Genomic DNA, 72,089 nt, shown 5'->3' on the forward strand with positions numbered 1-72,089 from the left:
ATATTTGATTTCTATGACTGTGTATTTTTTTACTGCAGTATGATTTTTAGTTTTTGTCATCCAAGGCTAGTAAGAGACACTATGTTTCATTTACTTTCTAATTCAATAGGGTGGTTCCAAGATAACTTTCAGCAAGGGGGCATAATTTAATTATTAAATATGTTGCTGAAGCCAGGCATGGCGTGGAACAAATGTAAGACTTGTAAATAGCTTACAATAGGCCTACCTTTCACCCTGGATTCAATAAGATATTCCCTACATGAATGTTATTGTAAATATAGGCCTAATTGTACATTAACCAGTTTCATTAGCAATATTTGATTTCTATGACTGTATTTTTTTACTGCAGTATGATTTTTATTTTTTGTTATCCAGGGCTAGTAAGAGATACTATGTTTCATTTAATTTCTAACTGAATAGGGTGGTTCCAAGATAACTTTCAGGAAGGGAGCATAATTTAAGTATTAGATATGCTGAAGCCAGGTATGGAGTGGAACAATTATAAGACTTGTAAATAGCTTACAATAGGCCTACCTTTCACACTGGATTCAATAAGATATTCCTTACATGAATGTTATTTTTAGTTTTTGTTCAACCAAGTATAGTAAGAGACACTATGTTTCATTTGATCTGTAGTTCAGTAGTGTTCTTTTAGTAGGTTAAAATGCGCTGAAATGTATTTTATTTACCGCGCTATGATAGTCTCTCGCGTGAGCTTGGGGATGCATTCTCTACAGTAAGACCGGCCGAGTCACGTGACATTCAGTGTATGACGTGCGCGCCGCGGCCTGTCTTTCTCGTCGGCCTCGATGACATATGTATAACGTCATATTGCAAGGCATCCAAACAGTTCGATTTGTACTGATGATTTGGCTTGAATGTCTTTCACCTTTTAACATTCTACTCATTTTGTTAATCTTTTCTGTTCTTTAATTTTATAATTTGTTCCCTTTTCATCAAAGTGCTGTCTATCGGAGGCAGAAGACCACCAAAAACTAGAACACTTTACAAACAAGACTTCCTATTATCACGAGGCGCATGGCCTTGGAATTCAAATCAGGATAAACCGCCCCACATCCTATAACATTTTTACTCGGAATGTCCAATTGTCCCTCATTCAGAAACTGCTTTCTTCCAACTGCTTCAAAGTTTCAAATTGGTATCGGCATCGTGGATTAAGGGAGTGATAAATGTTGCGATTCTGCACCTGGTGATTTTCGCCTTGGACGCTTGGAGTACTCGTGGTGAAAATCGAACGGTCGTCCTACAACAGAAATGAGTTCGAATGTAAGTTATGTGGGCAAACGCGGCCAGGTACAGAGATACCCACCCTATCCCACTTAATTCCGTAGCTATGGAAAGTGGAAGTCTTTACTCTACACTGATCCAGGGCCTTCATAGCCTGTACAAAGAAGGTTTCTCTCTCTACATCCCCATATCCATTCTGTTCTCCTACGCCTTTGTTGATAGAAAAATATGATTAGCATAGTCGCTCCGCTGCTGGCTATCCACCCAGATGTCCTACTTTCGATTCCCATTCTATTTTGTATTGGAATTTTCACCTGTAAAATCATGTGGGGTCCGCCTCTGTGGTGTAGTGGTTAGTGTGATTAGCTGCCACCCCCGGACGCCCGGGTTCGATTCCCGGCTCTGCCACGAAATTTGAAATGTGGTACGAGGGCTGGAACGGGATCCATTTAGCCTCGGGAGGTCAACTGAGTAGAGGTGGGCTCGATTCCCACCTCAGCCAGCCTGGAAGTGGTTTTCCATGGTTTCCCACTTCTCCTCCAGGCAAATACCGGGATGGTACCTAACTTAAGGCCACGGGCACTTCCTTCCCTCTTCCTTGTCTATCCCTTCCAATCTTCCCATCCCTCAGCAAAGGCCCCTGTTCAGCAGGTGAGGCCGCCTGGGCGAGGTACTGGTCATTCTCCCCGGTTGTATCCCCCGACCCAATGTCTCACGCTCCAGGACACTGCCCTTGAGGCGGCAGAGGTGAGATCCCTCGCTGAGTCCGAGGGAAAATCCGACCCTGTAGGATAAGCAGATTAAGAAAGAAAGAAAGAAAATCATGTGGTGTTGGTTAAGGCAACCGGCCGAAATCCAAATGAGCCAGGTAGCTCCAGTGATCCACAATTATCTAGGATAATCTGCAGAAAATGTCTATCCCTTCGTTAATCTCACTTATTATTATTGACTTTTCTACTTCTCATATAATGGTCTCCCTTCTTTTAACTAGTCTGATTACCTTGTTATTTTCTATTTCCTAACTTAATGACAAGAAAATATCAGACTTGTGTGTAAATACGACGACATGAGCAACTTCTACGAATACGAAAATGATTAGTGAGACATCTGAAGTCCGCCTCTGTAGTGTAGTGGTTAGTGTGATTAGCTGCCACCCGCGGAGGCACGGTTTCGATTCCCGGCTCTACCACGAAATTTGAAAAGTGGTACAAGGGCTAGAACGGGGTCCACTCAGGTTTGGGAGATCAACTGAGTAGAGGTGAGTTCGATTCCCACCTCAGCCATCCTCGAAGTGGTTTTCCGTGGTTTCCCATTTCTCCTCCAGGCGAATCCCGGGTTGGTACCTTACTTAAGGCCACGGCCGCTTCCTTCCCTCTTCCTAGTCTATCCCATCCAATATTCTCATCCCCCACAACGCCCCTGTTTAGCATAGCAGGTGAGGCCGCCTGGGCGAGGTACTGGTCATCCTTACCAGTTATATCCCTTGACCGAAAGTCTCACGCTCCAGGACACTGCCCTTGAGGCGGTAGAGGTGTGATCCCTCTCTGAGTCCGAGGGAAAAGCCAACCCTGGAGGGTAAACAGATTAAGAAAGAAACAAAGAAATAATAATAATAATACTCTAATAATAATAATAATAATAATAATAATAATAATGGTTTTATGTCCCATTAACTACTTTTACAATTTTCAGAGAGGTAGAGGTGCTGGAATTTTGTCCCGCAAAAGTTCTTTCCCATACCAAAAATTCTGCCAATACGATGCTGGCGTATTTAAGCACCTTCAGATACCACCGGACTGAGTGTGGATCGAACCCGCCAACTTCGGGTCAGATGCCCAGAATTTTGCCATATGAGCCACTCAGCCTGACTGAATAACCCGAGTTAAGGCTAATGCTTTTATTTTATTCTTTTCTTCCTACATGTTATAATAATGAAGATGATTTCCCACTTGTATTTCCTCTCAAACAAGAATCATCACCACCACAAATGTTATTAGCCTGGAGGAAAAACAATCTTCAATAGTGTATGGAGAACACACTCACTTCTCGTCTCCAGTTTACATTCTTGGTACGGTTGTCTACTAGCGTTTGACGGTTTCAAAACAATCTTCTGACAACTCTAACACTCCCCACTTGCTAGAAAATGGACACTGAGCCTCTTAGAACAGCTTACTACCGGTCAGAACCCAGTTTATGCTAGAACAAACCTGCCATCTTAAACAAACATGGGCCCCTCAATAAATGTACCAATTATGTGGAAACTACCTGAAACAATTAATTAATATAATGGCTCAGCATCCCTTCTGCAATTTTTATTTACTGTATTTTCATTTTACAATTTTACAATTTGCTTTACGTTGCATCGACGCAGGTAGAACTTATGGCGGCGATGGGAGAGAAAATGGAGAGGATTAGGAAGGAACCGACCGTGGCCTTAAGGTTTTTGCCTGGTATTAAAATGGGAAACTGCGAAAAACCATCTTCAGTACTGACGACAGTGGGAGTTCGAACACACTATATCCCTAATCACACGGCCAGCTCGCTCGGTACTACTTCCCTATGATTCGTATTCCGTCTAAAAGAAGAGGCGCCGGGCTGAGCGGCTCAGACGGTTAAGGCGTTGGCCTTCTGACCCCCAACTTGGCAGGTTCGATCCTGGCTCCGTCCGGTGGTATTTGAAGGAGCTCAAATACATCAGCCTCGTGTCAGTAGATTTACTAGCACGTAAAAGAACTCCTGCGGGACTAAATTCCGGCACCTGGGCGTCTCCGAAAATCATAAAAATAGTGAGACGTAAAGCAAATAACATTTTTAAGAAGAGGTCCTGTTGCTATAATCATGATATAAACAGTAGTGTAAAACTACCAGCTTGCTTGTTATTGTTAAAAGATATTCGTTCTCTTTTACGCCCTGTGGCTAGGAGCATAGAATAGCCTACATATAACTATCCCCTGACTGTCGTCAGAGGCAACTAAAAGGGGTGACAATCCAGGAGCTCTGAACTTGGGAGCATGGTTTGGAGACCACTGGGTTCCTAGTTGAGTCTAAAAATGGTTTGCACTTACTTGTGTGATGCTTTTTACCTTCATCTCTCCTTCATTATTTCGTGTTCTCTTTCTGCTCCAACGGCAGTAGCGGTGATTAGGGGGGGAGGGCTATGCCCCTCCCACCCACATTGTGGAGAAAACATTACATTTGTATTCCATTTTAGCCGGCTGAAACTAGAAATTATAGGAATTATTAAAAAATCAATTAGTACAAACCCTGTCGTCTTATCAGCTCATTCTTTCGTCGTGGCAAACTGATTTGTTAGCGGCACAGCAAGGAATGGAGATGTTTTTTGCCAAGGTCATGGACACCGAAGAAAGATTCCCAGCTTGTCGCGCGAATTTGTCAGTCTGGCAGTCTCTTTAGTGTCTTGTTAGTTTCTTAGTGTGTAGTCAAATACTAAATGATTTTTAATTTTATAATCACACCGTACTTCTACTTAATTATAATATACATGTGTAATATTGCCCTTTTGGTGAAAGTCTTATTTATAGTGTTGAATCAAAGTCTCAAAAAGTAATTATTACCGCACTTAAGTTGGTAAACTGTCAACCTCTTCCGCTCTGTCGAAATTCGCTCAGAGAGCATCAAAATACTTACCATTTTGTAGGTTTTCCGTTTGATGTATATTGTGACCGTTCACAACGTATATCATGATACTCAGGAGATGAAATATGCCGTTTTCCGCGTCATTATGTGGTAAAAACTGTCCAAGTTAGGATTTATCCACCCGCTCCGGGATGCGATTGGATATATGCCGGCTCGCGCGACCCAACTCTAGTTGTCGGTAATTAGCAGCAAGGCATCGCAGGAGCGCTGGTACTCGAAGTTTTCTCACTCCAACCACGAGCGAGACGGAAAGAGACGCGTTATCACGTGACAGAGAATCTAGGTCACTAGCAGAGCTCAGGGAGTACATCCAACGTGAGAACTAACATTATACCCTATTTCCCTCGTTCATTCACCACTGCCAACTCATCGAGTTCAATTGTTTTTCCCCTGATAATTATTATAAATCGCGAAATACTCAACGGAGAGTCACGTGCAAGCATTCATTTGAATCAGAGAATTTTACACATAATTATGAGACCGAGAAGTGCTCTACATAATTGAAAAAACGGTAGCTACGCCGTAACAAGGGCCTGTCTTAATGGTTACCAGATATTGGGTCCCGACCGCGGCAGCCAACTCGAGGATTTCCCTGGAGCTAGTCATCATTCACCGACAGAGACAAAAGGACGCTTTTAAGATTGCTTGAGAATCCACGAAGCTATTTTAATCATATTCACTCAGTGAAAATAGGAATACAGGAGCTACAATTTGATATCCTGTTCGTCACTCTACGGTGCGTATTACCGGAGCACATTTTGAGAAGGGGTTGTGTTTTACCCCCACTGCTAGCACCAGGGCATCTCGCCTATATAGTAAGGAGCTGAGGAATGGACACCACCAGTTCATTTTCAGTCAGTTCGTTACCAGTTCGTCGTGATTTGTGTGTGAATCGTTTATGAAGAAATCATTCTGTAATGTGAGCAGTGTAATGCAGTGATTTATTAAAGTCTGTGAATGTATGTGGAAATAACCACAATCTGAGTAAGTTGTTTGTGCGTACAGTGTGCCGCTAACAAATATACTTGGAACGGTACGAAACCGTGATGATCGCTGTCCGTGTGTCGAAGAGATCGTGCATCGAGCCTCATATATGCCTAAACTAATACGGCTCAATTAACATAAATAGGCACGTATTTAACTAAGTGCGTGGAGCGAGTGTATTCGATATTAATGTGAAATATAAGGAAAGGGAATGAACGGCTCATTGTCGGCATGATTAAGGGATCCGTGGTAGAGTGTCGGCCTCCGGATCCCAACATAGCGGGTTCAAACCCGGCAGAGGTAGTCGGATTTTTGAAGGGCGGAAAAAAGTCCATTCGACACTCCATGTCGTACGATGTCGGCATGTAAAAGATCTCTGGTGATACATTTGGTATTTACCCGACAAAATTAATTAAATCTCAGCCATAGACGCCCAAGAGAGATCCGGTTTACTCTAGGTCCGCTAGATGGCAGACAGAGTAAGCCGGAACGTCGAAATTGACGAGCAGACAGCCAGATGGCGTCAAATCGAAATGTCTGCAAACGGTAGCTGAGGCCATACGATTATTATTATTATTATTATTATTATTATTATTATTATTATTATTATTATTATTATTATTATTATTATTATTATTTAGGGCAGGGCCACGTTAGATCGATCCCAAACGCAGTAGAGAGCTCGACTTACGTATGACTAAGTGCACTAGAGTACGCCTGAATTATTGTTGTGTAATACGAGAGTGCTAACACATTAGTGGCCTAACCAGTGTTTCTAAGTGAACCAGTGGAGCTTCAGGACTTAAAGTAGCTGTCAATAGAAAGGATAGGTGGATCAGAAGGGAATAATGTCGGGCTTCAGGGTCACAACCGACGTTAGGTTGGAGTGCTTGTGTCATTAAGCAGACCCAACCATGCATTTAATCTGTGATGTGTAATATAAACTAATGCATTCACATGAGATAACTTCCCCTCATTTACATAAGGAGTCTACAAGAACGTCGGAGTGAACGAGATATCTAGCTGCCTGCCGGAATTTCGCCTGGTGTAGCAGAGATCGTCTGGAATTTCGCACGAGATCAAGCCGTCATGTTCGTGACTTGCCAGTTGGTCATCAAAGGACTTCACATCGCTGATGGTATCATGAGGGCAGAGTAAATACATGGATGTGCGCTCCTGTAATGCTGTGTTCGTGGTTTTCCGGAAGGATGAGTACATTTCCAACTATTTGTAGCTTTGAAAGTCGTTTCCTATTGTAAATATAGAGTAAATTTGCATGTAGATGTAACGTAGATCGCCAATATACTATTTCAAAGGGATAATAATAATTTCATTTTATTTTGGTTTTTTTTATGGAATACCTTCATCATGATTTGGAACAACCATATTTTACTTCCGTTTTTAAAAGGGCTTTTGGTAATACATGACGTAATTCTAAGGACCTTAGATTAATTAAGTGTGAAGCTCGGTCGAGTAAAGAGGGCTTAAATATTCTGTAAAAATGACTCCAGTTATCATCTTTTCTATAGCAAATATGAGTCATCCAAGATCTCTCAGTAATTGATTTTTATTTTATTTTTTGCTTTTTGCACTTCACACTGGTAGGGAGTCCTCCTAACTAGTAATTAAGGCTGCTGAAACAACGGATGGATACATGACATTGGGGTATATATCGCTGAATTATTTAGCTCGTGAGTGCGTGGTGTAATTTGGACCCGTGTGGCAGGGGTTCATTATTAAATAGCATTGTATTCGAGGTACCGAGAGGAGAACGGGGTGGCTAAGCAGGCTGTAGCCCTAATGTATATTGTGAAGTAGAAACGTAAAGTTCCTCTAGAGTCTGTTATTAATATGCGCGAAGTAGATACCGTGCTACGACGATTACAGCCGGATTTGGAGCCAATATTTAATGTGCTGCCATTGTGGCCAGGAAAGAAAGAAGTGAGATTATTCGCCGTGAAGTAAGTTAAGAGGACCCAGTGGCCCGCTATTTGGAAGTGGGTCGTGGGCGACTCACAACTGGGTGATTTACGAGCCCGTCAAAGGGGACGAAGTAAAGTGTTTGCTCCATTGAAAGGGAACAGAATACAAGTAGCTGGTTCATTCCTCTCGGCACAGCGATTATGTGCGTCAATTTAAATATTACCAACGTCGCATAGATTCCAATGTGCATTAAAGGAAGGATCCCTCCAATTTATTTCCTTAATTATTTACAGCGTGTAGGGAATTCCGGGTTAAATATACCCTGTCCCAGAAGATCCTGAGTTCATTCCAGGAGACAGTGAAAGCTTCTACTCACTGTCACCAGTAGCAGATGACTTGTACCATATGTGACTCATCGTGTGTGTTTGAAATGTATTTGTTCTCGCCCATTTCTTGCAGGAAGTGCTATGATACTCTGTTTATGATGTTTGGATATTTGAGTTGCTTTATGATTGTCCACAGGTAGCAACGTTGTGTAAATAATGTCGTGTTATGTGTGTTGATAAAATTCCTAATAAAACGAGCGTGTGAATTATATTGCATATTCAGCAATGATTAATTTAGGGAAGTGTTGTGATACGACTTTCAAATGTTCAAAAATGTATTCATAGAAACATTCACTTCAGTTCATAGGATATCGTAACTTGATATAACTTGAATATATTAATTCTCAACAGGTAAACAGAATTACAGCAGGGTATGCCCATACAAATTAAATGTGTGAGCAAAGTGATAAATGTAAATAATTCGAGAGGAAACGCCTCTTTAAGTTTGAAATAGTGTAAATAATTCAAGAGGAAAGGCTTCTTTGAATTAAGTAACGGTTCAAATCCCGTTACAAGATGATATCTGTATTTTTATTATTTTATCTGTATTATTATTATTATTATTATTATTATTATTATTATTATTATTATTATTATTATTATTATTATTATTATTATTATTATTATGTCCGAATTATTATTTTATCTGTGAGATTACTATTATTTTGTTATAAATATTATTCAATTCGATTATGCATTGCTTGTTGCTTGCGTATTTGTAATTGAGTGTATGCATGTATAAGTATATGTAGATTAACATTAAATACCTGTACAGTGAGAGTTTCGATATATCAGATATGGATGTGACGTTGTTATATTTTGCACTATTGGCGATTCTGCCAAGTCATTGCTACGTCATGGCTACGTCATCGTGAGCTTTTAGCAATTCGCTCAGAGACTCAGCCGCCCCAGGGCATTTCACCATTACATGCAACAGTTTGAGGCGTTGTGGGAGTATGTCATTGTTACATCTGGAGATTGCGTAGGTGTGTCAACGAACGTCTATAAAAGGTAGATGCATATTGTAGCGTCAGTCATTAGTTAAACGGAAGCTGAACAGTGAAGAAGTCTACGAGATGAAGAGGCCTCAGTCGGTCAGTCAACGAGTGTGAACGAGAGATGGAGAAGACTCAGTGAGCCATTAATCATTGGTCATTGAGAGAGTGAGGCCAAAGTTAGTTGGTCACTTAGTTGAAGACACGGACGCAAGGGCTTACCATGGGGTCAGAGAGGGCAACCCTGGACCTGTCATGAGGTAATACCATATTGACTTACAAAGAAGTCAGATGATATGGAGAAGAAGCAGTCACAAGGATGTATCACCAAGTTAGGCGTGACACATCTACAGTAAACACCAGATCAAAGGATTACGTCGTAATTACACTCAAAGTGTTGAAGGTACAGTCAAGTGAATCAGTGAGGGAAATATTTCGTATATATTGTTAAATGTCCGGTCAAGAAGAATTCAAATTCATGCCTAGTTTCTTTCAGTTGCAATGTCATAATTTCATATTCTCATCTGTTTTATCGCAACAAGACTCACTATTTTTATATATTATTTAAAGAATATATTTTGTTCTATCAAACGAATTCATAGTTTTATTTCAATGACAGTAAAATATCTTAACCTCAAAATTAATGGGGAAACCCAACGCCAATCTCCTTTTCCCAGAACTTACATGGTATGTTGTCAAAAGTAAGCTTATTACCCCACACCCTGTTAGTTGTTAGTAATAAATAGTTTCATATTGGCTCCGCAACGTGGTGCACGAATAAATTCAGAATTTGTTCTGAATGACAGCATATCATAGGTTCATTTTGGGGGGAGTATGCACACCTGAAGCCAGCGGAAGTATTACCGGTAAATGTCAGGAGTGTAATTTTTGATATACATTCGTATTTTGGGGATATGTCAAGGGATTTGAAGAGGGAAATTAATTTGAGATCGAGTACTATTACTAGTGAACCAAAGATGGACAAGGAAGACAACAACAAGTCATGTGACGACGAGGTCATTGCTTCTGCGGACATCCAAGGTGAAGTTCAGAATAGGGAACAGGTGAAGACGATGGAAGCTTCTGAGGTAAGTCAGGAAAGTGCAGAAATTGAGAAGCACACTGAAACCTAAAAGGAAATCGCGGGGGGAATGAACCAAGATTTTATGAATTTTCTAATGGCCAAATTTACCGAGATCAGTAATGATAATAAAAAAGAGATGAAAGAATTTTTGGTAGTAGTAGTGAAAATAATCAGAAACGTATGGAGGAAAAGATTGATATTAGTAGCGAAAATTGTAATAAACAGATTAACTCTCTAAGTAGTAAAATCGAAGAATTGATTAATAGTAACAGTGCGATTAATGATAAAATAGATGGGCTAAGTGAATCACTAAATTCTAAAATAGATACTAAGATAGTAGAGGTAACTGGTCAAATATGCAAGTTAGAAAATAAGTTAAACAAAGAGTGTGTTGACCTTAGAGGAGAAATGGAGTTAAGTCGTAGCGATCTTCATGCTCAAATTGAGCATGTCAAAGGAACATGTACAAACAAGATCGTACTGTTAAGTAATAAAATTTCGAGTAATCGGGAAGAAATTCATGAGGTAGTCGAGAAAAGATTGGACAAAATTTACAATGCAGTTAGGTGTGCCATTTCACCGTTCTATAGTTACAGTATTAGGAACAAAAATGACGTTCCAGCCATTAAAAGATCAATATGAAAGCAATTAACATCGGTACGAGCCGAAATGATCATTCTTTCAACCGGTAGTTACCGAAAGAACCATTATTAGAAGGCTGTGAGAAAAGAATGACAGAAGCGGATTATTTAAACTGATTATAAAAAAAAGAGACTTCCATTAGAACACTAGACTCAATCCAGCACTGCAGCAAAAAGGACGGAATCGAGTAAAGAATCAAGCCAGTTATCTGATTTTATGATTAATTATTGGAGGAGAATTAAATCCGCGGCAGCCCGCTCAACGTCAACTGTATAGATTGACATATATACGCGAAATTTAAGACCAGCGATAAGGAATCGTCAAGTCTTGTTCAGCTACTACGTCACGGTTGGACTTGGAAGCATTATATTTTATCCGATACTGCACACCGTAGAGAGCAGAATTCAATCAGCTGTAAAGTGCAATTCTAAACTTCACGGAAAAATTACATCCGTTCAGCAAGCAAGGGAATTGACAAATAATAGCACATTTAGAACTGTTATAGCCAAACTAGACGGCCCAGAGCACATATATTCCTATATCATTGGCAGTACGAAACGAATTACAGCATGTCAATATCAACTAATGCATTGTATTATTCTGTTCCTGACGTACTAGAGACCACTATGATGTACTAAAAGACTAAGGCAGAGACTACTCCGACTATGGTGGCGCTTCACGAGATTGATGACCCAGGAGGGTTGGTAATCAGCTGAGAGGACGAGATGGACCCGATTACCTAAGCAGAACCATGGATCGAGGCCTACCATTCCCGATGAACAACAGCGAGATGGGAAATTCGACCCAATAAGCAAAGTTAAGTCCCCTATGAGTCGTTTTTCGTAAGTAGAAACCTTTATTTTTTTGGCTATGTGTGATATGATTTGTGACATTGTGCGTGCGTAGATAATATTCAAGTGTAGTTACAAGGAAGTAGGTATTCATCTGAAGTTACCGTTAATCCCATATATAGGCGTAAAATACCAGTGAAAGCCGTTCGCAAATTTATCAATGTGGTGTTAGAGAAAGTGATTGATATTTTTAAATCGTTGTCAGTGAAGTGTTAGAGTATTATATGAAGGTTAATATACATGTGTGATGGCTTTAACAGAATAAAGAGCTTGGAGATCGTATTTAGGGAATGTTTACGATGAAATATAGTAGCACAGTTTAGTATTGTGATGCACTTTTCTTTGATACTATGACGGTAAGGATAATGTTTTTATATGTGTTGGTTATGGCACATATGCAGCGTATTAGATGAGATGAGTGTCTGAGACGCACTAATATGAATGGTACGTGATATTTGAAGTGATAAATGGTGAATGAAGTAATAATATGAGTTGATGTTAAGTTGTGATGGTGATAGTTATTGTTATTTGAAAAGTTGGTCATAGTATTCTTCTGAGAGATTATAGTATGTGTAAATTGCGCATGCTAAGGTATATATTGAAACGTACTGTTTTCAATTGCTGTTTTTATTCCCTGATACACCAAATAGGATAGGATACGGTCTCAATGCCATCAACACAGAGTTATTACAGTATGTAGAATCATCATTTGAGCCGAGAGGCGAATAACGTTAATATTTAGGCCTTCACTGACTTATCTACGATCATTTTTAAGTACTCTTACACACGGTAACTTAATTTATGATTTTATGGGAGCAGTTTGACACATCACTGGTGACTTAGTCATTCATATATGGACTTTTAGATGAAGGTAGAGTCTTCTAGTATACCAATTTTTCCACTTGTGGTATATTTTCTTGGAAAATTAGTTAAGTACACTTGGCAATGCTACATTCAGCCAGATACGCACTTAAATTGAATTTAAATCATGGATTAAAATAATAATTGAGTGATTTAGCCACATAAGCTTTATGATAGAATTAATTTGAGATTACTTACGACTTACAGTGGACTTGAATTTGCTTATATGGAGATCAGACATTGTGAAATATGAAACGAACATGGAAATTTTCAAACTTATTAATTATTTGAAGTCCTAAGGAAACAAACATTGCTTTCTCACACGATTTTCTACTGTGCATGGACACGGATGTTAAGTTTTCAGCAAAGTCATACTCATTTCACTAGCCACATGTGAATTAAAGATTAAATGATAGAATTTTTGGTAACTTTGAGGAGCAATCCAGCTCACTAAGAAAAGATTCCAGATCTTAATTAATTAATTAATTAATTAATTAGTGGTTATTTTCACTGCGTTTTTACATTCTGAACTTGAAACTATAATTTGAAATGTTGTATATAGTAGGGAGTATAATTTTCTTTTCACTTTAACCAATTGGATGCATCTAATTATTTCAACTATATTTAATATGTTTCATTGGATTATATATATTTTAATTTTTCTTTTTCATTTGATTTTTACGGACATTACCTAACTACAACCTAATATTTCGACAGGCCAGAATTAGTATGTCGATGATTAAGGCCTGGTTTTCAATTACTTTTCAAAGGTTTTTCAAAACCTGTTTTCCTTTATTGCAACATAATCACAACGCATAGAGATGCTGATAGCATTATGAGACTGTCTACGTTATATGAGGCGATTTCTAACGAAATTTTACATAATATTTAAATGATACTTAGACTGAATTGCCAATAAAACCTGAGTAGTGAAACTATAAAATTCTTTTAATGCCTACTTAGAATAAGAGTTAGATATAAGGCTATAATAACTCAGTTTCTGATTGCGATTTCGGTAGCAACATGCACGAATTTCTTGAAATGCCTTAATAACCTTGATTTTGCGATAAATTTCTGCGACATGCGAGTATGGTATCCGACTGATAGCGTGTTGGAGACGTCCTTCTGCGTAGGTTGAGATTTACCATGGGCCATCGGCATACTTTCTCACGCGGAACCCACAACCCAGCAATATTAAACAGATGGAATCGTTCATCAAGAGCTAGTCTGGAACGCATGTATCCTCACCTGGACGCGGGTACGGTGCATAGGGAAGATACGAGAGAACAGATTAGTAGAATTGAACAAATTGAAAGCAAACTTGTGGAGGTCACTGAACTACGGAACGAACAGGAAACGCTATCACAGCAGGTGAGAGAGAAAGAGGAAGAATTGCAGGAAGAAGTGAGAATAGAGGAAGAGAAGGCTGAGAGAGGAGCGGAAGAAGAAATTTTGAGTTGCCAGGAAGTGATACGGCAGGAATGTGCAGGTGAGTCGGCGGGTGAGGTGATAGTAGCGAATGGTTTATTCAGTAGGGATCGTGATTTAACTGGGTTTTCTGGAGAACAGTTCAATTCTATAGAATTTGTAAAAGTAGTTGAGAAAAGATTTGCAAGTAAGTTGAGGAATAATATTATTGAATGGGAATACGTGCTGGAAATCTTGTCGAATGTTTTTGTCGGTGAAAGTATAATATGATTTCCATTGTACTGGGATAATATGTCTAATTTAGGAGAGATTAAAGAGTTCATTGACAGGCTCTGGGAGGAATGTTTACAGCGGCGCGAGAGAGAGCGCATGATGTCTGGGGGAAAATGTTAGGCGTGTATCAGAGAAGAGGTAGTGATCATGATCCGCAAAGGATTAATGGTTGTATTGATGGTGATAGGGGTCAGAGGAGTAACCAGAGAGAATCGGAAGATGGGAGGCGTATGGATTTGAGTTATGAGAGAGAAGGTCAGAAGAGTAATCAGAGAGAATCGGAAGATGTGAGGCGTACAGATTTGAATTATCAGAGAGACTATAATAGTCTGAATATGAATGGTATCCAGGTGTCTTTATCGAGCCAGAGTATCTCAGATTCACAGGGAATCGGGTAAATTAAGTAGACAGGCTGAAGGTAGTAAATGAACAGGTATGTAGTGTAAGTAGTTATGTAGTGAAAGTAGATTTAAGAGTACTGTGTGATTGTGACCTAAGTAGTGTTAAATGAGATATTTAAGTAATGACGTAGTCGTAGATAATGAAGTAATTAATGGTAATAGTAAATTAGACGTAAGAAGTGTTCTGTTAAGTGATGGAAGTACTTATAATACTGAGAATATACTGTAAGTAAGTAAGTAAGTAGTGAGGTAGTAACTCCGATGATGGAAATTGTGATATGGAGAAGGTAAGTGAAGGTACTATTAGATATAATAACAGCTGTTGGGTAAGTCACAGTGAGTAAATAAAATGATAGTGGTACCGATCATAAGTAAAGATAATTGTAAGTTTCAGCTATGCGTTGTACCAAAACTTGTGTATTCAGTTGTTTAGGAGCTGACTTGGTTGCAAATCATGGAAGTAGAGTAGACTTTAATTTCGGTAGTGTGTGTTTGTTCTATGAGGAAACTAGCAAAGAAGTACGCGTTAATTATGATGGTCTGAGGTAAGTGTCTTGGTGACGTGTGTTCTTTAAAGATATATGAGAGGTAAGTGAAGGTGTTCCTAGCGAGAGGAAATGTGTTAAGATGTGTTACTTGTCTAGAACGACCAGTATCCAAGGGATAGTCGGTATGAGGCAGTGACGTGAGGTAATTTGAGTGAATTACAGGAGGAGTAATTGTGTTCGATGTTAGGTAAGCATTGAGATGTATTTAGTGGTAAGTGAGGAAGAACACGTATATGAACATAAATTTGTAGTACATGACCATTCATCATTTGTGGGAGGTAAGTACCCCATTCAACTTAAATCTGCTAGTGACGTCTAAGAACAAATAAACATTATGCTGGATTACGGAATAATTGAACCATTTTGTAGCCATAGTATTGAGCCTTTAATTGTTGTTGCCAAGAAGGATGTGATTTATTGAGATACGTAAGTTAATAAGGGCAAAATTGGGCGAATTCAGTTTGAGTGACAGAGTGCTACTCAGAGTTCCATTTCATCATCTGCAGAGGCGGGAAATATGTCTAAGTTATTTTTTGTATCAGGGATATTTCACTATTGTGAACCGTATCGGGAAGTGTATATATTCTTTAAGATCAGGAAGGGAAGGTTATCGGTATTTATAGTATTATATGTGTAAAGAAGTACTTCACGTGAGATTTGTTGAGATAAAAATAAGATGATTAATTTTTGTGAGAAACTGGCAAAATAAAACTAACATATGTGAATTTGCGTGTGAAGCAAGTGTCGTATTGGTGTATTGGAAGAATAAGTGCTACATTGTCATGTGTTGTGTGGCAAAAGCGGAGAACAAGACATTGAACAGTTATCTGCGATAACAATATGCGAGAAAAGTTCTCATATAAGTGATATTTCACAAAAAGTTTTGATATGTTAAAAAAAGAAGAATGTAGTGTAATCATTTAAAATAATTTGTATGTGTTAAATTAAGTGCTATACTCTTGTGATTTGTATGAGAGAAAAAGAGAATGGGACACTGGACAGTTATCTACGATGGCAATGTGCGAGAAAAATTCTCATATATGTGATGTTTTATAAAATGTATGGATGTTGAAAAAGAAAATTATTGTTGTATACTCATTTAAAGTATTTATCTGTGTCAGTGTTATATATATAATTTTGTTCATAAATCAATCGATTCTTTGTTCTTCGATTTATTTATGAGGGAGGCGAATTGTAACGGTTCAAGATGATATCTGTATTTTTATTATTTTATCTGTATTATTATTATTATTATGTCCGTATTATTATTATTTTATCCGTGAGATTACTATTATTTTGTTATAATTATTATTCAATTCGATTATGCATTGCTTGTTGCTTGCGTATTTGTAATTGAGTGTATGCATATATAAGTATATGTAGATTAACATTAAATGCCTGTACAGTGAGAGTTTCGATATATCAGATTTGGATGTGACGTTGTTATATTTTGCACTACTGGCGATTCTGCCAAGTCATTGCTACGTCATGGCTACGTCATCGTGAGCTTTTAGCAATTCTCTCAGAGACTCAGCCTCCCCAGGGCATTTCACCATTACATGCAACGTCATGGCTACGTCATCGTGAGCTTTTAGCAATTCGCTCAGAGACTCAGCCGCCCCAGGGCATTTCACCATTACATGCAACAGTTTGAGGCGTTGTGGGAGTATGTCATTGTTACATCTGGAGATTGCGTAGGTGTGTCAACGAACGTCTATAAAAGGTGGATGCATATTGTAGCGTCAGTCATTAGTTAAACGGAAGCTCAACAGTGAAGAAGTCTACGAGATGAAGAGGCCTCAGTCGGTCAGTCAACGAGTGTGAACGAGAGATGAGAAGACTCAGTGAGTCATTAATCATTGGTCATTGAGAGAGTGAGGCCAAAGTTAGTTGGTCACTTAGCTGAAGACACGGACGCAAAGGCTTACCATGGAGTCAGAGAGGGCAACCCTGGACCTGTCATGAGGTAATACCATATTGACTTACAAAGAAGTCAGATGATATGGAGAAGAAGCAGTCACAAGGATGTATCACCAAGTTAGGCGTGACACATCTACAGTAAACACCAGATCAAAGGATTACGTCGTAATTACACTCAAAGTGTTGAAGGTACAGTCAAGTGAATCAGTGAGGGAAATATTTCGTATATATTGTTAAATGTCCGGTCAAGAAGAATTCAAATTCATGCCTAGTTTCTTTCAGGGGCAATGTCATAATTTCATATTCTCATCTGTTTTATCGCAACAAGACTCACTATTTTTTATATATTATTTAAAGAATATATTTTGTTCTATTAAACGAATTCATAGTTTTATTTCAATGACAATAAAATATCTTAACCACAAAATTAATGGGGAAACCGAACGTCAATCTCCTTTTCCCGGAGCTTACATGGTATGTTGTCAAAAGTAAGCTTATTACCCCACACCCTGTTAGTTGTTAGTAATAAATATCTCATAATTTTAAATAATTTAACGTCGAATGAGGTGTAGAGAGAGACTAACGAACATTCGCGACGTCAAGATCAATGTAAATAATATTTGTAAAGTGCATTGTATAGCATACCCATGTTAATAAGATGTATTTCACTAGTATAGTAAAATTGTTATACAAGATATTGTTTCTCTTCTCATTAGTAATGAACTAGTTTTCCTCTCATAATCAATATTCCCCCACTATAGATATTATTAGAAGATTATCGCCCCATCGGACGCTCCAGTCAGACCCGAAATGCTATACCGACTCAGTTAGCGAATCCTTCTAGCAGGGGAAGGTGAGACTTGGATAACTGGGGTGAGTTCGAAGCTCATCGGAGGTGCTCCATTCTAATATCATATTCATGAACCACGGTAACTTCTTTATGTACTGAAGCCTTGGACAGGTACAGTATGTGTGTATGTATATATATGTGTGTGTGTATATATACCGCCCGCTCTACTCGTCAAACTCGGGTACCTTTTGTTCTCTGTACATGTTTTGCCTCCCTCCCCCATTTATAATTCCCAATCGCCTCTACTGTCCAGCGGCATCAGGTTTATGAGGCCTTGGAAGGCCTCTTTATTTTCTTTGTCAGCAGAGTTATGCACTTCATTGCACTTTTCTTCGAAATAATAGTCTAATCACCACCACCATCTTGTTGTCATTGATGTTGATGCTGCCGTTGGTGTTACTGGTGTAGTTGTTGTTTTTTATGATGATGGCATTGTTGTAGCTGTTATTTTATGTTATCATTGTCGTTAGAGCGTCTACGATAGCCATACTCCACCTACTTGTGAGTGTAAAATTATCGCACTGGCTGCGTTACTGAAGGATCTGTAGCAGTGCTTTTAGGTGCAATTATTTTGACCGAAACTTCGGATCTGTGTCCCTGAACTCGTTATACATCGGCTATATATCCCAAGAAGTCCCCTAAATTTTTAATATTTTAATATAAATATTTCTACTTCTGAACGAATCCACGCCTGAATAACTATGCTCAAATTTTAACTTCCTCTCCTCTATCCATGGATATTATACCAGATCGACTTCTACCCTCATGATACCCTTTAATCACTCATCAGCATATAGCCACTCCTTCCAGGTGTCTGGGGAAAGACTATGGAACTCTCTCCCTGTTAGTATGCGAAACAGCATTTTAATACCCTCATGAAAGCGGCCTTGTCCTCCATGTCTAAATGGTTAGCGTGCTGGTCTTTAGTCACAGGGGTCCCTGGTTCGATTCCCGGCACGGTCGGGACTTATAAACATTGGTTAATTTTGCTGGCACGGGGGCTGGGTGTATGTGTTGTCTTCATCATCATTTCATCCTCATGACGACGCGCAGGTCGCCTACGGGAGTCAAATCGAAAGACCTGCACTTGGCGAGCCGAACTTGTCCTCGGAGACTGCCGACACTAAAAGCCATACGCCATTTCATTTCATTTCAACGGTCTTGTCGGGATATCCTCTTAAATACGTGAATAGCATATATGAATGTTAGAGTGAATGACAGCAAATACGATGTAGAGCAAATTGTTAGGTGATGTAGATAAAGAATATTAATTATTAACAAAATAACTGCTATAATGCTATTTCATTCCATTAATGAGTAGTTAATTAATTGAGTATATTCTAGATACTGTATATAGTCTTAACAACTTTCAGATTATGTCACTATGTACTGCATGTTAGGTTAAGTGTAAGTGAGGGCCATGAGCCCTAAATTTGCAGCATACAAAGGCATAAAATTAATTAATTAATTCAATTTTATTTCAATAACTCCTCATGCATTGACCTGAACTTGATCCACTATAGCCTTGGTGAGAAGCTGGTGATTATGTTTCTTCGCTATCAGGTCCACAGCAGTAAAATCCCGGGACAAAGTACACTCTGGATCATCTTCTTCCTGGTCTTTTCTAAATTACTTGGGGTCAGCACTACATGTGGATTTGTGTCAATTTTGCGGCCGGATGCCCTTTCTGGCACCAACTCCATGTGGAGGGATGTATTAAGGTTGCATATTTCTGCGGTGCTTGATTACGCTTGTTATTTAAAAGGTCCTAATATATAGGTCGTCGGCCCCTTGGCAAAATAATATGTACTGTGTACTATGAAGAATTGTATTAAGGCTCAGTCCTCAAGTGAGAGAAATTGAGCAAACACGGCAAAAATCCTCGGTCTAACCAGGAATCGAACCCTGGACCCTCTGAACCGAAACCAACTATTCAGTCAAGGAGCCGGACGAAAATATCGTTCTGGATAACAACATTCAAAGCCAGGATTCATGGAACATCGCGTAACTCAAATTAATGCATTGGCTACGAAGGTAACTAAAGGATACAATTACATCATACATTATCTCGAATGAGAGAAGTTCGAGTGTAGTGTTATCTTCAGAGAGTAAACATGCTCAATCATGATAGCTACAAGTTACAGAAATAATGACGAAGCGCAAATGATGGAACATGCATGAAATCGATTGAAGTCATCAAGTTATTCGTTCTGGGAAAGATATCAATACCACACTTACAGAAGTGTTTTTGTAGAGCGCCTGCAATTAATGATGTTGCGATAAAATGCATACAGAACTCAGGAAGAATGAGCACCACAGTCTTATTAATAAGGGAGCTGTGTCAGACCACACCGATTGCAATGGAATTTTATTGAATGATCAATTAACAAATCCTAAATCCTAGATTTATGTATAATGTGATGGAATGTAAGCAAGTTTTCATTCAAAGCAACACTGCCATTCTCATCTTCTTTCGTCATTAATGAGAGGATTAATTATATCCTCTATAGCGTCAGTGAAATATTCCTAAAAAATAATGGACCAGTGATTCACCTGGAATACCTGAAAGATATTTATTTTACTCTGCCGCTATATATGGACTTCCCTGAAAGTAAATGGTTTATTATGACTCTAGTACCTAAAATTATGTCGATTTATAGAAGCGTTAATGTAAAACTGCACTCATCAGAAAATCAAATATTTCTCAGTAATTTAGATTATTCTCTTTGTCCCTCCGACATTATCTCGCAAAATCAACTTCAGTAAGGTTCAAGTTCATAACGATGAATCTTCTGTATTTTAAGAATTGTACGTATTGAAACCGTCGAAATTCCGATGTAATAAGGTGCTTTACGAAGTGAAATTATCGGATTAGTAGAAACATGTCCTAAAACGTATGTTGTTGTGCATCGAGCCTACGCGGTGTCTTCCTTTTCATTTTTCTTATTAGCAGCTGAACCTGTATCTCTAAATTTCACAACTAAGTCACGAATTTCAGTATCACTGGATCTTCCACCAGGAGCTATTTTATTGAATATGAAACCTCTGTCTTTTGCACATTGATTCGTAGATCCCTAAATAAAAGTAATTTCAGCTCTGTCTTGTAAAATGTTCACCATGACGAGAACCTGAATGATGGAGTATTTCAATAGATAGGCCTACCAACACGAACTTCTGACTGAATCCAAACACATTTGTTAAGTCATTAACTGTTTGTGTATTTTTTATGGGAAGGATAAACGGAAGAAACTTAAATATTCTGTGTTTAAAGTGCGTTTGTGTTTTGTTAAAAACAAACAAATAAGACCTAAGTTAGTCCTTCAACATGATTGCGTATAATAATTAATTAATTAATTAGTACATTATGCAAAGAGCCTATAATGGCAATAATTAAGTCACGAGTATGTTTATGAAACGAGCGAAGAGAGTTTATAATTTCCATACGAGTGTTTTAATTACCATTATAGGTGTGTTGCATACGACTGTTTATGCTCAACGATAATCGTAACTCAATTTTTTAAATATTCATAAATTTCTGTCGAGATGTCGCTTGACACTTGAGTTTCCTGAACAGAGCGCAGAACGCATGCGCTGGGTTACTGATTTTCCGTGACCGGATCAGAGACCTTGACAATGTCATATGTTTTCAAAGCTTTGATAGAAGGTTATCATAACCTAGCTTTATTTCAAATACAAATTGTTTATTGTACAGTTTGTGAAGTGAATTTGCTGGTATGGGCCGTGTGGTTGTGGAATATTGGCAGTAGAATTGATGTTAATATGTGTGTCCGACACGTTTGATTTTGCTATTCTTACTTAATTGGTCAAACTGTTGTATCATAATAAAAATCTTAACTCTGAGTGGTGGAAAACCTGTATCATAATGAAAATATGAACTCTGATTGGTGGAGAACCTGCATCATAATGAAAATCTGAACTCTGATTGGTGGAGAACCTGTATCATAATGAAACTTGAACTAAAATGAGCCTCATTAAGATTCTGTTTTCTGGCATATAAGTCTAATATTTATATTTCGGCATCGTCGACCATAAAATATTTGATAAAATAACGGTAAGTTCATAGAAAAATTGTGTTAGACAAAAGTTGTTCGCCTTTTTGTGAAGAACCAGAGTCTGATTCAAAATATTGGGATTTTCATTTTTTAAGTTGAGTTGACAATGAAATGATCTTGAAAACCTTCCCTAAATAAAATGAAATTAATACTTTTTCCCATCAAATGAAGAAACATTTGCCATAAATTGTTTTCTGAAAACGTATTGTTTTCGAAATAAGCAGCTGGACAGTTTAAAAAACATCCCGTATATACACCGCAATTGATATAATATCATTGAATGAATTGGTTGTACAGTACACACCGGATTCGAACCCCACCATCGGCAGCCCTGAAGACTGTTTCGCGCTTTCCCACTTCCTTTAGAGTCCAAGCCCTTCGACATCCCATCGTTAACAAAAGGTTGAGTTAATGCGACATTAAACCACTTGCATAGAAACACAACATCAACCGTAGGGTTTTTTTTTTTCTTTCAGGTAGTTTCTATGAGCTAAACGCTAAAACTACCTTTACAGCCTTCGGTGACAGTGATAATGCTAACCACACACACACGGTGATAATATTTGCAACATATGCGGATAATGTTAACGGCAAATCGGTACCGTCCCTAAGAATACCGTACCTACGTCCGATTTAAATCATTTTACAGAAGAAAAATCCGTTTTATTTTAGATTTTAAAGTCTCCCTCTCAGTACGTTTATCAATATATATGTTGCGTAATATCTGAGAAACATGCATGTATTGACATTTTTTTTAATACACCTGTTACTGGGCATCGAATTTTTCTTACTATCGCGGTTAAGAATTACGATGTTTCCATATATATCAAACATTTTCAGAGACTTTTGTATAACTCAAACTTCATGGTAAAGGTGTAAATAATTTTTACCTGAAAATATTACTTAATTCAGGTGACTGCAACACGTAATTTGACACCTTGATCTTTCATTAGTTGTTCTATGTGGTTAAGCATTATTACAGATAACTACGAGTAATTCTAAAATATTGATTCATTATCGACGGCCAATGGGCATTCCACGCCAAATTCTGCTTACTCAGATATATGTTCTTTATTAATAGATCACTGGCGGGCAGTATAATTCAATATTGTTTTAATGTTTCGTCATTGAGCCGTTTGACACATGAAACTTCGGTCCAAATATATCCAATGTCAGAAAAAAAATCAGAAGGCTTTCATTATTAGGTGTTGATATATAAATTTCACAGTTTCACATATCTTCATAGTGTATTGCAAAACATAAACTTGTACCACGCTTTGTCTTTAAAGTGCTTCTCCAGTATGTACTCACGTGCTTACAATAGAATGTCAACAATATATTCACAAACCATCAACAATGAGAACAGGTTCTTGACCAGCGCTGTGATACACCCATATTGCAGAAGCAGATACCGTATACGGGTCAGTGACCTCACATCAGTTATAGCCACTTGGACCATTTCCAGAAAGGACATCTATTTTATCGATCTGCAAGAAGAACCTGTTGACATCCAGCGGAGGAAGGTACTTTATAGTGTGACAGCCGGAATTCAGAGAGTACCTCACTTAATCTTTAGACAATTTATACGTTAAGTAAAGAACATATAGTTTCTCTCCAGGTCGCTACGCGCAGTTCATTTAGCTAACGTTACAAATAAGCTCTCACCAAGTCGCACATAAGAATTAAAACTGAAAGTTACGATCAAATGACTAATACGCTAAACAGCTGCTATATACTCAGCGTCGCTTACGAAGAAAATTTATTACACTCTCTCTTTCAAAGGCGACAAGTAATATCTCTCAGATAAACCAGAAGAATTTTGTGTAGATCCTTAGAGTAATCATCATACTCACACAAGTGAATGTGCCTCCATAGGATTAACTGCAACCTCTTCAACAGATCGCTAAATCATTTTGTATGAATTTCATACAAACATTAATGTTCCTTCATTGGACTTACTGCGACATCCTGAATGGAAATCATTTTGTATGAATTTCATACAAACATTAATGTTCTCTCATGGAACTAACTGGAGCATCTTCAATAGTTCGCTGAATCATTTTGTATGAATTTCACACAAACATTAATGTTCCTTCAATTCAATACTTCGCTAAATCAATTTTTATGAATTTCACACAAACATGAATGTTCCTCCATGGGACTAACTGCAGTATCTTGAATTGTAACTGTTAGTTAAACCATTGTTTGTACGAAATTTGTATTGCCATTTAATGTTTCACGTTGCTCATATGGCCACTTTTTGTGGGGGTGCGGGGATAACCTGTGTATGTGTCCTACCCAAGTCTCGGTACGTAAGCAAAGCAAAGCAAAGTCACCTCCGTACAGGCCATGAAGGCCCTTGGAGGAGTGGAAGGTAAAGGCTTCCACAATTGTTAACCACGGCACGTGATGGGGTAGAGTGGTTAGCTCTACGCCCGGCCGCCTTTGCCCCCAGGAATTAACTTGGTACTCATTTTTGGTGTAGGCTGAGTTAACCTCAGGGCCATATGCACCTCCGGAAGTAGAAATCTCGTTTCTTAAATTTGACGACTTCCTGACGGGGATTCGAACCCACGTCCTTCCGGGCGAACCGAGCACGCCTTTACCGCCACGGGTACGTAGAAAATTGTAATCCTCCCTTTATGAGGTAAAATATTTTGATTGTGGTGTATTTCGCCTGTAGCTATTTCTTGATATATGAGGATAGATTTTTTCACCTGTCTCTTGGTACAAGCCGTAGTAAAAATATGTAACTTCCACTGAATTCTCAATCTCTTTTATGGCTGAGACAATATGGAAAGTGCTGAGGCATTAGAGATGTTGAGCAAAACAATTAGGAGCACAGCAAGTGCTTCTGGGTTCTGTAAAAGGTGCTGTAGTAGAATTTTATAACTCAAGAAAGAAATTAGTGGACAAATACCTCAGCCCTTATCTTGCCTGGTACACTTCGTTATGGTGCCACCGACGGGTTCTGTAGTGTGACACAGATTTCAGCCACGATCCCACCAGGAAGTGAGAAAACTGGCAAAAATAAATATGTACGACTGTCTAGGTTGTTGAAAATAAGAGAAAAACCTTGATCTAGAAATCGCAGTAACAGGAAGAAGAACAGAAGAAAGCTGTATGAAGACATTATTTTAATAAATATTCCAGTTAATATAAAATTGTTTATCGTAGAATGCGTATTAATAGCACCCGCTCAAGAATTGCAAACTGTTTTTTAAACGCTCGGTGACTGGGAAGCAACACTGAACGCGGAAGCTTTAGTAACTTGGAAAGAAAGTAAAGCTAGTTTAGTCGACGAAGAATATGCATCTGGATGCGAAAGAAATAAAGAGCATTAGGATAAAAGGAAGTTAACAAGGAAGATGTAGGTCATTATAAGGTATTCTTAAGAGGTGTAAAACATGGAGGAGCAGAGCGGAAAATAGTATTGAACATGTGAAAATCATTCAAGCAACATAGTATGGCACGTACATGAACGGAAAATATGGGCAATGCTTGCGTATTTCAAGACTAGAATCATCGTAGTATATTCGCAATGTGAAGAAGCAGATGAGGTGAAAGTAGACGAGTTTTAAAAGGTAGTCAAGCTCAACAGCAAAGACTGCATAGTGTTAATGGGTGATCTCAATACAAGAACTGGAAACAGAACTGAAGGTTATCAGGTGATGGATAAAAGTAGGAAACGTACAAAACATAAATGGAATGGGAAATATTTACTCGACTTCAATGCTACTATCGGATTAGCAGTTGTTAACAACATACCTGAGGTTAAAGGTAATGCATCATAAATTATTTACAATTTCGCCGAGCGAGTTGGCGGTGCGGTTGGGGGCGCGCAGCTATTAGCTTGCATTCGGGAGATAGTGGATTCGAACTTCGCTGTTGGCAGCACTGAACATGGTTTTCCGTGGTTTCCCATTTTCACACCAGGAAAATGCTGGAGATGTGCCTTAATAAGACCACGGACACTTCCTTTCCACTCCTAACCCTTTCCTATCGTCGCCATAAGATCTATCATAGTCGATGGCTCCCCACACCACGACAGCCAGGCGTAACACCGCTGTGCCTCTTCAAAACATTGGAAGGATGGGACTTCTCCCCAGGTCACAGCCATACTCGTAGACGATGATCATCCGGGGTAGTGCAGAACCGCAATTCATTGCTGAACACAATGCGACGCTATTCATCAGCTGTTCATGCTTCCGCTCCAAACGCACCCATTTGTGTTTTGGTGTTAATGGCAGCCTACGCATGGGACGGTAATTCACTAGTTCGGCTTCTGCTAGTCTCCGACCAATGGTGCGGGATGACAGAGTATGTTGCAGGGAGACCATTACTTGTGTCGCGGATTGACATTGGTTGCGTCAACATCGAAATATCTATGTATTCTTTGTATTTGTATAGTTGCCTTTTTTTACTCTGTGAAGTGTGTGTGTTGTTGATAATAATAAACGTGATATTGTGAACACGACGGTGAAGTCCTCTTATAATTCAGTAGTTACGATTTATAACACATAAATTTTGGTGCCGAAACCCGGGAACGAACCAGGGACAGTTGACACAACCCTTCTCTGTGATTGGGATCGACTTCGCTGGACCCCTGTACGTTAGATGTGGCAGCAATGTTAACAAATCGTACATCATTCTTTTCACTTGTGTCACCACCCGTGCTATCCATCTCGAGCTATCTACGAATATGTCTACGGATAGATTCTTGATGGCCATGCAGAGGTTTGTCAGCAGACGAGGTGTGCCGCACACCATATATTCTGACAACGCTCAGACCTTCCTCACTGCTCATAACGAGCTCATGGAACTCAATAAGATTGTGACAGACACCAAAGTGCACCACCACTGTGCTCACAATGGTATTCGTTGGAAGTTTATCGCACCGAGGGCGGCTTGGTGGGGAGGCTTTTGGGAGAGAACGGTTGGCTCTGTAAAAAGATGTCTAAGAAAGGTACTCGGCCATTCGCAGCTGAACGAAGAAAGTCTCAATACAGTATTGACAAGTGTTAAAGCCGCCCTCAATAGCAGACCAATTACTCAGGCCACAGACACGGGAGATCTCCTGACACCATCCCGTTTTTTTTTTAGTTGGAAGAAAACTAACGGCCATCCTGGAAGGGCCAGAACCGAGCACGAGGAAAAATCTCGTAAAGGAATACAGATTACAACAAAAGGTCTTGGGGGACTTTTCACGACGCTGGAAAAAGGAGTATCTACTTCAACTGAGAAGTCACCATGAGGTCAAAAATCAAAAGACCAATACACATTTGCCCAAGATCGGAGACATCGTCCTCCTCCAAGAAGACGTCAGACCTCGCCACATGTGGAAGAAAGCGAGGATAGAAGAGATGCGCCCAGGAAGAGAAGGGCATGCAAGAACGGTCGTTCTGCGGCAGCCTGACAACACGCTCATTACTCGGCCAGTACAGCTGGTCATCCCTTTGGAGACAGACCAGGGTGGGGAGAATGTCGCGGATTGACATTGGTTACGTCAACATCGAAATATCTATGTATTCTTTGTATTTGTATAGTTGCCTTTTTTTACTCTGTGACGTGTGTGTGTTGTTGATAATAATAAACGTGATATTGTGAACACGACGGTGAAGTCCTCTTATAATTCAGTAGTTACGATTTATAACAAATTGTTCCTGGATTGCAGGCACAGATGAGAAGGGATTACGATGTGCTTGGTGTACAATACGGTAATTCTCCCTTGTGGTGGTAAGAAGTGGTCGACCGGAACCTTGGCGACCAGTATGCCTGCCCTCACGTTCCCGTGCAGTCCAACATCGGGCCCCTATCATACCCGAATGCCCCACAAATCTGGATATTGCACGATTTCTGCAGCCGGCCAAATGAAGACCCACAATGAGGCCTCTTTCATACTCTGCCAGGTGCCGATAACGCTGTCTCACACGAGTACGCGGCATCTCCGTGTCCTTCACAGTGATCCCTCAACATCTGACGCTGTTCACGCCCCTTATACAGTGGAACCTCGGATTGCGAGTAACTTGGTCTACGAGTGTTTTGCAAGACGAGCAAACATTTTAAATAAATTGTAACTTGATAAGCGAGTGAGGTTTCTCAATACGAGCGTCACGTGTACGTACGTTTCCACCTCCCCTGTGCCTTTGTTTTTCCCCTCCCCCTGCCACTCTCTTTCCTGGGAAAGTGTGTGTAATCATTTCCCGCGCTGGACTTCAGTTGGCGTGCCTCGCTCGCATAGTCAACACCGTACGAGTGTACATGTTTTGTTTCTGTCATTAGTGATATAACTGTTCCGCAACGATGGGCCCTGTGAACGAAAAGAAGGCTAAAAAGGAATTCGGTCGGACGAAGGAGATGATTACAATGGAATTTAAGAAGGAAATGATCGAAAAACACGAACGAGGTATGCGAGTGGCTGATATCGCGAGATTTTATAACAAGTCTACGTCTACAACAGGAGGAGGTTATGGAGATCTCGTCCGAGGATGAGGAGGAGGAAAAGTCAATGGAATCTCTCACTTCAGCTGAGATTCCCTCACACCAACAATGATTCTATTGTAAGGTAAAGTGCAGTATAATTGTTTTACGTTGTATTTTGTTTTAGAAATGTTATGCGAATAAATTTTTTGTGTTGTGGACGAACCATCCGAGTTTCAATAGTTTCTTATGGAAAAATTTGCTTTGATATGCGAGCGATTTGGATTACGAGCATGTTGCCGGAACGAATTATGCTCGCAATCCAAGGTTCCACTGTACTGTATACCCTACCAGGCCTGGTAACAACACTAACATACTCTGGTGGGCGTTCTACCTGTCACAGAGAATTGCAGCTCTAATCATTTACATACCCGCCGATGGTGTGTGTGTGTGTACGATGTTATATTGACATCCGACCATTTCTTCTGGATGCTTCAATTTTTTTGGTCAGGTAGTGTATGTAAGAATGTTTTATCAGCCTAAAGACTGACTGGATCTTCAACATATCCACTATCCGCTGTTACAGATAATGAACGTGACACCGAAGAGGCGTACAAGAGAAATGTAGATTGATGTCGTTTCCCGTTGATTTCCTCGTCGAGCCAGAAAATATTAGATTTTTAGGCAGTAATAGATTAGAATGTGAAATTGCTGAAGCGGGTAACAAGTATACAGCATATTAACTTGCACAACGATTATGCTATGAGGTTTGCATTAACATTAGAGTTTATGGCCCATTAGAACATCTAGAGTGAGTTACTGTGGCTGCATTACGGAAGAGTGGGGTAGACTTCCTAATAACCAAATTAGTTTACATTGTAACCTATTACTGTATAAAACCCCGGGGTCTAGATATTAGTCTACGAAGCGCACTGACATATACTCACTAACTAACCCACTAGGTCAAAGGTGGGCTCTATTTGGCTCAATGACCAGCGCTCCACCTCAGTTAGGTAAAGAAAGGTGCAGCCTGGCAGCTGCTCGAACTAGTGGAGGGCGCGTATCAAAACAGATTTAAACTTTTGACAGTGTTATTATGCCTAGTGTCTCGTTCTATCCACTGCATTAGATTATGATAAGGCAACAAAATAAGTTCAAATACCGGAACCATTTACGGTAGTTATTAAATATTCACATTCAGATGAACTCCACTTTATGAATTCAGTTTGAATTGACATTCACGTGTAGTTTTTTTAATAAAAAGTCTCACCAATGCAGACTTATTTAAAACTGCCCCTTAATCTTTTGTACTAGACATGCAAATACGAATTTGTATCCTTTGTCATTATAGGCACGATTTTGGGTAGTGTAAATAAATAAAACAATGTCTATACATGCCCCATGTGCTAAGTAAATACATGTAATTATATTCAATTCATCAGGTTATGCTTAGGAAACAGAAGTAACTATTTTGACATGTGATAACTAAATACTCCTTTAACACTCCAGCAGGCGCGCTGGGGTATGAAGTACACCACTGCTAATGTATTCCACTTGGCAACACTGTAGCTTTTCTAAGATTGGTTGCTCGTCTGCTATTCCTCCAGTGTGACCTTAGTTGTTCAGTGTGATAGTTTGGAGTCTCTGTGAGTGCACAAGAACGGCTGTATTGTAGCTTCAATTCGGAACGTGTCATAGGCACGCTACAAAGTAGTAAGTAAGTAGTAAGTAAGTATTTCGACTACATAATTTACGAATATTTTCAAGCACGTCACCGTTTAAAACATTCAATTTATTAATATTTCTCTAATTACAATGTATTTTCCGTTTATTTAGGATATTGGCGCCTGAGGAAATAGCCAAATTACTTTACGAACAGCTAGAGGAAGACAACTTGCACACCGCAGAATCAGGTGAGGAATGTGAAGTGATCACGAAACTGAACCTGAGGAAGGTCTCACTTCAGAGTATGGATCTGACTCAGAAGGAAGTGAAAATGAACGTTATGAATATTTTATTGGAAAATACAAAACCACCAGGTGGAGGAAAATTGATTTTTCAAAGGTATGCAAAACTAAAACCACATATGGTGTCAAAGTATCTCCTGGTCCTAAACGTAATGCAAGAAGAATCTAAGGTAAAATATCTTCCTTCCATAAAATAGTTGATGAAGATATGATAGTGACACCGTGACTCATACGAACATGCACATTAGAACTTGCGCAGTGCCTGTGTATTAGAAGATGCTTGTGTATTCGGAACAAATTTTTGAAAAGATTCCAAGTGTGAAAATAACATTTATTGTTGCATTTTCACTTACTACAGTGTATAATATGCTAATATTTGTAATTACTAGTGATGTGGATAAATAAAATTTGATGAAAATGGGGTATTTACTATTGTTAAGTGTTGTTGAAGTGTAGGGTATAAAGTACACCATGCGCCTGGTCATGTATTATTTTTAGGTGCGCCTGCTGGTGGGCTAATTACTACCTGTAGTCATGGAAATACTGCAGGTCAACATAAAAGCTTGTTTAGGAATACAGCACAAACAATCAACGATGAACGAACTGTACGATTGTTTTGGGTAAAAATGATACAGGGTGATCGGAAACAACGTTATCCGAGTATATGAGCGTAAGAATGTTGGCCATACTAGTCAATAATTTGAAAGAAACAATTCGATATCTCGCGCCGTTGTCATTTTATAAGCTGCTAAAGGTAGCCAATCAGATCGCTTCGCGGGCGAATTCAAATGGGTTTGTGAGACGGTGTTGCTAAATCTGCGCGTGGCTTAAGACCGACTTGGAAATCCATGCCAAGAAATCTGCATCAAACACAAGCATACCGTGGGTTTCAGCCGGTGTCACGATAGCGTACTTGCTATGGCACAGTCCTGTCCGCTCGAAGGTCCGTGTTCATACCCCACCCTGCGGAAGTTATTTCTTCTATTAGTGCTCTCAAGCTGGCCTTAAGCCACGTGCAGGTTAAGTAATAGAGGAGAGTCGTATAATATGGAATACCATTTACTTTTGGCAGTATAACTTCTTACCGAAATCAGTTATGAAATATAAATAAATATGGTTTGAAAATTCAAATAATTAGCCAAGATTCTCTATATTTTTAAATTGTAAATTGTTAATGTCTTCACGTCAAAATTATTTCTTTCAAAAGGTTGCACTTGGTGGGTAATACGGAATAGTCGGCTAATATGGAATAGTAAGGTAAATAATATGTAAATTAAAATACAACTTCAATAAATTCATTCAGGTATATTTAAGGAACGTTCTTACAGGTGGACGTACAGAAATTTTAAAAATCGAAAGAATAAAATTGGTAATTAACTTAAATGATAATCTGTATACACTAATTCTTCAGAGTTTTCTTTTTACAGTCACTTGTTCATTCAGTGACAAAGGTCACAGAAGCAGAAACTGACATCTATAGGTAATTAAATGTTATAATATACCAGGATTAATGCAATTAATTTTAATTAATTTTAAACGTCATTTTACTTTGAAACTAAAACAGTATTCCATATATCCCGACACACCATGTTTGAATTAAAAGATTCGTCATGCCCTAAACTTTGCACAACAAGGAAGTTACACTGGTGTAGCAATATAAGCAACTCTTGTACAATATGTAACATTGATTTCCCAGGACTAAACTCAGTTTTGGTAATTAATACAAGCTTTAAAAGAATTACCAACCGAGCTCGATAGCTGCAGTCGCTTAAGTGCGGCCAGTATCCAGTATTCGGGAGATAGTAGGTTCGAACCCCACTGTCGGCAGCCCTGAAAATGGTTTTCCGTGGTTTCCCATTTTCACACCAGGCAAATGCTGGGGCTGTACCTTAATTAAGGCCACGGCCGCTTCCTTCCAACTCCTAGCCCTTCCCTGTCCCATCGTCGCCATAAGACCTATCTGTGTCGGTGCGACGTAAAGCAACTAGCAAAAAAAAAAGAATTACCTGCAAAAGCTTTTCAAATATGAAAAACAAATATTCTTGCTCCACGCACTAACCTCACTCACGAGCATGTCGAAACTGAATACAAAGCATCATGAGAACATTTACCGTAATTCGACGAGTTTCCACGTGAGAGCAGTACCTTACAGGCAAGATATTGTGGTATTCCTTATTGCCCGACTATTCCATATTACCCGATTCCCCTCTACCGTTTCGCAAAGCCCGTTTGAATTCGCCCGCAAAGAGATATGATTGGCTAACTTTACCAGCTGTTAAAATAACAACGGCGCGAGATATCCTATTATTTTCTTTTTCAAATTAGTTATCAGCATGACCAACCCTCTAACGCTCATATACCAGCTTTACGTTGTTTCCGACCACCCTGTATACTCCAAGCCATACCTTTATTTCCTTCTACAACGCTACAGATTTCTCCCTCAGATACCCTGCCTACACCAACCAACGGCTAACCTGTTGTTAGGCCGGCGAGGGCCCACTCCATCATCTGTTCTCTTCCTTTCATCTCTTTCCCCTCTCCCCTCAAGGAAACAGTACTGGGTGAATGATGGGAACATCTTCCAGGCTTCCCCGTCGGAACGCTGAACGTAGGAGCCTCCCATCACCCCACTCCCCCTTCACTTTTGAATTCAGACCTGACCTACCTTACTTGAGTTAGGTCACTGTCTCTCCTAAATTCGTTGACACAGCTAGACGAACTGTCTTGCGGAGAACCTTCACAACACGTCCTTCTGTCTTTACTCTGCTTATTTTATAGTATATTCAGATATCTCACTCTGTATACTTAGCCAGCTACAATGCTGTGGCTTTTGCTTGCGTCTTGACTCTCCATAGCGCCATCTAGTGTTTACAGCACTAACTATTAGAAGTCAGCTACTCTCTGCTCTTACAGCGCTCATGCCGTTAGCTCAAGGAGCGGGCTTTCCGCATTGCCCACCTATCCTAAAAGTGATACTCTTACAACGTAAGGAATCATAACACTATCCTCCACCACAATAACACGCAGTTACCTACACACGGCAGATGCCGCCCACCCTCATCGGAGGGTCTGCCATACAAGGGCTGCACTCGAATAGAAATAGCCACACGAAATTATTATTATTACTATAAGGAATGGTATTACGGAAGTTTGTACATGGAATCTGCGAAGTGACAGTGAGAAGACAGCCTTCTGCATTGGCAGCTTCGTAGCTAGCTGGTCCAGTGCGTGGTCAACATGAAAGGAATTATTAGAAGTGAAGCTTCCACGGTGTGTGGAATTATTTAATTATTTTTACGGGTTAACAACAACACGGTTCAACCCGGAAGAAAAGAACTAAATGAAAGGAATTGGGTGAGAGAGGGAACACAACACGTTGACGCTACACATTTAACTGTTGGTCTCGATACGGAGAACATGTCAAAAAGGGAGAATGAAACTGAAAATATAAAATTTGCATACTAATATATTTAAGAACAGTAGCCTAAGAGAAGTCATGTGCATCACACTACAGTTTTGGTACGTATTATGCAGATCTGCGTTACGTCAGAAACGGCTCGTAGGACCGTCAGAGCCATTTTAACTTGCCTTTATCCTTCCTGAGACTGGCTGGGAGGAAGTACAAGGAGCGTGAGCTGTTACTCTCCACCCTCTCCCGAGTAACGTTACGCGCGACTATTCTTCTTACATTCCGTGCACTGGCTTTAGCATTGTCCATTCCTTAGTTGCAGTACTTTCTGTTGTATGTCCGTCGCTCCCTTCTCGATCCGCCAGCCAGCTACACGCGTGCCAGTGTGTTATTCTTCGAGCCTCGACGCGCAGCCCTCAGTGCGCGTGCCTGGAACGTCGTGTGTGCTATATAAAGGAACTCCTAGCCTGTCCAGACGCCCACTGACCCCGGTGTCCAGCTCCAGAATACACCCTACGTCGAGCACGGAGGCTACTCCTCTTGAAAATGTGCTTCGGCCAGGTGGACTGAATTTCTGGCAGTAAGAGGTCTCACCTCGGGTCACCGCTCCTCTTGCCTATTCCGCTGTCCATGCCCAGTCTTACCATTATATGCCACTATCATTCCCTAGCTAATGCAAGCTCCCATTATCGACTTAGTTTCGCTAAGTAGGAACTCTTCAGTCATTGAACTTACGTTAATGAACTCAGACACTTCAACAAGGAAGGACACTCTGAGATATTTACGTCAGTGCTTCTGATAGTTTTCGACTATCAAGAACTTTTCATGTCACAAGGACTATCTTTCCGAAATAGTAGTGAACGTGAATACTCCAACGTGTATATAGTGTACAAAGACAGACTCTTTCTCCAAATTCATAGTTCAATTTGCTTCGAGATAACTTTCAGTTTTGTTAGTGTAAATATTGTAATTTTACATGTGAAGCAAATAAAGAAGTTGTGCTTTTTGTAAACCCAACCTTGTTTACAACACTTTCATTCTGTCAAAGTCAAGAATGAGAGTGAGGTAGATCACAAAGTAAACAAAAATGTTCTAGCCCAAACAAGAATATAGTGCACTCATAATAAATACTACACTTCTCTACAAATGGATCTGGACAGAGCGAGTTGGCTATGCGGATCGGGTCACGTTTCTGTTAGCTTTCATTCAGGATATGGTGGATTAGAACGCCACTGTTGGCAATCCTGAAGATTGCTTTCCGTGGTTTCCCCAATTTAACACCAGGCAATTCCTAGAGCTGCACCTTAACGCCACGGTCACTTCATTCGCATCCCTAGCAAGTGTGCTTCTTGAACAGGCAATGTGTTCCATCAAGATAACTAGAGTGATCAAGTGTGCTTATTCAGCTGGTACTGTGTTACATCAAGATAACTATAGACATCAAATGTGTTTCCTCAGTTGGTACGGTTTACCAACAAGATAACTAGAGACATCCAGTATGTTTGTTCAAGCGGTACTGTGTACCTTCAGATAACTAGAGACATCAAGTGTGCTTGTTCAACTGGTACTGTGTTCCATCAAGATAAGTAGAGTGATCGAGTCTGCTTGTTCAACTGGTAGTGTGTTCCAACAAAATAACTAGAGATATTAAGTGTGCTTGTCCAACTGGTAGTGTGTTTCATCAAGGTAACTAGAGTGATCAAGTGTACTTGTTCAATTGGTAGTGCGTTCCATCAAGATAACTAGAGTGATCAAGTGTGCTTGTTCAACTGGTATTATGTTCCAACAAGATAACTAAAGAGATCTAGTGTGCTTGTTTAACTGGTATTATGTTCCAACAAGATAACTAAAGAGATCAAGTGTGTTTGTTTAACTGGTACTGCGTTCCATTAAGATAACTAGAGATGGGGCGGATGATCAGGATATTCCACGGCCCTCACGTGAAACAACAGCAACCACATTTTCTTGAATACCAACCGACTATGCTGCGAATCGAATATTACCGAGTGAAGTGATTACCCAGGACGCAGCGTGTAGATGTAAGCTTCTGTTCGAAAGATTGTGGATTCGAACCCCACCGTCAGCAGCTCTCAAGAAGGCTTTTCGCAGTTTCCCTTTTGCACACCAGAGGAAGTGCCGAAGATTTGCCTTAATTAATTTCTAGCCCTATCCTACCCGAATGTTACTGAAATCTAATATCCGCTATTGCGATTTTAAACCATTAGCAAAGAAAATAGAATAGAACCCACAATCTTGAGTATATGTGACGTTTGCCTAACCAAGTCAGAATCCCTTTCCATAAAATTTTGAATGGAAAATAATTCGGTGTTTTCAGCGTTGTCAAGATACATTTTCATTACTTCTCCGACTGCAGTTCAGTCCTTTATTGTGTGGATGAAATTTTAATATAAGAGGACAAATGTTCTTATGCTATATAGAGACCGAAGGGTATACTTTGAGAGAATAGGACGCGTTATATAAAACGAGACGATAAAGTGTCTGCCAAGTATAGAACGTTATTCTTTTCACTTTGAGAGAAATTAGAACGTTCCGACCAACCGAATATTGTTTTTCCTTACGATCTGCTTTCGCATTGACACAGATAAGTCGTATGGTGACAATGGGATAGAAAAGGGCTAGGAGTGGGAAGGAAGCGACCGTGGCCTTAATTAAGGTACAACCCCAGCATTTGCCTTATGTGAAAATGGGAAACCAAGGAAAGTCATCTTCAGGGTTTCCGACATTGGGATCTGAACCCACTATCTCCCGAATGCAAGCTCACAGCTGTGTGCCTCTAACCACACGGTCAATTCGCTCTGTATCATTAAATGTATATATAATTTAACTATAATTCCACATAGCCTGTAAGCTCCTTCACAGCAATAACCTTAAGCTGACTAAAACAGAGTTAACCAGCCTGTGAGAGGAAAGGGAACTGAGAAGAGGTTGAACGGCTCCTCCACAATCGACTTGAGCTGTCTACGTGCTGACACGAGCTTTAATTGACTCCATTGAGGGTGTTCCGTTTGAGCTCCATGAAGAACGTGATGAAATTCTTACAGTCGAAGGTAGTAGAGGTTAAAACTTATTCTAAAGGGCATAAAGATGTATTCGCTATTTCCGGGGCTGACAAATACTTATTGTGTCTTAGAAAATTATTATTATTATTATTATTATTATTATTATTATTATTATTATTATTATTATTATTATTATTATTATTATTATTATTATTATTATTATTATTATTATTATTGTTACATTGACCATCACCACATAGAGAGGGAAGTTCAAGGGAGAGATTTCAGACGACTTTCAAATCAAGACAGGAGTTAGGCAAGGACATGGAGTATCACCTCTACTCTTCAACAGTGTTCTTGAAAAAATCATCCGGGAGTGGCGCAAAGAATTGAATAATCAAGGAGTTGAAATCGGTGTCGGGCTAGGATGCAAAAGCCAAAATTTTGATGTGCCTGGCCTTTGCAAATAATGTCGCAATTCTTCCTATTTCTTAAACACAGCCATAGAACAGTTTTTCATCTTAAAACACAAGCAGCGAATGCAGGCCTACAGTCCTCTTTTGAGAAAGCAAAATACTTAAAAAATATCAAGCTCGCACCCAGAGAGCTCACAGTGGAACAAGACAAAATGAGTAAGTAAGTTCAAGTATCTGGGAGAACGAATAACGCTAAACAAAATGGAAATGGCGTACCATTTAACCAAAGCCATCTACAACAAAAGGTCCATATCTTTCAAACCAAAGCTGAAGCATCACTGCAGTGTCATCCGTACAGAGGTCCTATACGCTTCAGAAAGTCTTGCAATGAACAAAGGGGCCTGATCGAGAAACTGGAGGCCAAAGAAAGGAATATTTTGGGAAAGATCTTAGGTCGCATCAAATACAATGGGGAGTACAGAAGACGACATCACGACGAACTAGACACCCACGTAGAGAAGATTACCTATACCATCCGGAAAAGAAGAATTATCTTTTATGGGCATGTGATACGAATGCACCCAACAAGACGACCAACCGCATCATTACCTTCCTTCAGCAGAAGAAAACCAAAGGATCTTGGTTCATTGATGTGGATAGAGGCCTTGAAGAAGTGGGAATCACATATAATGACAACCAGGCACGTTACTCACTTACGAAGAAAATTCAAGTGTTCCAGGGTAACCGAGACAAGCCAAAGTTAAAAACTGGAAATGCATGGATGCAGGAGAGCGAAGAACGACACTGAGAACGCATTTGGAAGTATTGGGCAGACAATAAAGTCAGAAGTAGCCAGTTGAAATGACGTGGTCCGCCGATACGCCATGAAAAGTTATTATTATTATTGCATCATTGGATTACAGAGGTGTAAGAAGGTACGGGCGTGAGTGGGTGGACAGAGAAAAGATGAAAGCATAATTTAAAACACTAAAATTTGAAATTTTATTTCTTCCTTTTTTTTAGTTTGAAGTTTGATAAATAATAATCTGCTCGTCAGCTCTGACCACAACAATGACTTAAGGTCAAAATTTGGTTACAATTGAGAAGGTTTTCGATACAATGGCTTACAAATGAATGAGCATGGTAGTTCTAAAGGTATATTATTTCAAAGAGCATAATTCCTCCACTCAATTACACCTTAGGAGACTGAGCTCCAAAATCTACTACAGCCCGGCTTCTGAAAGGGACGAGTTTCTTATACATTTTACATTAGATCACTTTGAAAACAGTATTTACTGTCATTTCTGTTCGACAGTGTGATCCACAACTGTATATAAATAATTAGAAAGCAAACAGGGACAATAAATGCCCATACTAAATGGCCTACATGTACAGAAAGAAAAAGGTTTAAGAAAATCGGCCATGAACCAAAATGCTAGGAAACAAAGCATTTGCATTCCTTTTGACATACACTTTGAAATACAGCTAAAATCCTATATGGGCTTATGGCCCAAAGTCACAGAGGCTAAACCATAGATGGCGAAAAATATTAAGTTCCGAAAATGTTTCGAAGAAATTTAGAGTTTTAGGAAATCATAGTCACCCCCATACCAAGTTAAATGGAAATTAATAGAGGGTGAACACACTTTACTCCCTAAGTAACATATTTCCCAGCAGGGATTTGAATAGAGTCCTTAGACTCGCCAGAAAATTTATATTTAAAAGGTGATGTTAAACTTTAGAAATTTACTTAAAGAAAAAATTTTGAAACCTTCCCCTCAAGTTCATTTTCTGGAGCTATCACATATTTAAAGGATGCCTGCCATTACCTTGAGCTGGTGGACCTTCCGACGACGGGCAAAGATTTCCCCTGCCTCCACTAACACCGTATGCACTCTAGACTGGAGCGATGAAGAAGACACAATGGCCCAAAAGCGCCCAGCTTATATAGCAGAGGGGAAAGTTCCAGAACTCTCTAGGCAGATGGCCTGTACACACCCCTAGTTTTAATTGGCTACAAAAATATTTACAAAAATTTATGATTGGTTGATAACTTCAGGAAGAAGGAAGCCATGGTAGTGTTGACAATTTCAGCACATAAAGAAACAATTTACAAACAGATAAGGTTTACCAACTTAAACATTAGCAAATGTTCCCTTAGAAATTAATTGTCCGTCCCCCCACCAGAGGGGCCACATAAACCGATAGTAGAGACATCTGAGGATTAAAGGTCCAAACTTCTTTCAGTACATAGTTTCAGATTGATAACACAGATAGCCTTCTAGAAGGCGCGCAGTTCAATTGAACGGAGTAGGTGTACCTCCTGTACAATTATTATTATTATTATTATTATTATTATTATTATTATTATTATTATTATTATTATTATTATTATTATTATCATCATTACTTCAACATTTTCACCACCAGAAAGTTGGCCGTTAGGGTAGCAGAGAGAGGTGGTGGTATACAATGGTCGATGATGGTCACTGATGACGTGGTGTTCTGTACAGAGACAAAGAAGGAAGCAGAGAAATGGGTGGACGAATGAAATTCAGCTACAGACAGTAGAGGAATGACGATAAGCATAACCAAGGTAGAGTTTATGACCCTGAGGGAGAAGAAATCCCGTGTGATGATGAATGGAGTAGACAGGCCAACAACAAACGAATTCAGGTATCCTGGTTCATTTATCCAAAAAGGTATTGGATTGGAGGAAGGAATAAAGTATCGGATAAAATCCACTTGGAGAAACTGGAGGAAGGTGTCCAGTGTGTCATGTGACAGAAAGTTAAAGTCATTAATTAAAAAAGATGATCCACAAGACAATAGTCAGAAGGACTATGTTCATTTATCTTGGAAAAGAAACGTAAAGACACTAGTAAAAAAAAAGAATATGCCAATACACAGTCAAGTTTCTGAGGATGGTTTCCCCGTTGTACGTCCTCTAAAAACGATCAACACCACCACCAGTCAATATTCTTACATTATTTCCATGCAAATAACGAGACACATTCATTCCTTCGTACTCGGAAAGTTGCTCTGGGAACCCCATGACATTCATTTAAATCATAAACAGATGGCTGTAGCTCAAGGAATATCATTGACATTGGACCTGTAACAACAGCCCTCACTGTCGAGTGTACCTTGACATTGGACTAATAAGTGTTAAGAGAAGTAAACACTGTGGACGTGAGTTCAATTTCCGATCATAGTCTCAGCCCTTCGCCTTCGTTTCAGCAACGGCAGTATGAGGGCGACCTTCACTATTGACACGCATATATTCATCTCTCTGTCACTGAAGCCCTGACATCGCATTTATTAAGCTCTGGCTCGATGAAGCTTCGATTGTGGATCGGGTAGCTCTTATTAATCAAATACCGTATAATATGAGCTCACCGCTTTGACGTCATACACCATAGCAAATAGCACAACGATTTGTTGGTAATTTCATCGTTTGTGTTAGACGATGATTTGTGCTATTGCTATGACCGGCAAGCACAAAGTAGGTAGGTTGTCATAAAAGATATTAAATCAGAGGTATAACGTCACACCTCCATTGCACTGCATTATCAGCAGTAATAATTATACGCTTCAATATAAATTTCCTCCCACGAGTCCAATAGGACTCAGATGTTTGTAACAAGTTATATTTCAATCCTTGTCTCTATTTTCATGATTAGGTTTCAAAGTAAATTCGTTTATTCTCGTCAGAAAAACGTAATTTGAAGTGTAACGTTGTAAAAAAATTAAATCTGACATGAATTAATGAGGCACTTCTTTGTACCCAAGGAAATTATACTTAAAGATCCCAAAAAGAAAAGACGAATGTGGACACGTGAGGGAATATCCCGCAAGATTTTCGTGGCGTCACCTGGCCCAAGTCTGACTTCAGGTGGAATGAAAGACACGTTAGTGAATTTACAAGTGACCTGTGATAATTACTGTACGAAACGAATGGCACCGTAGTAGGCAATTCTCTCCCTATACATATAAAAATGGATGTGTGTATGTGGGCACGTATGTTCCAGCGTAGCTCTTGAACAAATGGATCAATTTCAACCAAAAATTGATACACATATGACTTACTATCTGGAAAAAATACTATGGGGTAAGGCACCCTTTGTGGTACGAATGGGGAGCGGTTGACATGTAAAATTAATCGAAAAACGATATTAATGTCGATTCTCTACTTTTCGGGGTCGCTAGAATCAATACTGACACTCCGAATTCACTTCAAGACCAAGTTCAGCCACCATTAGTAGCGGTGAAAAAGAAAATGTGCAAAATGGCCAAGATTTTGGATGTATGTGTGTATGTTCCAGCATAGCTCACAATCAGACTTGGCACCCAAATGACTTATTGTACGGTGATACACCCCTAGCACCCATGAAGATTGGGGGTGGAGAGTAGTGACATGTAAAAAATAATCGAACACGTCAGATATTAAGATCGAGTCCATAGTTTCCGGGGTCGCTGAGATGAGTAGTGACACTCCGGATACCCTTTAAATACAAGATCAGCGCCCGTCATCATGGGCGGGGTGAGAAGAAATGAGAAAGGAAGTGTCTACAATGACAGAGATTATGTATGTACACTGACTGACTGACAGTGACAATGCAACACCAAGGAGGAGTGGTTCGAAAGGGATGAAAGTTGGGGAAAAAACAGAGACGGCACGGATGAATAATTGATGTTTATTTCAAACCAATATGCAGGTTACACAATGCGCACGGCATCGACTCAGTAGGATGTAGGACCACCGCGAGCGGCGATGCACGCAGAAACACGTCGAGGTACAGAGTCAATAAGAGTGCGGATGGTGTCCTGAGGGATGGTTCTCCATTCTCTGTCAACCATTTGCCACAGTTGGTCGTCCGTACGAGGCTGGGGCAGAGTTTGCAAACAGCGTCCAATGAGATCCCACACGTGTTCGATTGGTGAGAGATCCGGAGAGTACGCTGGCCACGGAAGCATCTGTACACCTCGTAGAGCCTGTTGGGAGAAGCGAGCAGTGTGTGGGCGGGCATTATCCTGCTGAAACAGAGCATTGGGCAGCCCCTGAAGGTACGGGAGTGCCACCGGCCGCAGCACATGCTGCACGTAGCGGTGGGCATTTAACGTGCCTTGAATACGCACTAGAGGTGACGTGGAATCATACGCAATAGCGCCCCAAACCATGATGCCGCGTTGTCTAGCGGTAGGGCGCTCCACAGTTACTGCCGGATTTGACCTTTCTCCACGCCGACGCCACACTCGTGTGCGGTGACTATCACTGACAGAACAGAAGCGTGACTCATCGGAGAACACGACGTTCCGCCATGCCCTCATCCAAGTCGCTCTAGCCCGGCACCATGCCAGGCGTGCACGTCTATGCTGTGGAGTCAATGGTAGTCTTCTGAGCGGACGCCGGGAGTGCAGGCCTCCTTCAACCAATCGACGGGAAATTGTTCTGGTCGATATTGGAACAGCCAGGGTGTCTTGCACATGCTGAAGAATGGCGGTTGACGTGGCGTGCGGCGTGCGGGGCTGCCACCGCTTGGCGGCGGATGCGCCGATCCTCGCGTGCTGACGTCACTCGGGCTGCGCCTGGACCCCTCGCACGTGCCACATGTCCCTGCGTCAACCATCTTCGCCACAGGCGCTGCACCGTGGACACATCCCTATGGGTATCGGCTGCGATTTGACGAAGCGACCAACCTGCCCTTCTCAGCCCGATCACCATACCCCTCGTAAAGTCGTCTGTCTGCTGGAAATGCCTCCGTTGACGGCGGCCTGGCATTCTTAGCTATACACGTGTCCTGTGGCACACGACAACACGTTCTATAATGACTGTCGGCTGAGAAATCACGGTACGAAGTCGGTCATTCGCCAACGCCGTGTCCCATTTATCGTTCGCTACGTGCGCAGCACAGCGGCGCATTTCACATCATGAGCATACCTCAGTGACGTCAGTCTACCCTGCAATTGGCATAAAGTTCTGACCACTCCTTCTTGGTGTTGCATTTGCTCTGTCAGTCAGTGTATGTTCCAGCATACCTCTCAACCCAACTTGGCATACAAATGACTTACTGTCTGGAAAAAAATGCTGTGGGGATTTGACACCGCTAGCATGCCCAGTGGCATGGGGGGATGAGAAGGTTTGAAAAGAAAATGTGTTGAATCCACAGAGTTCGGAGTTGCTAGGCTTACCAGTAACACTGCAAATGATAGATCGAATCGTGTATGTAATATATTTAGTGGGACTTATATATACAATTATTATTTACTATTATGTACCCGCAGCTTCACCCGCGTTTATTAGTTGAACCGTTAGATGTTTTGAACCACTTATTTAAAAACAACATTAAAACATTATATTTATTAACACACAAAATGTCCGCCTCTGTGGTGTAGTGGTTAGCGTGATTAGCTGCCACCCCCGGAGCCCGAGTTCGATTCCCGGCTCTGCCACGAAATTTGAAAAGTGGTACGAGGGCTGGAACGGGGTCCACTCAGCCTCGGGAGGTCAACTGAGTAGAGGTGGGTTCGATTCCCACCTCAGCTATCCTGGAAGTGGTTTTCCGTGGTTTCCCACTTCTCCTCCAGGCGAATGCCGGGATGGTACCTAACTTAAGGCCAGGGCCACTTCCTTCCCTCTTCCTTGCCTATCCCCTACAATCTCCCCATCCCTCCACAAGGCCCCTGTACAGCATAGCAGATGAGGCCGCCTGGGCGAGGTACTGGTCATACTCCCCAGTTGTATCCCTCGACCAAGAGTCTGAAGCTCCAGGACACTGCCCTTGAGGCGGTAGAGGTGGCATCCCTCGCTAAGTCCGAGGGAAAAACCGAACCTGGAGGGTAAACAGATGGTGATGATGATGATGAACACACAAAAAATGTTTACGTAAATTGCAGAAAATTATTTTATTGTTAATTATATAGTTACTTTCAATGCTTAAGACACCGGATTGGTGGATGATACAAATAGATTAAAACTATACAGGGTGAAGCGAAATTCGCTTACTCGGGCGTCGCAGCGCGACTCCTCACATGCCAGCAATAAAAAAAAAAAGTATCTCTCTCAAAAGATCGTCCTGCGAGTATATCCGACAGAAAAAGAACGTTGAAGAGTGGCAATCTGGCAACACTGTAACCACATGTAGGGTAACTACCCCTATCGGCACTTATTGAGCGTGCTGTAAAGTTAGTGCAGTGGATAGAGTTTTGGGTTAGCGTGCAGTAGGTCGAGGGTTCTATCCTGGGTTGAGGCGCATTTTTTTATTTGCTAATTTCCATCGGACATTACATACTATAAGGAGCCTCCGTGGCTCAGACGGCAGCGCGTCGGCCTCTCACCGCTGGATACCGTGGTTCGAATCCCGGTCATTCCATGTGAGATTTGTGCGGGACAAAGTGGAGGCGGGACAGGTTTTTCTCCGGGTACTCCGATTTTCCCTGTCATCTTTCATTCCAGCAACACTCTCCATTCTCAATTCATAGCATCTATCAGTCATTAATAAATCACTTTGGGAGTGGCGACCCCATCGTACTAATAGCCTATATCTGCTTCATTCATTCCATCCCTGACCAGGTCAATGACTGGAAAACGGGTTCCAGGTTTTTTCATTACATACTATAATACAGTAAGTCACCGTTTCTTAGGTCACGTGTATCCTACATTTACAAAATTTACTAACGCTGAACACGTTGTAACGCGTCTAGTAGATGAATTGGTGCGAATAAATTCACGCCCACGACGTGGAAAGGGCGTCTTTCAAAGCTGACCAATAAAAACGAATGTTCGTCCATTTCTAGGATCGTAGTATGTAAGTGCAAATGGTTTCTAGAGGACCCGCTGCAATCGCTGTTGATGATTAAGATGCCAGATACCATACCACCTATACTACATTTCATCATCATCATCATCATCATCATCATCATCTGTTTACCCTCCAGGTTCGGTTTTTCCCTCGGACTTAGCGAGGGATCCCACCTCTACCGCCTCAAGGGCAGTGTTCTGGAGCTTCAGACTCTTGGTCGGGGGATACAACTGGGGAGTATGACCAGTACCTCGCCCAGGCGGCCTCACCTGCTATGCTGAACAGGGGCCTTGTGGAGGGATGGGAAGATTGGAAGGGATAGGCAAGGAAGAGGGAAGGAAGCGGCCGTGGCCTTAAGTTAGGTACCATCCCGGCATTCGCCTGGAGGAGAAGTGGGAAACCACGGAAAACCACTTCCAGGATGGCTGAGGTGGGAATCGAACCCACCTCTACTCAGTTGACCTCCCGAGGCTGAGTGGACCCCGTTCCAGCCCTCGTACCACTTTTCAAATTTCGTGGCAGAGCCGGGAATCGAACCCGGGCCGCCGGGGGTGGCAGCTAATCACGCTAACTACTACACCACAGAGGCGGTATACTACATTTACGAAATAAAAAACGTACGCCTCAACCCAGGTTCGACCCCTCGACCTCCTGCACGCTAACCCAAAACTCTATCCACTGCACCAACTGCACAACACCACCGAAGATGTGCTGACAGAGGTAGTTACCCTACATGTGGTTACAGTGTTGTCAGGTTGCCACTCTTCAATGACCTTTTTCTCCCGGATATACTCGCAGATGATTAGCTCGGTTTCGATTCCCGGCTCTGCCACGAAATTTGAAAAGTGGTATGAGGGCTGGAACGGGGTCCACTCAGCCTCGGGAGGTCAACTGAGTAGAGGTGGGTTCGATTCCCACCTCAGCCATCCTGGAAGTGGTTTTCCGTGGTTTCCCACTTCTCCTCCAGGCGAATGCCGGGATGGTACCTAACCTAAGGCCACGGCCGCTTCCTTCCCTCTTCCTTGCCTACCCCTTTCAGTCATCCCATCCCTCCACAAGGCCCCTGTTCAGCATAGCAGGTTAGGCCGCCTGAGCGAGGTACTGGTCATTCTCCCCAGTTGTATCCCCGACCAAGTGTCTGAAACTCCAGAACACTGCCCTTGAGGCGGTAGAGGTGGGATCCCTCGCTGAGTCCGAGGAAGAAGCCGAACCTGGAGGGTAAACACATGATGATGATATACTCGCAGAATGAATTATTGTGAGAGACATTTTTTATTGCTGGCATGTGAGGAATCGCGTTGCGATGCCCGAATGCGCGAATTTCGCTTCACCCTGTATAAAAGACCATATTGTGTAAAAAAAAAATAAGGCTATTTTTCCTTACCGAGCTTTCGGATAAACTATCTTGTCTTTCCAATTTGAGATAAGATTAGTGTGTTTGCATTTCATACTCTTGAACAACCCACGTATCGTTGACCATAAGAGAACCACTGTTTCCGAAGATCAATTCCTACAACTTTAGGCGATTGTCCTTTACAGCGTTGACGCACATATCCAAACTCGAACAGACGTAGAACTGCAGACGTCTAAACTGAAACGGTAGATATCCGAAGGGATGATTTGAAGTCCGCCTCTGTGGTGTAGTGGTTGGCGTGATTAGCTGCCACCCCCGGAGGCCCGGGTTCGATTCCCGGCTCTGCCACGAAATTTGAAAAGTGGTACGAGGGCTGGAACGGGGTCCACTCAGCCTCGGGAGGTCAACTGAGTAGAGGTGGGTTCGATTCCCACCTCAGCCATCCTAGAAGTGGTTTTCCGTGGTTTCCCACTTCTCCTCCAGGCGAATGCCGGGATGGTACCTCACTTAAGGCCACGGCCGCTTCCTTCCCTCTTCCTTGTCTATCCCTTCCAATCTTCCCATCCCTCCACAAGGCCCCTGTTCAGCATAGCAGGTGAGGCCGCCTGGGCGAGGTACTGGTCATACTCCCCAGTTGTATCCCCAGACCAAGAGTCTGAAGCTCCAGGACACTGCCCTTGAGGCGGTAGAGGTGGGATCCCTCGCTAAGTCCGAGGGAAAAACCGAACCTGGAGGGTAAACAGATGATGATGATGATGATGATGATGATTTGAATCAGAGGAATGAATACTACTTCGTCCGCGGCATGTCCGGTCATGATAGTGGCTTCAACAATACTCGGCACCAGTTTATTGACTGAGAGTCGTATTCTGTTGCAGAGGGAAGCAGAATTCACTTTCCTGAGATGGATAATCGGTGTCACAATCGTCCGTTCCAGGACGTTCGAGAGAACTCCAAGTGACTCCAAGTGACTCCAAGTTGTTCAAACGTTCTGTCGCGTAGTTGACAGTCTCATCTGTATTACATGTTGTGCGATAGACTTGTAAATTTATAGAGCACCTGGTAATTCTTATAAAAGTTGCTTGTTGACGTTGACACCTTCGCTCCTTGGAGCAAGAATTGCTCTATGCCACAGCCATGCGTGATAGGTGAAATGCTGTGTCCCATGTACAGTATGTTGAAAACTTTAGATCTCTGCGTGCCGTAGATTTGGCTGCGCATCGCACGCGCACAGTACTTTTTCTATAAATTAATTCATATGTGTACTAAATTTGGTTGAGAACTATGCTGGAACATACACACATACGTCCATAATGTCGGCCATTTTGAACAAACTACTTTATTGCTTCTCAATCGCCATTGCGATAGAGGTTTCTAAATCGCATTCCACCATTCACTACAGGAGAGGCATTCATGTTGTTTCATCCAATTATTGGCAGGCATGTATTCCTCATAAAGGTCAACTCCTATAGCTTTGTGCAAGAGAGAACCACGCGGTCATTTCGCGGTCCCGAAGCTCTGACGTATTTTTCTTGTATCATGAAGACTATTACGTTGATTAATAATTTTATCATCATTAGCTATATTCAAAGAATGTAGACAAGATGACATTTCGTGTAATATGAAACGCTAGCTCTGAATAGAACATTGCAAACAGTGATGTGTTGGAGTACTACTTAACACGATGCTTTGAAGAGACCTAGACATAAAATCTGTGACAATCAATCAATCACTACTGATCTGCATTTAGGTAAGTCGCCCAGGTGGCAGATTCCCTATCTGTTGTTTTCCTAGCCTTTTCTTAAATGATTGCAAAGAAATTGGAAATTTATTGAACATCTCCCTTGGTAAGTTATTCCAATCCCTAACTCCCCTTCCTATAAACGAATATTTGCCCCAATTTGTCCTCTTGAATTCCAACTTCATCTTCATATTGTGATCTTTCCTACTTATAAAGACACCATCCAAACTTATTCGTCTACTGATGTCCTCCCACGCCATCTCTCCACTGACAGCTCGGAACATACCACTTAGTCGAGCAGCTCGTCTCCTTTCTCCCAAGTCTTCCCAGCCCAAACTTTGCAACATTTTTGTAACGCTACTCTTTTGTCGGAAATCCCCCAGAACAAATCGAGTTGCTTTTCTTTGGATTTTTTCCAGTTCCTGAATCAAGTAATCCTGGTAAGGGTCCCATACACTGGAACCATACTCAAGTTGAGGTCTCACCAGAGACAAATATGCTCTCTCCTGTACAACCTTACTACAACCCCTAAATACTCTCATAACCATGTGCAGAGACCTGTACCCTTTATTTACAATCATATTTATGTGATTACCCCTTATGAAGATCTTTCCTTACCGGCCGAGTTGGCCGTGCGCGTAGAGGCGCGCGGCTGTGAGCTTGCATCGGGGAGATAGTAGGTTCGAATCCCACTATCGGCAGCCCTGAAGATGGTTTTCCGTGGTTTCCCATTTTAACACCAGGTAAATGCTGGGGCTGTACTTTAATTAAGGCCACGGCCGCTTCCTTCCAACTCCTAGGCCTTTCCTATCCCATCGTCGCCATAAGACCTATCTGTGTCGGTGCGACGTAAAGCCTCTAGCAAAAAAAAAAAAAAATCTTTCCGTATATTTATACCTAGGTATTTACAATGATCCCCAAAGGGAACTTTCACCCCATCAATGCAGTAATTAAAACTGAGAGGATTTTTCCTATTTGTGAAACTCACAACCTGACTTTTATTCCCGTTTATCATCATACCATTGCCTACTGTCCATCTCACAACATTATCGAGGTCATTTTGCAGTTGCTCACAATCTTGTAACTTATTTATTACTCTGTACAGAATAACATCATCTGCGAAAAGCCTTATCTCTGATTCCACTTCTTTACACATATCATTGATATATATAAGAAAACATAAAGGTCCAATAATACTGCCTTGAGGAATTCCCCTCTTAATTTTTACAGGGACAGATAAAGCTTCACCTACTCTAATTCTCTGAGTTCTATTTTCTAGAAACCGAGCCACCCATTCAGTCACTCTTTGTCAAGTAGAATTGCACTCATTTTAGCCAGTAGTCTCCCATGATCTACCCTATCAAATGCCTTAGATAAGTCAATCGCAATACAGTCCAATTGACCTTCTGAATCCAGGATATCTGCTATATCTTGATGGAATCCTACAAGTTGGGCTTCAGTGGAATAACCTTTCCCAAACCCAAACTGCCTTCTGTCAAACCATTTATTAATTTTGCAAACATGTCTTATATAATCAGAAAGAATGCTTTCCCAAAGCTTACATACAATGCATGTCAAACTGACTGGCCTGTAATTTTCAGCCTTATGCCTATCACCCTTTCCTTTATATACAGGGGCTACTATAGCAACTCTCCATTCATTTGGTAAAGTTCCTTCATGCAAACAAAAATCAAACAAGTACTTCAGATATGGTACTATATCCTAACCCATTGTCTTTAGTATATCCCCCGAAACCTTATCAATTCCAGCTGCTTTTCTAGTTTTCAACTTTTTTATCTTACTGTAAATGTCATTGCTGTCATAGGTAAATTTTAATACTTGTATAGTATTAGTCACCTCCTCTATCTGGACATTATCCTTGTAACCAACAATCTTTACATACTGCTGACTGAATAGTTCTGCCTTTTGAAGATCCTCGCATACACACTCCCCTTGTTCATTAATTATTCCCGGAATATCCTTCTTGGAACCTGTTTCTGCCTTAAAGTACCTAAACATACTCTTCCATTTTTCACTAAAATTAGTGTGGCCACCAATTATGCTTGCCATCGTGTTATCCTTAGCTGACTTCTTTGTTAGATTCGATTTCCTAGTAAGTTCCTTCAATTTCTCCTTACTTCCACAACCATTTCTATTTCTTTCCAACCTGCACCTCCTTCTTAGTCTCTTTACTTCCCTGTTATAATATAGTGGATCTTTAAAATTCCTTACCACCTTTAAAGGTACAAACCTATTTTCACATTCCTCGACAATTGCTTTAAACGCATCCCAGAGTTTATTTACATTTTTATTTACCGTTTTCCACCGATCATAGTTTCTTATTAAAAACTCCCTCGTGCCTGTTTTATCAGCCATATGGTACTGCCTAACAGTTCTAATTTTAATCTCTTCCTTTCTTTCACATTTATTTTTAATCACCACAAAAACAGCTTCGTGATCACTAATACCAGTAGGCGACTATAAAATTTCTTTCAAGGAGCTTCATATTACTTTATCAGCATCATTGAGAAAACTAGAGGTTATGCATGTCAGTAGAGCGTTCTGAAACGGATAGATAAGTGCAGAACACAGCACTGTATTCATAACAACATATTTTTTATCAGACTTAAGTAGAGGAGATGTAAGCACATCTAACTTTCGGTGTAGGTTTCCCATGACTGAATTTGCATCAAAGTTAAATGTATCAGTGAGCCTTCGTGGCTCACGCGGCAGCGCGCTGACCTCTCACCGCTGGATCTCGTGGTTCAAATCCCGGTCACTCCATGTGAGATTTGTGCTGGACAATGTGGAAGCAGGACGGGTTTTTTTCTCCAGGCACTCCGGTTTTCCCTTTCACCTTTCATTCCAGCAACACTCTCGAATATCATTTCATTTCATCTGTCAGTCATAAATCATTGTCAAAGAGAAGTGCGACATGCTTCGGCAGCCGGCACAATGCCTATCCTCGTCGCCAGATGGGGGCTTCATTCCTCCCATTCCCGACTCGGTCGAATGACTGAAAACAGTCTATGGACTATTTTAATCGTATCGCTGAAGGCAACGTCAAGGTAGTGGAATTGTTCACCTTGTTTCGCTTCTTTTTACTATTTATTTGAAAGGATCACTTACTTTCCAAACAGTCTAGGCTGCCACAAGAACGAATTTAAACGCGAAAAAAGTAATCTAAAACTATAACTTAAAATTAGACACAAATTAGTATTATTATTATTATTATTATTATTATTATTATTATTATTATTATTATTATTATTATTATTATTATTATTATTATTATCTGTTATTTGTTTTACATCGCACCGACACAGATAGGTATAATGGCGACGATGGGACAGGAAACGCCTAGGAATGGGAAGGAAGCGGTCGTGGCCTTAATTACGGTACAGCCCCAACATTTGCCTGGTGTGAAAATGGGAAAGCACGGAAAACCATCTTCTGGGCTGCCGACAGTGGGGTTCGAACCCATTATCTCCCGGATGCGAGCTCACAGCTGCGCGCTCCTAACCGCACGGCCAACTCGCCCGGTATTATTATTATTATTATTATTATTATTATTATTATTATTATTATTATTATTATTATTATTATTATTATTATTATTTATGCTGTGGAACAGCCTTCGTTTGTGTTTTCATCAAAATTTGAGAGGCCTGAGACAAGATGCAGGAAGAAATCAGTTGTGAAGAAAATGGAAGAAATATTCAGTGAATCAGAAAGTATTGGAATTTCACAGATAATTTCGTAACATTTAGGAGAGAAAGATGTTCCATTTCCAAAGATCGAATTTACGATAAATAGGTCCAATTACAAACTTGTACCTATAATATCGTGTAATATAGAATCTTAATTTTGAAGAAAATAGTATCTGTCTGCCTCCTTGGCTTAATGGTCAGCGTGTTGTCCTTCGGTTCAGAGAATCTCGGGTTCGATTCCCAAATGGGATGGTTAATTATTCTTCTGGCTTGAATATCGGCTCGTCTTAATACTTTTTTGTTAGTGGTTTAAAGCCGCACTAACACACTGAAGATTTTCGGCGACGTAAGGATGAGAAAGGGCTAGGATTGGGAAGGAAGCGCTCGTGGTCTTAATAAAGGTACAGCCCCAGCATTTGCCTGGTGTGAAAATAGGAAACCACGAAAAACCAAACTTTATGTCTGTCGACTGTGGGATTCGAACCCACCATCTCCCGAATGTGAGCTCGCAGCTACGTGATCTTAACCACACATCTACATACACATAGCACACGACTAAGCAGCACAGAAACACGCAAGAGTGAATACATCCCTGTACACAGGGTTAGCGCTAGGCAGGGTATTCAATAACTTAAGGAAAATGCCAGGAAAAAGTAAAACGTAATAGTCTATGAGGAACTCCAATTTCAGAACATTTCAGAAAAATCAATTTTATATCCTGTACTAAATGTAGTGTCAACAGATGGATCAAAAATCATCTGTTAATGCGTCGACAACTCTATCTCTATGTTATAAAGTGTAGTAATCTCACTGAAAACTCTATTTGGATACTTAAAGTTCACTTTATATCTCACCACCTCTACGCATATTTTTATGTATATTGCAGACCTTCCCAGCTCTACTTTCAATAACATCATGAATAGAAGCTTACACAAAGAGAACTCTTCTAAAGTATTGTAGAGAAATGGCATGCGAGGCGCGCAACCAGACGGACTTTCACGAGCTCGTTAACTGCTTCTTTTCACGAGAAAAATCAATCACTCTAACATGGGACTCGTTCACGAATACAAATTCTTTAGCCAAGATCGGACTCCAAATAAATACTACGAAAAGCAAGGCCATATTGATGCGTAAAGGTCAGCTGATCACCTCTGCTCTCACAACTCTGTTTGGGAATACAACTGAGTGCATTTTACCGGATGAAACAATACGGTACCTTGGGGTAACATATCAACATAAATCTAATATCAACATAATATCTAATCCTTCTGCAGTAATCAATCAGCTCACAAGAAATTTGAACCAGTTGGATAGTTCACCCCTTCTCATTCCTGATCAGAAGCTAAATATACTCAATCAATATATTTGGCCACAACATATCTACCCATTCCAGTGTGCACCTTTAAAAAATCTGACTATGAAATTTCTTGGTGACGTTGATAAAATTATAAGGAATTCTGTTAAAGACATTGTTGGATTACCTACTGACGCCCCCAGATGCAATGATTTACCCACCGCGCTATCTTAGAGAACTTCGAACTTTCAAAGCTCAATGGGAGGCTTTCATTCAGCATATAAATACGAGGGCTGAGTCATAAGTCATGGCAACTATTTTTTCTCGCGAACAGGATACAACACGGAAAATCTAAGATATGCATTTAGAAATATAGGGCATGTACTTATGCATAGTGCCTGAAGACAAATTCTGACTTCAGGAGATTCTCATAGGAAAGTGACAGAACACAGGCCATTGGTAAACACTGTTTTATTATGGTACAGACAGCAAATACACAAGACTACGTCCAAAGGACAGGTCTCCACTGGATACAGACCTTCGAAATAATCACCCAAGATTTCCACTGTGCGTTGCCAGCGGTGGGGCAGGTGCTGAATACCATTCGCTGCATGTGTATCGCTAACTGTGACACCTCTCTCCGAAATGCTGTTACGATGTCCTCTTTATTAGCAAACCGTTGTCCACGTAATGGCTTCTTGACCTTGGGGATTAGATCATAGTCACATGGGCTCAGATCAGGCGAATGAGGCGGGTGTGGAAGAACCTACGGTCGTTGCTCCTGCTTGTTGACTTCCAGTTTGTGACGCTCTCACTCACACACTGAACTTGGTGGCATGCTTAGATCCACACTGTTGTTTACACACACCATCTAGTGGCATCATACGCAAGTAAATACCCTACGTTTCTAAATGCATATCTTAGATTTCCATGTTGTCTCCTGTTCGCGAGAAAAAAATGGTTTCCATGACTTATGACACGACCTACGTATTTGCAAAAGGCTGATGCATGTGAGAAGCCCATACATCGAAGCCACTAGAGAGCTCCGTACTGAAATCACGCATTGCCTTGAACGCCTACCGCTTAGCAAGGAAAAAGTGGAACATCTCGATAACCCTCTTCCCAAGCTCATACGAAAAGTATTCCGCGAAGTTTCATTTAGAAGTTGGTGCACATTACCATCCAAGGGTAAGGGAGTGATATCCTTCTGCCTCCAGAAGAAAGGAAACTCTTGGATCAGTAATAAGAAAGGGAAGACATGCGGACAATGGACAGAAGAAATTAAAATGAACTGTAATGTCATCCCAGTTCGATCTCTCCCTGGAAGGAGCCATAATTCATCCCGTTGCAGAAGATGTGACGAGTTCGAAACCTTATCTCATGTATTAGGTTTCTGTCGTAAGGGAGAGCTGATGAGGATCCATAGGCACAATATAGTTCGCCAATTGTTTGCTGTAGGTCTCCGTCAACAACAGCATTTGGAGATCCATGGAGAAGTAGAATGTCTTTCCACAAATGGAGCCACAAGACGATTTGATATTGTTGTCATCGACCCGACCGGGCGAAAGGTTCGGGTATGGTGATCGATCCCACGGTAATTTTCGAAGAAAATTAAGAGCAGCCTCAATGAGTGTGTGAGGAGAAAAAGGCCATATATGAACCACGCCTTGAGGATCTCAGAAAGAAGTACGAAATTACAAGATGGGAAGTTATTGGCCTTATGATTGGCACTAGAGGGACAATTCCTAAGGAGACGCTGAACTTCTTAAGAATAAACAAAATCCCGGACACCATTATCCAGACCGTAGCGGACTCAGCGTCAAAAAATGCATTGCCGATTGTAAGACACCACTTGTACGCCCTAACCTGAAGAAGCATATATTGGATTTTCTTTCCCAAATAAAATCTGAAAGAGACAATCTGCCTGAAGGTGGCAATAATAATCTTGAGTTTTGACTAAAGCCCTGCTTAATCCAAACGAAATATAAAATAAATATTACCATTTGAGTTGATTAGGAGGCCGATCTTTCGATTCCCTAATTTGGGCGGCTATCAGGTGAATTATCACTCTTTAGCACCTTCTGATGATAAAAATAATAAATAAAAACAATAATGAGAACATCTGTGATGGCACGAAGAACTAGGACCTTAATCCACTATTCTAAAGAATCGAGATTCGTTTTCTGATACGAAAAATATTTAACCCGAGAATGCTCATTTTTTTGCTATTTGCTTTACGTCGCACCGACACAGATAGGTCTCATGGCGACGATGGGATAGGAAAGGCCTAGGAATGAGAAGGAAGCGGCCGTGGCCTTAATTAAGGTACAGCCCCAGCATTTGCCTGGTGTGAAAATGGAAAAAAAAACGAAAAACCATCTTCAGGGCTGCCGACAGTCGGGCTCGAACCCACTATCTCCCGGATGCAAGTTCACAGCCGCGCCCCTAACCGCACGGCCAATTCGCTCGGTAACGCGAGAATGGACATTGGTGTGCATTTGTAAAAGAACACTCAGTGACTTGATATGCTGTGTAGTGAACACCACCAGAAAATCTTGGTGCTAAGTTTGAACATGTACTTTCTCTTAGAAAAATTAAAAATCCTGTTTTTGAAAGGATCGATCAAGTTTCAGTATTTCGAGATGAACAATCTGCTTTCAAACTGTGTTAAGTGTTTTATACCTTCATCAAATAAAATGAAAACAGACAACAAAATAAAGATAGTAAAAAGGATAAGAGATGTAATGGAATAATTATTTAATTTATTAATTAAGGTACAGCCCCAGCATTTGCCTGGTGTGAAAATGGAAAATCACGGAAAACCATCTTCAGGGCTGCCAACAGTGGGGCTCGAATCCACTATCTCCCGGATGCAAGCTCATAGCTGCGCGACCCTAACCGCACGGCCAACTCGCTCGGACTTACATAATGATCTTAATCGTACGATAGATGTCTTAAGAATCAACAAGTATTTACTTCCATGATATTAAAAAAATCAAGAATTTCCGCTTATAACTACAACACCGGGCACAGAACAAACACAGACACAAATGCATGCATTTATACTGGTCCACTGGAATCCTTTTCTCATTGTGAGTTTGTTCTGCGTGCCTATCATTTTTTCCACTTGTACTAATTATTTATTGTACAATCATCCTGCAACTGCTGCAGGTTGTCCAAGGACAAAGAGTACCTCAACGACAATAATAGATACACGATATAGTATGAAGGCAAAAGATTGAGGCACGTCAAGCATTTATCTGAGGTTCGCCAGCATGATTCTTGGAGATCATGAGACTTCTTGAGAATAGTAATGGCGATGTTATACATGAAATCCCTATTCAACCCAATGGTATTTGCAAAAGTTGACAAAAAATTTAGGAATGGTTCCTCGAGCACCTAACATCAAGCCGATTACGGAGATAGTTGAGAGCTTATACTTTTGCTTATAGAAGTCCATCTTTTCTTCATACATTCTTCTCTTTTTCCGCGTCGACCTCTTCTGGCTGGTTTTCGTTGGTTTTTCCTTTTGTCTGTCTTTAACCGCCTTTCTTCTTATCCTACAATTCCCACACGAAGACTGAAGATCTGCCAACATTCCTCTCAATGAGTGTTGAAGAACGCCCTTCTAATGAAATAGGGAACGAAAAACGACTCCATCGTGGACTCAGAAGAAGTCTAGGTAGGAAGTGGTATTGATGAAGACGACGGCAGCGCATGAAGATGTGTGGGGACACTTATTTTCCATCATTATGCAAATTTCATTACTTTTTCAACGAGCAGAAAAGAGCAAGTCATTTAGATACCCGACATTTACTTCAAGTCGATCCAGTGATCCCTACTATTCGTCACTCGAGAATTCTTGCATGTGTTTAACGTTGAACTGTCAAAATAATTTATAATTTCCTGTTCTTTTACAAGTCGAAGTAGGCTATATGGAACAGAAAAAGAATTGCTATAAAACAGGAAGTATCCTACAGCGTTACACAGTACCAAGTGAGCCATGGCATGTGTATTCTAGTTTTGTCACCAAGTGAAAATTAATTTTAAAACTAGGTTAATACAGTTCTATAACTATATTTTCAAGAACAGCGCCAGTTTCTTAGTCAATGAAATTGTGAAATTTATCATGTAATTTTAAAATATAAAAAGTAAAACAAAATACATTATACTCAATAAAATACAGTGTATTCGTTCGTACAGGCTCATGTATAACAACAAATTGATTTCATGGTACATTAAGTAAATCACACTGCAAATTGATTCCAAGTTGGTTTAAGAATGTTGTTATGGGGTTAATTGTAGGTTAAAACGTGATCATTGTGTACTTCAGGGTACGAAAACGCTCTGTGAATCTATTATCGGCACACTTTATCTGGATGCATTTACACTCTAGTGCTAAATCGGTCGACCTCGGCAATCTTCGAGATTCGTACTGGCAACGTTTGAAACACAAACTATGAATCGCTTCAGCATCGTTGTGCGACATCTGGCGTACACTTTACGTACTAGTACTGTTGTTGTTTACACAGCAAAGCCAAACTATAGAATTCATGCTAGGAACAAGATTCGCATCGAGAAATGTTATATAATGTTATGTAATGTTATATAATGTGTATGTAACACAGTTGTTGGCTTAAGATAATAACGGTTTAGAAACTTCATATCGATCGATCATATTCTCGATTCAATTCAGATTTCATTTTCATTCAGTTGGCAGCACTACCGGGACCGGGACAGCTCCCTCCTTACTGTGACCGTTCATCACATCATCAACACTATATTGTGGCATTCCGCCGCTCAAATATGCCATTTTCCGCGCTTTCATACGTTAATTAGCGCCCAAGTCAGCGCACGTCCACCCTCCACGGGGTGCGAGTGGCGAGCTGTCAGCCCCACGCACCAAACTCTCTTTGCGCGTAAGTACTGTACCGAGACATGTTTTCGCCTCCGGCCAGAAGCGCTCTCACTCAGGCGCGACAGAGAAAGAAACACTCCCACAGCAAGTAGGTCACGGAGGTCGTGCCCAGCGTTGGCAAATATCACTTTTTCGCTCCTTTTCCCGCGGAAACACCACTGCCAGAAACCTGTCTTCAATTGTTTTCAGGAGAGAAATTAACATAACTCGCATACTACAAGGCAGATTTTCATGACTCAAGGTTCATTAAAAGCGGCGAATTTTATAGAAAATTTTGACACCAAGAAGTCCTTTACATGATTCTAATGGGATAATCTACGCAGTCTACGGACATCCCACAGGTGTTCACCATCTGGAGAAAGCTGTTAGGGTGACCGAAGCCACGGAACCGCCAAATTGCAAGCCCCTCCCTCACTGGGATATCAAAGGACGCTTTCGAGATTAAAGCAAAACGCGTGAAGTGATCAAAATGATAAGTGATCAGTAGAAACTCGCGCAATTGAGCTTTAATTTGATGCATTGATCGATCCTGGAAACCACGTGCCACCGGACCGATTTCTGCAGGTAGGAGGAGTCTTACCCTCTCTCTCGAGTCTGACACGTTTCATGATAAAAGGGGGTGCAAACTGAGGCAAGCATCTTGTTCTATTTTGCCAGTGGCATAGTGAGGTGGTACCTAATGTGAGTGACTCTTCAGTATTCTTTGCTTCAGTGCTACAAAGTGTGACCAGTCAATAATCATTTGAATAGTGTTTATGTAGCTGAAGTTCTATCAGTGATATGATTATGTAACAGTGAAGTGAAGATTTATTGATACTAACAGAGTGCGGTATTTAACCCTAACCATGACGGTCATATGATATGCAGAGTGCTTATGCGTACGAATATATGAGTAAAGAGAACGTAAATCAAACGCTAGTAGGCTGTGAAATCGTGTAAGTAAATTCACGAGTGTATTAACTGCCGAAGAAATAACATGGGAGATTCAGTAACCATATAATGAATGATCAGGTGTAGGAGAAAGTGCGGCTCAGTGGCGACGCGTAAACTCAGGGCGATATCGGTAAAAAAAAAGAAACAAAATCCCAGACGTAGTAGCTAATCTGTACTCCCATATAAACTAGTGCTGAATTAGGCAAGGTCAAACCACGTTCGTAAGGGTAGCTTTGGGACTTCTAATAACAGTGAAAGTGCGAACGTGATAATTAGGGCCTAAACTGCCGACAGTGGGATAGACAGCCAATAGGGAAAGCAACGGGCTACAAACATTACCGGTGCTTGGTTAGAGGACTCGAGCCTATGAGTCTCTCTGATCATAGAAATTATAATGTGTTGCCAGTTATCACGATTATAATTAAGTCAGATCCCCTCATTGTGTTGTGTGCCAGTGACGTCAGTCTCCGAGGAAGAAGAGAATCGACGGGAGGCCCGTACATAACCAAGACGTCGTGGAACCTCAAGGACTGCCTACAGTGTACGGGGACCCAAGACATCATGCCATCCACCCAGCGGCAGCCGAACACCGGACTCCAGATTGCTGATGCAGTCGTAATGGACGACTAAACGACTAGATGTGCCTTCTTGGGCGAGCTGTGGGGTGATCCAGGCAGATGAGTATTGTGAAAATATTTGAAAGTCTATTTCCTGTAAAAATGTAAATATTTAATGCATGCAGATTCTTTAGAAATGTAGGGTAGGATTTCGTTGTTCTCAAAGGGATGGTAGTAGTTATTGATAGGGCTAGTGTTTATGTTTCTTCACGGTCGGGGACCGTATTTCTTTATTTAATATGGGAATTCATGCATGATAATCTAAGACCCTAGATTTGATTTACCGTGGAGCACTATGGGAATTAAAAGGGATTATTTAATATTCTTGAAAATCATTCCATGTACCATCGATAAAAGGATACGAGTAACATGAGTCATCTAGAAATTTCATGGTTTTCTGTAGTAGATGCTTCACGTAATGTGTCAGGTCATCCCCTTGCATAAATTAAGTATGGTGAAGAAGAAACCTCGATATGACAAGTGAAGTGTGATAATGTGTGAATTTATTTAGAACGCGAGTGTTAGCATACTTTGTCCCGAATGCTAGGGCCTTTCTTTCTTCCAAAATATGCGTGTATTGGTTATGCCGAGAAATGAGATCGAGCTACTCTAGCCGATAAGGAATAGATCGAATGCGGAGTTGATGAAATATAAGCAAAGTATGCGCAAGGTTGTTTATCCCGTGCTAATGGTATAAAGTAGGCTAGATGCAAGCCGATGTGTTTAATTGATGCGTGTGGCATCCAATGAATAATGATATTTTAAAGGGAAATGTCGAGGTGGCTAGATAACGGGACTGAGTTCCCTTGTGTTGAAAGTGAAAGCGCAGGGTGAGGACAGTGTAAACAGCTGGCCGGTGAGACTTAAAGTCCGGCCAGGTAAGGAGGGATGTGAAATACCATCGCCGCTGTGAGAGGAACTTCGTGTTAGAGGGCTCGTTCTGCTTCTCTCCGGCATCGATATTACATGCAGCCATTCAGAAATAAACACCGTTGGTTAGACCTACAATTCCAATAAATGAGAGAATTCCCCCATTTATTTATGTTAATTAAAACGACTAGGGAATTTCAGAGTGGAAGTCACACTTCACAATTTTCATGGGACATGAGTTCATGTCTCATCAGCACCAGAGGCAGTTATGCTGCTGCCACCAGCTACGGGCGGATGCCCCGGTCCGTGATTTATATTGTGAATATCGAGTGTATTTATTGTCTTCTCTCCACAGGTGTGATATGTATTTGAATACTGTATTGTTTTTCTGTTTCGCTAAATATGATTCGTTTAGGAACCATCGTTGTATAAGTGTCGAATTCGTGTATATATTTAAGTGACATCCCATTGGAACATACGATGTGTATTATTTGTTTATTTCATGAGATAGCGAGATAGGTGTTTTCTTTCTAATAAGTGAGACGACTTTCAGGTATTTTAGACAAGCTCATATATCAAATACGCCTCACCTGGTTCATTCGATAGCTAATGTTAATTCTCGCCAATAGGACGACGACTTGGTATTTGAATATATAGTGTAATAATGTAAATACGGCGAGTAATACAAGATACGCCATCATCCAATTATTTCTGTGTACAACGGTACTAGTGCATAATGTGTTTGAATATCTTCAGAGTGAATTGCAATTCTAGGGAAAGGACTAGAGGAGGACAGTTACACACTCAAGGAAATTTTCGGTGTCTAATTTATAGGTTTAATATGGTGGCATATCCATGTATAAATTATCCACGTGTTTTCTCAGGCATTAATTTTTTTTTTTTAAAAGAAACATAATTCATTCTTCTCATTTCATAGGTAAATAGTATTCCTCTCATTATTATGATTCCCCTACTGTAAATTATTAGATTATTGCCCAGTAAGGACAGACTGCGACCCGTATGTCTCTACCGGCTCAGCTAGTGCCTTGTAACGCTAGTAGGGGAGAAGGGGTCTTCAGCGCCGCGCCCGGTCGAAGGCCTCATCCAAGGTGTTCCATTTTCAACGTCATGTTGCGGGAATATTATGGTCTATTGATGTACTGATACCACGAAAGGTTACATCAAGTGTGGCGCCCGACACGTGGTGCAGTGTTATTTATGGGCAGATTTACACCTAGGTTGCGATATCGAGTTTGACACCTCGCACGTGTTGTATTTTTTTTTGTTTTCCTTGGCAAATCCTGTAATGCCCTTATGGCAATAGAAAATATGACATAGCCAAATATTAGGCACAAGTTCGAACACCGCTACTATTGAAGGAGAACCTAGTAAAGTAGTATTGCCAAACTGGCACGGTCAGAACTGAACGAATGGAACACTGAATTTATTCCGTATATTCGATTTTGTTAGGACAGAGGAATACATGTTATTTAAATGAGTGATAAGGTAAATTAAATTTAAATAATAACTGTAGGGAGAAGAATGAAATATCGCGCGTCCAGGTTAAGTGGAAATATGCGCGGGAATCACTCAGATTATAGCAGACCCAATAATATTATGGAGTTGTGAAACTTCATGGAAACAGTGAAATGATTTTCCCAGCAGTGAGGATAAAATGATTAGACGGAATTCTTCAAATCCCACTGGTCATGGGTCTAGGCTAAAGGTACTGCATGTGCAGCAGGCCTTGGTAGTTTAGGGGATATATCCCACGTAAAGTGATTAGATATCGCGAATGAGAGGGGATGCCTCATCCCACGACTCTTGTTTTCTAAATGAACAGTGCGATGTTGTCAGTTTAAGACGGGGAATTGTCTGCAAACGCATCTTGCCTGTCTTGAAGCTGAGAGCATTCAATGTTTATCGATCGTACCATGTTTCAGGTACAGGTAAATTCTCGAGCCCCTGTAGTCGCGAATCTTATTATTATTATTATTATTTCATGAAGGGCTAAAATAGATTGTATTCGTTATATATCGGGATGATATCCATGAATTACGTATAGTATACTGAGAAAGCACAGTAACTATTAGGAGGTGTTACGCAGCTGTTGTGAAGCTAGTTTCGGCATAAATTATCCTGTATTTTTTCAAAAAAAACACACCTTCTTTCGTTAGGGAATAAATCGAATGAACCAAGGTTTCACGAAGCAGCTCAAACTCAAGGGGGCACTAATTCTCAAGAATACAGTTTAACATGGATTTGGAGGCAGTGAAGGCAATGTTCGCCCAATTATTGGCCGAACAGAACGAGAAATTGGAGCAGGCAAACACACGGCTTAATGAACGTTTTGATAAACTGGAACAGATGAACACGGAAAACCAGGAACAATCCAGCAAAATAAATGCAATTTTAGATCAGCACACTAGTAATATGGGACAGATTAATGCACGATTAGAGGGGTATGAAGCATCAGGCAGAGCCCAGGCCGCGGAACTTAAGGACCTTTTTACCTCAAGTATTAGCGATGTCACACATCGTATAGACTCTCTTACATTAAAATTGGATCAGACAAACGTCCGTTTAGACGAAAGAATAAGCGAAGCTAATAATAAATTAATCGTTCAGCAGACTAAGGTAGAAGAGTTAGAGGTCAAATTAAATACTGAAGTGGAGGAAATGATTCATCTACGAACTAAGTTCGAAGACTTATCTCTGAGGTCCCAAGAGATCGAAGAGAATCTGACATAGGTGGCGGAACAAACGGAAACTAAATGCAAGGAATACATCGTCCAACAAATGGGTCAGGCAAGGGTCGAACTTAACACTTCCGCCGAGGGAAAACAACGGGAAACTCAAGGCAAAATAAAAGACCTGAGAGAGAAGGTAGAGAATTTTGAGCTGAAAGCTCAAAAGGCAGCCATTAAAATTGATGTGCACGAAAAGTTAATTATGGAGCTACAGGACGAAGTCGAAAACTTAAAGGCACAAGAAGTTCGAAGAGACGACGGCCTCAAGTCAGTCTTGAAAAAACCGGAAAATGGTAGCCAGGAAATGTTAGGAAACCATGTAGAGTCGGACATGATGGGAGAGTCACCCCATATTAACGAGACGCATCCAACTCGCCCTCCGCTAGGTCAGATCCCCATGCCACAGGATCTTGGTTCGATCCCATTATATAACTTCTTACGATTAAATCACGATGAACCGAAGAAGTTTGGGTCAAACGTGCACATGACCCCCAAGGGCTTTCTAAGTGAGATGGACCAGTACTTTACAGATCACCACATCCCAGTGGACAAGCGCTTGCGTGTGGTCGAGCGATATCTCGCGGACCAACCGCTCATATGGTTCAAGGCTTTTAAATATTGCTTTGATAGTTATGATGAGTTCAGGCGCCGGTTCCTTGAAAAATATTGGGGGATCGATGCGCAGCAGGGATTGCGCTTAGAATTATATTCAAGGCGGTATTCCGCGACGGGCCAGACGCGCTTCTGTGAGTATTTCGTAAATCAGTTATTACGAATGAAGGAGCTCGATAGTCCGCCATCCGAGTTAGAACTCATCTCGGCCATAGGAAAACAACTGCCGCCTGAGGTTCAGAAGATATTGATCTCCGCAAACGTCCGAACGGCCATAGAAGCGGAACACATCCTACGGCAACTCGATCAAACAACTAACGGGGGACACGTTAGGCAGAGGCACCATGAAACAGTCCATACTATAAATGCGAAGCCAGAAGGAGGATCTCCGAAGCGAAGAACCCAGGGCACAAGCACAGAAGAATCTAGAGAGATGTACTCATCACCGAGGACGGAGGACCGGAACCTCTCCAGATGGAACAGGCCGCGAGAACGATATCATGAGGCTTGGGATTCTAGAAATTACGAATACAGGAGACGACCAGAGAGAAAAAATGGCCCTCGGTATGGTTATACTGAGCGTTTCCGAAGGCCCTATAATAGGTGGAAAGGTGATGGCGGACGGTCGTGGGTAAGACCCCGCGAAAATGAAGGCCAGATTCGAGACCGACAAGCTGAGTCCAGGAGATACGTAGAACAACTGCGCAACCAACCAATTGGAAATGACAAGTGGCAGGGGCCTATCCGAGAGATGGCCTCTTCAGAAGAAATGAGAGGGGCGGAAAGTCTCGAACTCCAGGCCCATCGAGAGCAAAACCGCGAAAATAGTCTCAACCCTCACGCAGCCGTATATTCTGCAGGGGGTGGAGCGATAAAAAAAACCAGAATTAAGAAGCGAGGAGATCGTTTTTTCCCGGACTAGCGAACATCGAAACAAACTAGAATGGACCATAATCACAATAGATACCTGGGTAATCCAGCCGGAAGACTTGTTAGAAGATCCTAATCCGAGCTGTAAAAGGATGATACGAGAATTACCTGTAATTTATATCCGAGCTCACGGGATACGCGTACGCTGCTTAGTTGACACTGGAGCCAGCGTAAGTGTAGTTTCGAAGGTTTTCTTGAGAGAAGTCCAGTCAAAATTTAATGTTCCAACTCTCCCTGTATCGAGGGTAAAGGTGCGGGGAATTATCCCTGACCGCACCACAATATGCGACACACAAGTATTCCTAGACCTAGAGATAGGTAATGCCATACTCGCGCATCCATTCCTGGTTATGGATAAAATGGAGTACAATATCATCCTAGGAGCGGATCTTCTGCGAGAGTACAGAGCGGTTATCGATATGGACCAGAACCATGTAAAATTCTTCGTAAATATGAATCAGGAAAATATACGGTTGAACGATATGCCAGAAGTCATGGAAGAAGAGAAAATCTGGACCGCTCAGTCATTTCGGAACGAAGAAGATGACCAGGATAAGTTCCCGAATTGGGACCAGGAGAAAATGGAAGAAATAAGAGAAAAGTTCGAAGCGATGATTGCTAGTTTGGAGAAAGATGAGGAAGAAGGAGAGCCTACGTTCGAGGACGTAGTACAAGTTAAACTAAATGAGGCTAAAATTAATGATGAGGAAAAATTGAAATTAAAGGAAATTATAGAAGCACACCAGAATGTTTTCGGGTCTCACCCAGGGAAAATATTAAACTTCAAATACAATATGGTGGTTACCAGCTGGGAACCGTTTAAGAAAAACCCATATCCAATACCGGAGAAATATCACGCGAAGGTGCGCACGATCATTAAGGAAATGGAAGACCGTGGCATTATCTCAAAGGCTCCCACGCCTTTCCTAAACCCCCTGGTTATTGTGGCAAAACCAAATGGCTCCCTGAGGGTGTGCCTCGATGCGAGGTCCATAAATGAGAGGCTAGCCCCCGAGTACGATAGAGCCCCGAATATCAAAGATCTCTTAAAGAGGTTTCAGCACATGCAATTCTTTTCTAGCGTTGACCTACGTGCATCATACCATCATGTGGAACTGTCTAGCGAATCTAAGGTCTTAACGGGATTTTTATTTGACCAACAGACGTATGTTTACAATCGTCTTCCGTTCGGGGTCAAGAATGCCGGATCGGCTTTGATTAGAGCGCTGGACCGAAACCTGAGCGACAAGGTGAAAGAGATCACTGTCCAATATGTTGATGACATATTGATAGCGACGGAAACAATGGAAGAGCATTTTGAACACCTGCGACTTGTGTTAGAGGACTTGGGCCGGAATAATTTCAAAATTAATCTTGAAAAGTCGCATTTCTGCCAACGTAGCATTCTGTTTTTGGGCCATATTATTGATGCAGATGGCATTTCACCTAACCCAGTCAAAATTAAAGCCATTCAAAATTTTCCGAAGCCCACCAGAGTAAAGCATGTCAGGCAATTCCTTGGTTTATGTGGCTTCTTTTCGGACCATTGTCCGTCTTACACTACTACGGTTGCTCCATTACAAGAACTTCTGAAGAAAAACAACCGGTGGAAGTGGGACGCCGCCTGCGAAGATGCGTTTAATAGGACTAAAGAATTAATGAGTAATAGCGTCAAGCTGGGATATCCAGATTATACTCAACGTTTTATAATTCAGACAGACGCTTCAATGATCGGTGTTGGCGCAGTACTGTACCAAGAGAGAAAGGATGCCGAACCTCGCATAAATTACCTAGCCTTCATGAGTCGTAAGTTGCGCGAACATGAACGGAACTATACAGTCACGGAGCTGGAGATGCTTGCCATTGTCACCGCCTTAAATCACTGGCGTAAATATATTTATGGATTCCCCATATTGCTAAGAACAGATCACCGAGCTCTCACATTCATATTAAAATCTACCATGTCGTCTGAAAGAGTAAATCGTTGGACATTGTTTGTACAGCAGTTCGACCTAGAGGTGGAACATTGCGCCGGAAAGGAGAATATTATCGCCGACGCGCTCAGTAGAAATCCGGATCCCGAAAGTGAAGTTCTACACTACGTACAGCTGACCGAAGAAGACCGAGAGATTCTCGATAGGTTGAGGCAGATTCCCGAAGAACAAGAGAACTGGCCAGAGTCACGCCGTATAATTCAATATCTAAGAAAGCAACTACAACCTGGAACACCTGATTATGTAGATGCTGAGAGGCGCGCTCAAAATTATAACCATATTAATGGAATCCTGTACAAATATGTGGACGAGGCGCACACTCGGCTTCGAGTTGTTATTCCACCTGCTTTACAAGTTGATCTCATCTGGCTGACGCACCATTCCATAGGGCACGCAGGAATAGATAAGGTCATGGCTACTCTTAAAGAAACTTTCACCTGGCCGCGCATGAGAAGGATGACACGCACGGTACTAATGACCTGCGATACCTGCCAACGCATAAAGCCGAACGCATATCTATTAAAGCAACCGCCGAAGCCACTGATCCCAGAAAAACCACGCGAGTTATACTCTATGGATTTTTACGGTCCCCTCCCCAAGGCGACCAGGGGGCTACAGTTCATCTTGGTATGCATGGACGTATTCACGAAGTACGTCATGTTGTGCCCAGTACAGAAGGCTAACACACGTACCGTTATTAACCAGATAAAAAATAAGATTATACCTAAAATGGGTAAACCAGATAAACTACTCACTGACCACGGGTCACAATTCACCTCTGCCGCTTTTCGAAGAGATATGGAGCAAATGGAAATACAGCATTTGATGAGTTCTATACGACATCCGGAATCAAACCCTTCCGAGAGAATCATGCGCGAAATTGGCAAATTTTGTAGGATCTATTGCCCGAGGCAGCACTGGCGATGGGTTGATGTAATCCCAATCATTATGGAGTGCATCAATTCAACAGTACACGAATCGACCCAGCAGATACCTAGCGTGGTACACTTTAATGAACAGCCCGAAAGACCGTGGAAAGATATCGTGCCATGTCCTGAAGATCCCAGACCATCTGTGGAATTAAGAGTGAGAGACACTCTGGAGTCTCTAAAGAGACAAGCTGACAAACGATTACGACGACTCAGGCGTAAGCGGTTTCACCGACCACTGCGTGTAGGCGAATACGTATTAATCAAGCGCCCCGCAACTTCCGACCCTCCCAGGAAGTTCTATCACAAGTTCGCTGAGCTTTACATTGGACCGTACAGGATTATCCAGAATTTAGATAACTCATACAAAGTTCAGTCTATGGATGGTACCGTTGAAGCCATTTATAACGCCGCTAATTTGAAGTTATATCATATGCCAGGACAGTTGCCCGCCGAGGACCCAAACAATCACGAGAACAGAGAACTGCCTGAGGAACGAGATGATGAAGAAATGCCCGATGATGAAGAGGAAGACGACGACGGATCCAACGCCGCAGGAGAGCCTGAACGAGAAGAGGAAGAAGAAGAAGAAGAAGGGGAAGAAGAAGACGAGGTGAACTTCCTGATAGTTGACGGAGTCCGCCGCGACGCGGATGATGGCGACAAGGAATCAAACCAAGATGATTACCGTGAATGCACGGAGGGAAGAAACATGATGACTGAGGAATACCTGCGTATACTCCTGTCCAGATATGAGTTGAGGCGCGAAAGTAACAGTCTACGTAACTGTCAAGTGTGACATGGCAGAAACCATGAACTGGAAAGAAAAATCCCTACTCGTGATTTTTCTTTGTCAAAGTGGGGAGAGGATGTGACCGTTCATCACATCATCAACACTATATTGTGGCATTCCGCCGCTCAAATATGCCATTTTCCGCGCTTTCATACGTTAATTAGCGCCCAAGTCAGCGCACGTCCACCCTCCACGGGGTGCGAGTGGCGAGCTGTCAGCCCCACGCACCAAACTCTCTTTGCGCGTAAGTACTGTACCGAGACATGTTTTCGCCTCCGGCCAGAAGCGCTCTCACTCAGGCGCGACAGAGAAAGAAACACTCCCACAGCAAGTAGGTCACGGAGGTCGTGCCCAGCGTTGGCAAATATCACTTTTTCGCTCCTTTTCCCGCGGAAACACCACTGCCAGAAACCTGTCTTCAATTGTTTTCAGGAGAGAAATTAACATAACTCGCATACTACAAGGCAGATTTTCATGACTCAAGGTTCATTAAAAGCGGCGAATTTTATAGAAAATTTTGACACCAAGAAGTCCTTTACATGATTCTAATGGGATAATCTACGCAGTCTACGGACATCCCACAGGTGTTCACCATCTGGAGAAAGCTGTTAGGGTGACCGAAGCCACGGAACCGCCAAATTGCAAGCCCCTCCCTCACTGGGATATCAAAGGACGCTTTCGAGATTAAAGCAAAACGCGTGAAGTGATCAAAATGATAAGTGATCAGTAGAAACTCGCGCAATTGAGCTTTAATTTGATGCATTGATCGATCCTGGAAACCACGTGCCACCGGACCGATTTCTGCAGGTAGGAGGAGTCTTACCCTCTCTCTCGAGTCTGACACGTTTCATGATAAAAGGGGGTGCAAACTGAGGCAAGCATCTTGTTCTATTTTGCCAGTGGCATAGTGAGGTGGTACCTAATGTGAGTGACTCTTCAGTATTCTTTGCTTCAGTGCTACAAAGTGTGACCAGTCAATAATCATTTGAATAGTGTTTATGTAGCTGAAGTTCTATCAGTGATATGATTATGTAACAGTGAAGTGAAGATTTATTGATACTAACAGAGTGCGGTATTTAACCCTAACCATGACGGTCATATGATATGCAGAGTGCTTATGCGTACGAATATATGAGTAAAGAGAACGTAAATCAAACGCTAGTAGGCTGTGAAATCGTGTAAGTAAATTCACGAGTGTATTAACTGCCGAAGAAATAACATGGGAGATTCAGTAACCATATAATGAATGATCAGGTGTAGGAGAAAGTGCGGCTCAGTGGCGACGCGTAAACTCAGGGCGATATCGGTAAAAAAAAAAGAAACAAAATCCCAGACGTAGTAGCTAATCTGTACTCCCATATAAACTAGTGCTGAATTAGGCAAGGTCAAACCACGTTCGTAAGGGTAGCTTTGGGACTTCTAATAACAGTGAAAGTGCGAACGTGATAATTAGGGCCTAAACTGCCGACAGTGGGATAGACAGCCAATAGGGAAAGCAACGGGCTACAAACATTACCGGTGCTTGGTTAGAGGACTCGAGCCTATGAGTCTCTCTGATCATAGAAATTATAATGTGTTGCCAGTTATCACGATTATAATTAAGTCAGATCCCCTCATTGTGTTGTGTGCCAGTGACGTCAGTCTCCGAGGAAGAAGAGAATCGACGGGAGGCCCGTACATAACCAAGACGCCGTGGAACCTCAAGGACTGCCTACAGTGTACGGGGACCCAAGACATCATGCCATCCACCCAGCGGCAGCCGAACACCGGACTCCAGATTGCTGATGCAGTCGTAATGGACGACTAAACGACTAGATGTGCCTTCTTGGGCGAGCTGTGGGGTGATCCAGGCAGATGAGTATTGTGAAAATATTTGAAAGTCTATTTCCTGTAAAAATGTAAATATTTAATGCATGCAGATTCTTTAGAAATGTAGGGTAGGATTTCGTTGTTCTCAAAGGGATGGTAGTAGTTATTGATAGGGCTAGTGTTTATGTTTCTTCACGGTCGGGGACCGTATTTCTTTATTTAATATGGGAATTCATGCATGATAATCTAAGACCCTAGATTTGATTTACCGTGGAGCACTATGGGAATTAAAAGGGATTATTTAATATTCTTGAAAATCATTCCATGTACCATCGATAAAAGGATACGAGTAACATGAGTCATCTAGAAATTTCATGGTTTTCTGTAGTAGATGCTTCACGCAATGTGTCAGGTCATCCCCTTGCATAAATTAAGTATGGTGAAGAAGAAACCTCGATATGACAAGTGAAGTGTGATAATGTGTGAATTTATTTAGAACGCGAGTGTTAGCATACTTTGTCCCGAATGCTAGGGCCTTTCTTTCTTCCAAAATATGCGTGTATTGGTTATGCCGAGAAATGAGATCGAGCTACTCTAGCCGATAAGGAATAGATCGAATGCGGTGTTGATGAAATATAAGCAAAGTATGCGCAAGGTTGTTTATCCCGTGCTAATGGTATAAAGTAGGCTAGATGCAAGCCGATGTGTTTAATTGATGCGTGTGGCATCCAATGAATAATGATATTTTAAAGGGAAATGTCGAGGTGGCTAGATAACGGGACTGAGTTCCCTTGTGTTGAAAGTGAAAGCGCAGGGTGAGGACAGTGTAAACAGCTGGCCGGTGAGACTTAAAGTCCGGCCAGGTAAGGAGGGATGTGAAATACCATCGCCGCTGTGAGAGGAACTTCGTGTTAGAGGGCTCGTTCTGCTTCTCTCCGGCATCGATATTACATGCAGCCATTCAGAAATAAACACCGTTGGTTAGACCTACAATTCCAATAAATGAGAGAATTCCCCCATGTATTTATGTTAATTAAAACGACTAGGGAATTTCAGAGTGGAAGTCACACTTCACAATTGTCATGGAACATGAGTTCATGTCTCATCAGCACCAGAGGCAGTTATGCTGCTGCCACCAGCTACGGGCGGATGCCCCGGTCCGTGATTTATATTGTGAATATCGAGTGTATTTATTGTCTTCTCTCCACAGGTGTGATATGTATTTGAATACTGTATTGTTTTTCTGTTTCGCTAAATATGATTCGTTTAGGAACCATCGTTGTATAAGTGTCGAATTCGTGTATATATTTAAGTGACATCCCATTGGAACATACGATGTGTATTATTTGTTTATTTCATGAGATAGCGAGATAGGTGTTTTCTTTCTAATAAGTGAGACGACTTTCAGGTATTTTAGACAAGCTCATATATCAAATACGCCTCACCTGGTTCATTCGATAGCTAATGTTAATTCTCGCCAATAGGACGACGACTTGGTATTTGAATATATAGTGTAATAATGTAAATACGGCGAGTAATACAAGATACGCCATCATCCAATTATTTCTGTGTACAACGGTACTAGTGCATAATGTGTTTGAATATCTTCAGAGTGAATTGCAATTCTAGGGAAAGGACTAGAGGAGGACAGTTACACACTCAAGGAAATTTTCGGTG

Source organism: Anabrus simplex, chromosome 7 (genome assembly GCF_040414725.1).
Source record: "Anabrus simplex isolate iqAnaSimp1 chromosome 7, ASM4041472v1, whole genome shotgun sequence".
Lineage (NCBI taxonomy): Eukaryota > Metazoa > Arthropoda > Insecta > Orthoptera > Tettigoniidae > Anabrus > Anabrus simplex.